This window comes from Meriones unguiculatus, chromosome 4 (assembly GCF_030254825.1).
Source record: "Meriones unguiculatus strain TT.TT164.6M chromosome 4, Bangor_MerUng_6.1, whole genome shotgun sequence".
In the NCBI taxonomy this organism is placed as follows: Eukaryota; Metazoa; Chordata; class Mammalia; order Rodentia; family Muridae; genus Meriones; species Meriones unguiculatus.
The window spans coordinates 106,485,122-106,543,721 of NC_083352.1; the positions used below are offsets into that span (position 1 = coordinate 106,485,122).

General features: G+C 53.5%; 1 protein-coding gene across 1 annotated transcript; it reads left to right on the forward strand.

Annotated features, from left to right (window-relative positions):
• Nucleotides 1-3,069: 3,069 nt before the first annotated feature.
• Nucleotides 3,070-52,916, forward strand: Pmepa1 (prostate transmembrane protein, androgen induced 1). The gene is made up of 4 exons (XM_021644415.2): nt 3,070-3,498; nt 45,045-45,199; nt 51,132-51,182; nt 51,456-52,916. The coding sequence occupies exons 1-4, from the start codon at nt 3,399-3,401 to the stop codon at nt 51,975-51,977; spliced, it is 828 nt and encodes a 275-aa protein (XP_021500090.1). The 5' UTR covers nt 3,070-3,398; the 3' UTR covers nt 51,978-52,916.
• The last annotated feature ends 5,684 nt before the right edge of the window (nt 52,917-58,600 follow it).

A 58,600-nucleotide genomic window follows, 5' to 3' on the forward strand; every position in this document is an offset into this window, starting at 1 on the left:
GTTCACAAGCACACTGAATGAAAAAGAAAGAAAGAAAGAAAGAAAGAAAGAAAGAAAGAAAGAAAGAAAGAAAGAGGAGAAGAAAGAACATGACTACTTCTAGGTATGATGGAGGAGAAAGTTTATTATAGCTATGTGGGAGAGCATAGGCAGAGGCAAACACATCTGGGAGAGTCCGGAGTGGTCATGACCTTGAATCATGTGGGGAGAGGAGGAGGGGAAAGGACTGAGAGGAATTAAGTACAGCAGACAGGAGGCCAAAGTTACAAAAGGAGGGTAGGGTAGGGTAGGGTAGGTAACCAAAATGTCTGGATTATACTGGCAAGAGCCTGCGGGGGAAGGGCAACCCAGCCCTTGGGCTGGAAAGTTCGGGGTAGAGGGAAGGCTATGTCAGCCATACCCTGTCACAGGTAGGGACTGAGGGATGCTGGGAGAACCTGGAGTCCAGGTCTGATTTGAAATGTTAGTAGGCACCTCAGCTGTTTGCCCAGGTTTGAAACACACAGACACAGATACACAGACACACAGGCACACACACACACATTAAATTAAAAGCTGTCTTATTTCCAATTAACAAAGGTCAAAACACTTCTCATGGATGGACAAGCCAGATCTCCTGAACGACCTCTGGAAGACAGGAGATACACCACTGAATTCCTTTGCTAAGGTCCCAGGCTCTAGAACAGTTTGTTGATGAAATAAGTTACTGAAAGGAGGCTGTAACCATAGCAGTCTAGTCTATTGGCCTCATTAAAAAAAAAAAAAAAAAAAGCTTTTCTATTTTTTTCTATAAAAGGTAACCCACCAACACACACATTGTAGAAACTTTTATGCAAAGGAATTCAAATCTTGAAATCCCTCCAACTTATAAACTTTTTATGCAAATCCCCCACCTTTTGTTTTTGCTACTGCGCCCTCCTCTTCTTTTCCTTCCTTTCCTTTGCCAAGATTCTTTTAAAACTAGCCAATCTTGAAAGACTGTGATGATGTCGGACCCCCACCCATGGGGAAAAGACACAATTGCCACCTGTGTAAGAATAAGAAACAAGTGAACTCCATGCCCCAGTTTGGGTCACGGCCCAACCTTTTTGAAAAAAAAAAAAAAAAAAAAAAACAATTGCCTTGGGAGTTACTTTCAACTTGCTTCTTCGTGCAACACGAAGGTTACTTGGTTCCACCAGCTTGGGTGAGTAGGCACCGGGGTGACTCCAACTAGTCCCACCTTCTCAGCGCCCTCCCAGGCAAGATTAGTTAGAACTTTTCCTTCCATTTACAGGAGTCAAATGTCAGCCAGACCTTCTCACGCCAAAGACTTGCTGGGGCAATCGTTAGTGCTGGGACAGAGGCAGCCTCTCAAGGGAAGGCAGGGCCCTGGAGTGGCTGTGGCTTTAAGACTGAGCTGCTTATGGCTGGAGCAGTGGCTCTGTTGGGATCAGGAAGCAGGCTCAGCCCTTAAGGGTACTTTACTGTTTGTTCTTCCAGAGGATCTGGGTTCAGTTTCTAGCACCCACGTGTGGCTCCCAACCACCTCTAACTCCAGGAAGGATCTACGGCCTTCTCCTGACCTCCGAGGGCATAAAGCATGCACGCGGAGCACAGACATATATACACAGGCAAAGCATTCATACACAGACAAGTAAATAAATAAATATTAAAAAACAAGAAACAATATTGAGCTGCTATTTCAAACAAATGGGCCGCAGCATCTTAGAATCTCCCTCTGGCAGGACCCTGGGCTCCAGGTGGACCTTCCAGGAAAGTTCCCGTAGCTAGGGGAGAGGAATCCACTTCCTGGGCTGCTCTGAAAAGCCTACATTATTCTCTCTGCTCCACCTTCTCCTTCTCCATCTAGTTTATTAAAAATAAAATAACAATAACTTGTAAAAGTTCTTCCTCTCTAAAGACAGGGGGCCACAGCCTGAAGAGTCATAAAGGAGGATCAGGTATGGGCCGGGACAGGCACTCCACCTGCCTGGACAGAATTCAGGTTCCACTTTCCTTGCTCCCTCAACCTGCGCTTCGCTGAACACTTTCTCCGGCTTTAAAATGGAGCCAAATAATATTTTGTCTCCCCAAGTTGCTATGGGGTGACCTTACTCTCTGACGCGTTTCTGACACGCAGTAGGCCCACCGCACCCCTGGAACCCGTTCGGGAAGAGGTCAAAGAGGCACGCTTTGCATTTGAGGCTGGAGGTGCGCTGGGGATGGGAGGCCTCTTACGTAACAGTTTAATATCTTTGAAGCCAGAACACAGGTTCCTGTAGCTCTCCAGCAATTAATTAAAACTCAATGAACAAAAAGCACACTCCCATGACCCCCTTTCACACTGAGCCACACACACCCGAGCCGGTGGCCCTTGGGGCAGTAGATAGAGGGTGTGTAACTGCCTGGGTGTCCCTTGACAGTGACAGCCCCACCCCCATCCCCGTCCTGAGCATTAATTTACAAGACCAGGGCCTGGGGGCTCTTCTCGGAGTTCTCCGGGGCGTGTCTACAAGAGCCCCAGTCTATCCACAGGCCCAGTTAAAGCGGCGCGGGATGAGGGACGGGGGACAGCTAGTCTGGACGGCTTTCTTGTAGCCTCAGAACGGAAGATCTAGAGTCTCCTGAGAAATCCGGCCATGGGTGGGTTTTTACCCCGGGCACTTCACGCTCTGATTTTCATGCCTCGAACCCTCCCAAGGCGCCCCAGAGACCCAGCTGGGGCGGAGGACCCCAGGAGCGGAAGTTGGGGGAGAAACCCCTTAACTTCTCGTCCGGAGCCTGGCTTTGGGCTGCGGCCGCCTCAGGCCCAGCGTCCCCCACCCACCCACCCCACCCCCACGGACCTAGCCTGGGGACTCCCGAGGGAGCCGGGTCTAACCAGCGCGGGAGCCAGGTCTGCGCTGGCACCGGGCTCGGGCCCTTTAAGAGCCCGCCCCGCGCGCGACGGGCCCGCCCCCCGGGCCGAGGAGGGTGCGGGGGCCGTCGGCGGGGATTGGCGCAGCGCGCGCCCCCTCCGCGGCCCCCGCGCGGTGGGAACCGGCAGCCCCGTCTAGCGCTGACGTCAGACCGTCTGCCTGCCTCCGACCGCGGGCGCGCGGCGCAACCCGATCTCCTTGGACTTGAATGAGGAGCGGGCGGCGGCGCTCAGCTGCGGATCGGCCGGCGCGCAGGCTGAGCCCGGCGGCCCCGCGCCCCGGCCGCCCCGCCCGTGCCCCGCACGCCGCCCGCGGCCACGGCCCGCCGCCCCGGGGCTCCCGCTCGGCGGCCGGGGGACCCAGCTCGCCCCGGGGAGCTCGGCGGCGCCCCGAGCCCGCGCCGCGCCGCTCGCTGTATGCGGGGCCCGAGCCCCGCGCGCCGGCCGGAGCCGCCCCCGCGCCCCGCGCCTCGCGCCCCGCGCCGCCCGTGACCGCTTGATGGGGGTCAACGGCACCGCCGCCGCCGCCGCCGCCGGGCAGCCCAATGTCTCCTGCGCGTGCAACTGCCAGCGCTCTTTGTTCCCCAGCATGGAGATCAGTGAGTGAGCCCTTTCCACCCCCACCCCGCGCCCCCGGGACAGCCCTGTGGGGTCCCCGGCCCGGGACATCGCGATCGCGTGGGGACTCGGGGGGCGCGCGCCTGCCTCGCCCAGGCTCCCCGGCTGCGCCCGCCGCGCCCGGGGCGCGCCCTCCCGGAGACTCGCGGCAGCTGGCGGCCGGCCCGGCTTTGTCCCGCGGCGCTGCGATCCTGGCACGGTCCCCGCCGCGCGCGCCCCGCCCGGCCCGACTCGGACCCGGGGCTCGGCGGGGACGTCGCCCCTCTCGGGAGGACCAGGCGGACCGGGCCCGGGAAGTTTCCATTCCGTTTTCCCCAGGGGCCGCGGCGATGGAGCAATTAGGCTCTTTATCAACTTTGGGCGGGGGAGCGGGCGGGGGCTGGGGGGGAGGGAGACACTGTCTGGCCCGGGAGGTGTCTGGGGCTCCTGGCGTGTGTCTGGAGTGGCCGTGGCGAGGCGTCCCGGGGTTTCCGTGCTACTGTAGAGTGCGCTGGTCGGTCTGTCTGAGTCTCGGCGCGTCTCTGGGTGTCTGTGGATCGGAGTCGCGCGGTCTGTGCTGGCCGAGTGCGTGGCCGAGTGCCCCTGCATCGCCCTGGGTGTCTGATTTGGTGTGTGTGCGCGTGGCGGGGGTGGAGGGTGTGATCTGAATCCAGCCAGACCCGAGGACCGTTGGTGTCCAGGTGTCTGGCTGAATCCAGGGCTCAGCGCTGGCGCGGCGAGCCCACCGCCGGTCCCCAGAGTGTGTCACTGTGAATGTCTGTCCCGGACTCCTATAAATAGCCTCTGTCTGGACTGCTTGGCTCTCTCCCGCTGGGACGGTGGTTACAAAGGAGTCAAAGTTTTGGGGCTGTTTGCGTTGGGACCTCCTCGGCGGTGGTAGACCCGGGGTGGTAAGTGCCGTGCTTGCTCCGCGGCTTGTTGGCATCCTGGGCCACCAGAAGTTGAGATCAGGGAACATCTACTTCCTTCTGTGGCCCACCCAGGTAGCTGTTGGGCTGGGTGGAGCAGGAAACCCCCGCTGCCTGCCTCTAATCTGCACCCTTCCCCTAAACCTTTTCTTTTTTTTTTTTGCGGGGGGAGGGGGGCGCCTTTTGCCTCTCCGTTTCACAATCTCTCCATCTTAGCCCAAAGAAGAAGGGCACCCAGCCTTCCCCTAACCGGGACAGCCCTCCTGTAGTGAGCCCAGGGCAACTGCCACAGAATAAGGCAGTCGCTGGGTGACTCACGAGCTGATGTCCGTGGCCAGCTGCCATAGTTTGCACCCCCCACCCCACCCCAACACCCCAGAATGTACGGTAAAGCACAAGGGGTTTTAAAAATAACCTATGACCGGCCCCACCTGGACAGGGGAGGCAAGGCTTGGGTCCTCAAGCCTACCTTGGTTCAACTGTATCCTGGTCTGGAACTGAAAGCTGCCTTGGGACAGCTGTATCCCGTTTCTTCCCAGCTGCCTTGGGCCACCCCAGGCTGGGAGGTGGTCAGGAAGGTCTGCCAAGAGCCGGTGTTTGTGGTCTTTCCTTGGTATCAAGCCCTATTGCTTCCCAGGAGCTCCCCACCCCCACCCCGTGTGATCTAGAAAGGTTCCTGAAATCCCCCGTGTGATCTAGAGAGGTTCCTGAAATCCACGGGGGTGTGATTAAAATAAGTCCTCACATGTCCCGGGAGAGGCTGACCAAAACTCCGTGGATTTGTCTTGTTTCTCTCCTCACACCACCCTAGGGGGCCTCCCACAGAAGTGAGAGACCCGCTTCATATGACACCACGTTCCAAAGTCTAGGTACAGCGGGACCCTTCTGGTCCTGTCTTCTCCCTGCTTTCTAGACTTTGAAAGGCAGCGAAACCCTTCGTTCTTAATTTTGTCCCTTTGTTGAATCACCTCTAGTGCCAGCAAGGTGCTGCCAAGGCTGACAGCCTAATTGGCCCTAATGATGTCTTGGTTGAGACCAAGATGGCTTGAAGGGGTTGGTGGTACCCAGTGTTCTGCCCCACCAACTTTGGAAGGAGAGGCTCACCTGGAAATACCCTGCCGCCCACCCCGGCAGTTCAGGATTGTTCCCAGAGTGTGTACGCACAGTCTACTTTCTAAAAGACAGAGAGGGAAACAGGGAGGGATCCGCTTAGTGTTCCCTAAGAGTCTGGTTGGAGAAAACCTTAGGCCTGGTGTTTCCTGCAGTTTCTTTGTTTCAAAAGGTAGGGAGGGGTGGGAGGAGAGAACCTGAAGCCGGTTTACCTGATGGAAGTTAGGTCCCTGCAAGGGTGTTCTACCTGGAGCTTCTCTTCTAGAAGGGACTTTCAAGCCTTCCTGGGCCTCAGTTTCCTCACTGGGAGAGTGCCATTGGCACGTAAGCAGCAGTCTCTCCCATGCCATCTCTGTATTCCGGCGGAGGCTGCAGTGATGGCAGCTTCTCCCGGCCCCTGTGGACTCTTCAGACGTCCTACATTTCAGACCCGGGAGGGACCGAGTGAGCTTGGAACTCCTGTGCGTCTGTAGATGTGGGAAGCTTGGCTTAAGGCCCCCACACCATTCTAGCCCCTGATTGGAGTTGTTTCTCCGGGACCTTGCGTGCTGCTCCTCGAATTTGGAACCTGGGTGGCAGAGTAAGCTTAGAGCCTGAAAGAATTCTTGGGGAACCAGCCTGAGTCCACAGCCCAGGGCTTGCACAGCTGTTTTAAAGAACCCACCCCTTGTCCTCATGTATACATTTTTCTTGGTCCTTTCCACCTCTTTCCAAATCTGTTATATCTCGAAGTTGAACCCCTGGCTTTCTACTCCTGCTGTACCTGTGGTTTGCAAAGCAGCTGCGGGCAGATAGAGAGTGCTTTCTGGACTGATTAGGTGGCTCGGGTCACCCAGCCCTGGTTGGTTGGCTTTCGTTTTACCGGGGCCCTAGAAGGTGGCCCTCCCCTGGGCCCACCGTGGCGGCAGGATTGTGCAAGGGCAGTGCAGGGTGTCACCACCACAGTCAGCCAGGATCCTTGAGCCACTGGTTCCTTTCCAGCTCAGACTCAGCCATCCCCGGGGCCGGTGACACACAGTGTCTCAGTGCAGGAGAGGTGGAGACCCGAGGGTTTGCTGGCCTGACAGTGCAGGCCGAGAGTAAGACACACCCTGTCTCAAACAAATAAAGCAGGGGTCTGCAAAATGGCTCAGCAGGGAAGGGTGATTGCTGCCTACACTGGTGGGAGGAGAGAACCAGCTCCCCAAAGTTTTCTATGCATGCACACACCCACACACGTGTGCACAGGCATACTATGCATAAGTAACAGAGAAACAAACAAATAAACGTTCCAAAGCATTTTTCAGTGAGGGGGACAGCAGCACCTGGGGACCAACACTCTGGCTTCCGAAGGCCTAGGCATGTGTACCCATATGCACCGGCCCCCGGCCCCTACCCACACACCATTCCGAACCGTTAGCCACTCACAGGACATCCAGTTGTCCCTCCCTTGCTCTGTCTGCACACTGTTCTTTTTAACGCTGCTTGGATCCAGGGTGACTCAGCCTCCAGCCTGGGCCAGATAAACCTCTGTTGGGAGGGAGAAGCTGGCCCGTGAAGGTGGCCTCTATCCGCCACATGCCAGCACCTCTCTCCTAATTGTGACACAGACTATCTCCAGCCATCTGCAGACGCCCTGCTGGGAACCGCGGCTGGCTTCAGCAGAGATGCTTGGGTGCTAGAGAGGGACCGTTCGGAAATCAGCTGCTTGTCCTTGAGGTTCACACCTGCCACTCGTCCACTCAGCTTTTATTGAGTGCCCACTGTATACCACAGGGAAGGGAAGGCGCCTCTGGAGGTGGCTTCAGCCTGGATGTGTGGTGAAGGCTCTGGCTTTAGGGCAGGCGGGTGTTTCTGGGTCCAGGGTGAATGGAGCATACTGCCTCCCTTCTTCCGCCCTGGGACTTTTAACCCACAGGCCTCCTGCTGTCTGGGTTTTAGGTCATTAGGCAGCAAGGGAACCGCGTGTTGTGACTGTGGTCTTGGGCCAGACGGGCCAGTTTAGTGTCTGTCAAGGTGCAAAATAACTGTTTGTTCGTACACTCTCGGGGGTGATCTCACACATGCGGGCATGGGCTCGAATGCTCACTTACCGTCCCATGCTGCCTTCCATCTGAGGGGGAGAGGAGGGACGGTCCCCGGATCCTCCAAGTTGGACTTTTTTTTTCTGTCCTTGTAAAGAGGAGAGCAAGATGGTGTCATGGGGATGGCAGATCCCAAAAGCAGCAGGGGCTTTGGGAGACGGAGGGGCTGAGGCTGGCAAACCCAGAGCTCTGGCTTTGGTGGACCAGACAGCCAGTTGTTTAAAAGTAAGAAAACGTCCTGGAGGCAGATGCTGTGTGGGGTGTCCTTCTCTCTGGGGGTGTCACCATCCACAGGCAGGCCTGGGAGTCTTACAGTGGAACTCCGGGAGGCTGAACACCACCCCCCTCCGGCTCTCCAGGATCAGCTTCTTTGAGATGACCAAACTGAGGGCAAGAGCCCCAAACCGGGCGTCCAGTTTGCTTTCTGAAAGTCATATGACACAGGTGGGGCCCAGACACGTGGAGCTGGGTGTCTGCTGTCTATGTGTGTCCTAGGGAACCCTGAAGAAGGAGCCAGGCTGCCCCCCAGGGAGAGGGGCTATGAGAGGTTAGTGTGGCAGGGTTGAGGGCCATTACATTGGCCCTGTGGTGCACTCAGGGAGCTTGGGGGCTGGGAAGCATCTCCCTCAGGCCACCATGTGTTGCAAGCGCTACTCAGCCGGAGAGGGACACCGGCCTGCTGTGGGAGGCTGTGGGTTCCATCTCCAGCACTGTAAAATAAATGCATAATTAATTAATAGGGAGGCTTCCCCCTTCCACTCAGACCATGTAGTGTGGACCAGACCTTTCAATTACAGAGGGCCCGGGTGGTAAAATGGTGGTGTCAAACTCTGAGATTGATTAATGGGTTGATTTTTCTGGGCTGAGGGTGGAACCCACAGCCTTGCGAGGCAAGGGCCCTACCACCAAACCACAGCCTCTGCTGAATCTAGGTTCTAAGTGTCTTCATTTTTCTTTTCCTTTCACCAAGAAAACCTACAAAACTCGCCCACAGACACAGTCTGCCTTTGAGTGACCTGTCCTGAAGATCACCAAGGGTCAGAGGGATGGAGAAGCCCCAAGTTGTTGCCACGTTGCCTTCTGTCATCTGAATGTTGTCACAGCACTTCTCTACTGAAATGGGACAAGGCCATTGCCTGGCACGGTGGTCTCTTCTGGGCTTGGGGGATGGGAGTGGGCTCAGATTAGATGTGACAGTTTTGCCCTATCTGCTGCCCGTCACAACCTGGCACCCTGCCGTATTAGAAAGCTTTTTGCCAAGGGCAGGTTTCCCCATCCTCAGACTGGCTGGGAACATTGGAATCCACAGGCCCACCTGGGATGCTGACCTTGAATGTGGGTAATTGAATATTGGTGCCATAATCCTTGCCTTTGCCAGGCCCACCGCAGACAGAGCTGGCGGAAACCCCAGCATGCCTGCCCTGGCACAGGAGACCCAGACAGTGTCTCAGGGCCTGCCAGCAGGGTCTTTTAATCCCAGCAGCTTTGGGGTACAGATGCTGGGGCAGAGGCAGTGAGGAGGCAGTAACTTGAGCCTCCCTGTCAAGTCCAGATACTCTGGGTCCAGTTCATAAGACTGGTGCCCTAGGGGCAGATAAGAGGCCCACAGGTTGGGAAGTCAGGTCCCAAGCTTAGCTTTCAGTACAAAAGGCCCAGTCTTCACTGCCATTCCCCAGTTTGAGTGGGCTATGCCCCTCCGTGAAGCCATGGCAACCTGAAGCACTGGCAGCCTGGTGTTCCCATCCAGTGACATTAGAAAGCCAAACCCTGACACCTTAGGTGGGGGTGGGGCGGTCTCACCAGGGTCTAGTAGGTCACTGCCAGAAGCAACCATCATCAGGCTGGGGAAAATGCCCAGGCTGGCTTGCTCAGAGCATGGCTTCGGCACCATGGGCGGGGTGGGGAGGGACCTGCAGAAGTTTGGGGTGTCAGCTTTCTGGGAGCTGCAGAATGATGGCTTCCCTCTCCTGTTCCCAGGGTGACTGGTAGATGTTTGCTTCCTTTCCTTTTGCTGGTTGGATCTGGAGGAGATTTTTGTGTGTCGGGTACTAGTGATGCATCCCCTCCACCCCACCCCCAGTCTTAAAAACAAGCTGGTGAGAGAGCTGTTGTTACTATCAACCTGCAGATAGAAAACTATCAATCTGCAGATAGAAAAATAGGGTCTGAGAGGGGAAGACATCTGCCTGGGGTTACACAGCCTGGATCTGATGCCCAGCTGAAACGCCAACCCAAGCCCCTGACGTTCACTCACACTTGCGTGCTTTCTACCTCCTCCACCAGGCCGTGTTTTCAGGGGCTCTTTAGCCCTAAGATTCTGTTGTATTATTTGTTGGGTGAGCATGCCAGCCAGTCGGCTGCCACGGTAAGCTGCTGGGGGTGCCATTCCACTAAGCTGGGCCTGACATCCCCTGGAAATGTGTTTGCCCCCTTGGGGTATGTGGGGAGCCAGTCTCTGCTAGGACCCCAGCACCAGCATGTGTTATGGCTGAGTTTGACACCAGACTGACAAATGTCCCCAGAGGGACCAAATCCAGACATTATTGGGGACATCACAGGACACAGAATGCCTTCCGGCATTTAATAGCATTTGTCCCACGATCTTGCCTGTGTCATTCAGGTGAAGTGACAACTGGGAACAGTACAAAAGCTGCTGAATGTTCCACTGAAGAGCCCAATGGGAAGCCTTTTCCCAGGGCTGATGCTAGCTAGGGTCTGCCCTGCTGCTGTTGCCGGCCGTTTGTCACTGCGTCCTAGTCATCAGGGATGATCGAGGCTGTGTTGGCCCCTGAAGTTTCTAGGAGCTGGAGTGTTTATTCCTGCCTATTTGAGTATTCCAGGCAGATCAGGACGTGGTCAACGCACAGGCTTTGAAGACCTTCAGTTTCGAGCAAGCTGGGCTCCCTCCTGATTATCCCTCACCTACCCCTCCGTAAGATAGAGGGAGACATCACATCCACCTTGTGGGGCTGCAAAGACAGCTGCTGAGCTGAGCAAGTTCCCCTGGTACAAGTTATTTCTAGTGCTCAGAAGTTCTTCATCTTTAGAGCAGAAGCTGTGCCATGGCCTCCTACCCCCCGGGCTCAGAGATTTCAAAGTGAGTCAAGATGCAGGAGTTGAAACTGGTACCCACGCCTTCCTGCCACAGCCCAGATGTCTCTCGGCTTGGGGTTAGCCAGCCATGGTTGCAGCCCTACTAAGAGTGTCAGAATGACAAAAATACAATGTGTCTCCTGCCTGAAGACCCTGAGAGGACATGGAGAGCCACTGACGTGTGGGGCAGTGGGATGGAGTTGGGCCTGGAACTCACGCCTTTAATCCCAGCACTCGAGAGGCAGAGGCAGGCAGGTCCCTATGAGTTTGAGGAAACTTTTGGGCTGCTGTGACTTACTCCAGCTGTTAAATGGTGATCACGAATGCTACCACTGGGCTAACATTCCCGAGCCCACTTGTTTTTGAGACAGGTTCCCACTGTGTTGTCCAGGGTGGCCTCATAACCTAGACTCGCTTTGAATTTGTAGCTTTTCTGCCTTGGCCTTCTGAGTAGCTGGGATGGTAGTCCTGTGCCATCAGCCTCCCCCCTTTGTTTTTTAACAAATAGGTATTTGTTTTTTACAGAGGCAAGAACAAGAGAATCTTACAGTTCCTCATCCACTGGAGACATCTGCCTTCCCCATTCCCCCTTGGTAGCACTGTCCTCCTCCAGGAATGGACAGTGAGATCCAGAGAGTCACATGGCCCAGTTTGAAGAAACCACCACATCTTGCCCATCCCCAGTGCCCGTATTTGGGGTGGCAGTAGGTTGTGCTAACCCCTGCTGAACAGGTAGAAGCCGTGATTGATACTGGTACAGGGATGAGCAACAGACAGATAACCGGTTGGAGAGTGGGTTTGTGCTGGTCACCAGTTTTCCCACGGCTGCCGGGAGGATGGGGCAATGTTCTGCAAAGGGACATGCTAGGGGCTGCCTATGGCAGCTGTCACCTCTCCTGCTACCAACAGTCTCTCATGTATCAGGGCTGTAAAGCCTTCTCTTGGTACCGTAGGGATCCAGGAGGCAGGGTGCACCCTTGGCTTAGAGTGTGTACAGTAGTAGCGATGGATTAAGATAGGGGTTTGTGTGCATTTCCAGGTTCAAGACTGTAAAAATACACAGCTTAAAACAGGTTTAAAAAAAAATCTTTGTAAGTATGAGTGTGCCTGTCACCGCACCTGTGTGGAAATGCAAGGGCAACTTGAGGAAATCTGTTCCCACCTTATCCTCCATACTCCCAAGGAATCAAACTCAGGGTATGAAGGCTTGAAGGCAAGTAGCACCTTTACCTGCTGAGCCATGTGACTAGCCCTCACAGTGACATATCTTCCTGTCACTAAATAATTCGAACAGCCTTATAGTATATACATACAAACATGTGCCTATCTTGCCTGTTTAAAACTGTATGAATTTCCCCATGAGGGGGTTTTCTGTGAGATCAAATCCCTTGGTTGGTTCCTACCGGGCCCAGGCCTTCCTTCTCGAATTGCCTTAAGCTTTGGGCAGGTAAAGTCAGCTTTGAGGCTGTCCTAGGGAGGAGGGCAGTGGGAAGCCAAGTCCATTTTTTTAGAAAATATGGGCAAAAGTATCTGTGTCCTTCTCCTGAGAGGTCTTCAGTCCCAGTGGTTGTGGCTACCTGGTCACCCACTGCCCACCAAGACTGGATTCCAAGAGAAGAACTGTATATCCACATCGAGGCCAGGATGTCCCACAAAACAGAGCTCTCCATCAGTCTACAACCACAGGTTTTTTTGGGGGCTGTGGGGGAAGTTGCCGTCCGACCTTGCTTTAGGTGTCCCACTGTTGTGAGAGCCTCCTTGTCCCTATGCTGAGAAGTTGTCCCTATTAGAGAAGTTATCCGATAAGTCCTCCAGCAAGAAGTAAGCACCCAGTGAATGGCACGAGGGTGTCAGCACAGTGCCAAATAGGACTCTGCCTGGGCGCAGAGACGGGTGGAAGATTCAATTAATTCTCCTGAATCAGGCCCCTCACCAGGGTGGATTCGAATACACAGACTGCAAAAGTTTTCTCCTGAGATTCCAACCTCAGCCCCTGGGGTGACTCATTGGAGACCCCCTTTAGATGGACAGGATCTGCAGCAGATATGATGCTTTGATCTAAACCGCCCCCTGTGGGTTTGGTATCCTAGCCTTCCAACCAAAGAAGGGCTGAGTTCTACCTGTAGGTCTTGGACTTGCTAAGACTGTATGGAAGTTCTGACTTCCTCTACACTCCAGGTGGTTGCTCACCTGCAGAACTTAAGATTTGGGGAGGGGGCTTCCGAAACCTGGAAGCCTCCAGCAATGTGCACATGCACCCCCGTTTTTCAAGTTCCCAGCTCCCTGGCTGGTGAGCTTCATCTGGTCATGGCTCTAATTGCCTTTCCACAAACAATTTAGTCGGTAATAATTCTGTGAACCTATGAATCAACTTTGCGCAAACACCCTGAGTAATTTCTTTGTTCTTTCCTTTCTACTCTGTAATTGGTGTCTGCAAAAGCCAAAGGTTTGGTCTTGCGGAAGGCGTGATTCATTTATTGGTGTCTGTGCCGCCTCCTTATCGTTCAGTCACTTGGGAATGCAGTCATGGTGAGCCACCGGTGATTCACGCAGGGCCAAGCTCAGTGGCCCTGGGGTCATGGCCATAGGAGGGAGCTGTTTCTCTAATCTATTTATGGGGTTGGAGAAAGAGGTGGGAGTAGGAAATGAGGGGTCCAGCCACCACAACAGTGCAGTCGTCTTAGCTAGAATGGTGAAGATCCATTAAATGTGTTCTTGAGTGTGGATCAGGAGCTCAGTGTGGCTCCTGTGAAAGGACTCACTCCTCTGCCTGTCCCATTTCTCTGACGGTAATCATTAGATGATGCTGTCAGGCATGTGAACCTGCGTGCGGTGCTATTGCTGTCTAATTTTACTAGTTGCTTTGGGCACTAGATTAAAATGGTCACTTTGGTCCCCTCTAGGAGGTAATTAGAACTGCTTGCCACGTGGCCCAGAGGTGTAATTAGACAGCCAGCTTCCGATGGCCGTGAATCAAGGCTTCCAGTGTGAGTTCGGATCCGAGAGTTGATTATTACCTGATTTTTACCTGATTATGATTTTTTTTTCCTGGCTGACCTTCTCGCATGTTTCCTCATCAGCACGGCTTCCTGCTGGGTTGCCCACTCTGTGCACTCTCTATTCCTGGCTTGGATATTCTCGTGTCTCCAGCTCCCAAGCCAGGCCTGGAGCACATAAGCAGTGTCTGTCCAGTTACTGACCTGGTAGCACTCCAAAGTTCACTGGAGACTTTCTGGTGACTATATTGACCTGCTTTGTGACTTTCAAAGTATAGATTGGGGCTGTCTAATGCCTGTCATTCGATTAAGTACGCTGCTTGCTGCTCATGGCAGACATTGCTAATCAATTGCAGCATCATCTTGCTGAGCTTAGATCCTTATTCAAGTGGTAGTCCTGGTGTGCTCTGAGTGGTTTTGAGCCAGAGTGGTACAGAGAGGCAGAGGCTGCGGAGTCCTGGCAGGGTGAGGGATTGCTCCCACCAGAAGCCCCAGGCCCTCTGATTGGCTTCTCCTCGTCAATGTAGAGTTTCCTGGGCTGCTGAAACAAGTCACAGGCTTTCCTTTGCGGAGTCCCCAACCTGCAGGTGACACAGCCCTAATCTCAGCCCTCAGGTCTTCCAGACCGTCAATATGTATTAGAGGCCTGTTCCAAGGTTACATTTGGAGTAAGTCACCAAGTGAGACAGTCCCCTGAAAACACTTTACCTTTCTTTAAAACCAGGGTCCCCAACCCCAGTCCATGTAGAAGCTTCTGTTTTATCTTCTGGCTGGCTTCTCTCACAGATGTCTTGAGTTCCACCCTAAGCACCTTTACACTCTAGAGAGAAGTGTGGGGGCTTTTCTCTGGAATAGACTCAGAGATGGTGCTGGGCCTCCAGAAACCAGAGCAAGAATGGGGAGACCCTAGAAACTTTGTCAGGATTCACGGAACGAACCTGCCGCCCTCACAGCTCTGTCTGCTTGGAGTTTTGTTCTAGGCACTCCCCCCACAGCAAGTGGTGGCCTTTTAAACCCTAGCAGTGGCAGATGCACGCAGCACTTGGCACGCCCCATCTCATTAATCCTCATGGCAACCTCAGTGCACACGAGGAGGCGGGGCCAAGCCACTTGCCAGAGATCACTCAGCGCAGAGTTGCAGGGCAGATTTGAACCTGGGCTGAGGGTTTCAGAAGCCTGGGCTTAGCTTGTGCAGGCAGAGCCAAGCTTCAGAGCCACCTGTCATGGTGTCAGGGGTGTGGCTGGTTTGAGGCCTCTCCCTCCCATTGCCCTCTCATTCTTCTGCAGCTGGGTCTGTGTGTGTCCCTTTTGGCTGGCTGGGACCCTTCTTGGAAGGGTCACTGGGCCATCCGGCAGTGATCCCCGTGGCTTGGAGCAAGAGAGAACAGGAGCTGTCTCATATTGGGTTGCAGCTGGAGGAAAAGGGGTCACTTGTGACCAACAGAGTGCTAATACAAAGCAGAGAGGGGAGGCACCTTGCAGGCAGGGTGCTGGCAAGCACATCCAAAAAGTTTGGAGCTATGGGAGAAGCAGGGGGTGGGTCCAGGCTTCCCCCACCCCCTGTTCCATCTTCTCCTTCTCCTTCTTAGTTTCTTTCTCTGTCATAGGACTTGAACGGCTTCAGCCTCACTCTGCAGACTAAACTCTGAGAGGTTGAGGGAGACATGGGGGGAGCGGGGCACACAATGACTTCAGCCTGAGCCCCTGCTGTGGACTTATCCTGGTAGGAGGTACAGATACCAGAATACTCAATTCTCTGGGGTCTTGTCTCTCTCAAGGGCCCTATCCCCATCTCCCTCTACACCTCTCCCCTCCCTACCCCCCAGGATACTATGCTGTGGGTTCCATGGTCTTACACTCACTGGCCTCATCAGCTCTTTGACATGGGCTCGTGACTTTGAGACCATATTGGAGTGTGGGTAACCCAGGGAACAGCCACTTTGGACATGGCAGAAGGGCGGCCTGGGCCAGGCTGCGCCCCAGGGAATAGACTCAGTAGAATCCCAGATGATACACATTTTGCAGCCTGCATCTGAGCCCCGTGTCTGAGGCCAGGGCCTCCATCGCGGTCTCAGCCTGGAAGGTTCACAGGGCAGAGCCTTTTTCATCATGGTAGGTTTGGCACTCCTGGCACTGTATGGCTCCAGAAGCCGCTGCTGGCAGCCCAGAGCACCCCTGCCTGTACCCGCCTCACCTGGCCCTCGTGCCTCTGCAGGGAATGAGGATGTGGGTGACTCCAGACAGGTGTGAGTCATGTCTTGAGGAAGCGGTTACTCAGAGGAGGTGAACTCAGAAACTGCTGTGCTCCCAGACAGCCTAGACCACAGGACGGAGCTGAGTATCTTGTGGGGGTTGGGCTGCCGTACGGCTGTCTAAGTGGATAGCTAGATAGTCCAAGGAACTCAGGCGTGAGTGAGGCTGACAGGCTAAGGTCTCCTTCCCTCGACTCCAGTGTTCTCTGAGGAGGAAATGACAGTAGCACAGTGGCCTCAGAGTCAGGGCACGTGGCTTTCAGACGTGTGGCTCTCAGATTTCAGCTCGTTATCTGTGAAATGGACATGTTGGTCCTTTGTACCGTCACCCATAGGGCTGTGTAGACAGCATACTGCCTGCTTCCTTGACGTACTCAGTGCCTGCTGTATACAAGGCATCGTGTTACATGCTACCCGGGCACTGAAGCCTAAATCCATTTTATAGATGGGGAGACGGGTTCAGGGGAGAAGGGCAGGTGGCTAGTGATTGCCTGGGCTGGATGTAGAAGCTTTCAGGTATCCACCCTACCAGAAAAGTCCCTGGGGGGCCTTCGGAGACGTGGCAGCCTGGTCCCCCAGAGAAACTTCCATGAGGTACAACGGGGATTGTCTTAATGTTTAACAGACCCAGACTGGGGCCATGCTTGTCAGTGTGTGCAGGTTAAGCAAGGCCCACACAGTATACTGACTTCGTGAGGCGCGATGTTTAAGGGAAGTCTAAAGGGTAAAAATGAGCCGGAGAGCTGGGCAAGTCGCTCAGTTAGTGGAGCACTTGCCTAGTATTCGGTCCTGAGTTCTGTTCCCAGCACTGAAAAAGTAATGTAGTTAAGGGCAGGGGCTGTAGCTCAGTAAACACGGCTTGCCTCGCATGCGTGAAGCCCTGGGTTCCATCCCCACCCCCTCGCAAACTGAGCATGGTGCAGTGGTGTGGGCCTCATATCCTAGCACACGAGAGGCGGGAGATGGGGAGTTCAAGGTCATCCTCCCCTACATAGTACGATTGAGGCCAGCTTGGGCTGCATGAGACCCTGTCTCAAAACAAAAGAAGAAAACAGACAAGTAAGTGTGAATTTCTTTTTCCAGTTGGGAAATATTAAGCAATTTTGATTCCTTTATAGCGTATTTGGAAGTGGCAAAAATCGGGAAGAGTGTGAGTGACATCCAGGAGCCACGTCCAGGATGCTAGGCCCCTCCTGGTTCTTAAGAAGCACCTACCTTAAGCCCAGCGTGTGGGAGGCAGAGGCAGGCAGATCTCTGTGGTTCAAGGCCAGTTGGGGTTACACAGATAGACCCTATCTCAAAGCAGTACTCATAGAACCAAGGCTCCACTTAAAGGCTCCCCATAAAAAAAAAAAAAAAAAAGGCTTTGCTATTTGGCCTCCTAGGGTCACTTAGTCATGTGAAGGTTAAAGACCACCAGGTCAGATTGTGGGGGGCAGGGGAGGTGGGATCGTGTTTGGGAGGGTCTCTGTGATTTGTGCCTGGGAGCAGTGAAGGAGGGAAGTGGCCCAGGCCGAGGCTCTACATGGGACAAGGGGCTGGAGAGCCGGGCAGATGTGGATGTCCCGCGCCCGCAGAGGGACAGCAAAAGCATTTCCTACAGGGTTACGTCAATCTCAGGATGCCACCACACCCCACCATTGTGGGCTTGTCATAGCCCCCATAATGGGGCTGTGTAAGGTCCCTAGCGTTCCTCTCCCTGGAATGGAAAAGTTATGTCCACTGTGCTAGGGGCTGAATGGCTTCATAGTCGGGCAAGTGTGGCTTGCTGGCTAGCCTCCTTGAGCAACAGAGGCCCATTAGGAAGAAGAGAAGTCGAGGCCTGTATGGCCCTGGGCTCTTCAGTCCTCCTCTTCCTCTCCCCTTTTTGTGGAGATGGAATGTCAGGTACAGCCTAGACTCTGCACGCGTTTCCCCAGCCAGACCTCAGATCCTGCACTCCAGTCTAGAACCAGAGGAGCACCCAGGCAGGCAACAGACACCCCAGCTCTTCTGGGGTGAGGAGGGAGTTCCACACCTCCCCCTCCCTGCTCATCCTGCTCTGGCCTCCCGACCTGACTACCTGTCTAGGAATTTTTATTGCAGCCCACGGGGGCACTGAAGCTGGCTGACTGGAATGCCAGCACTCCTGGATCTGGCAGGCGTGGAGCCGACTTTGGGTAGGCAGGTTCTGGCGCTGCGCCGGAGTAGAGGGTAAAGGCCCCTGGCCTGCTCCCAGGCCCCGTGTGGGCATTCTAGGTGTGCCGCTCTTGACTGGGGATTGTGATGCCGCTTTGTGCTTTGATTTTGTCTGAAGAATTCTGATTTCATTTTGGTTTAACCACTTAACCAGAAAGGCAGTGCGTAATCTTGGAGAGCTGTGCTGAACAGCCGGCCACGACAAGCTTCCAAGTCCTGAGGCAGCCCTTGGGACCGTGAGGCACAGCTGAGCACTGTGCATCCGGGGGCACGTGACTCCAGTCATTTCCGGTGGTTCTCAGTGTCAGGGGTCCCCTCCTACCGCTATGGACATTGACACTTGAGAGGTGCTTGTGTGAGGCCTGGTAGGTGTGCAGAGTCCCCCACAGTTTAGCCCCAGCACCCTCCCTCTCATCTTTGCAGGAGTGGGCTACACGCTCCGTCAGTGGACGGTCCCAGGTGAAGTGCCCGTAACAGCCAGTGTTGGTCTGGATAGAGGTGGTGGCTCCTCCTTGGAGGAGACCACGTTGGGTTTTCTTCTTCACTTTAGCCAGGAATGCTGTGGCAGGGCAGGTTGGAGGGACACAGGCTAGACTGAATCCCTCCTAGAACCCGCTGCGGGCCACAGGTGCTGAGCCTGTTATTTTTCTTCTCCCCCTAAGAATCCATCCCCCTGCCTCAGGCCTTGTGTGGTCTGGTACCTTCGAAGGAACTCCTGTGCTGCCTGTACAAAGCCAGGCTGCAAGGGTTCCGGGCACCAGTGAGCTCCACAGCGCCATGATTCTAACGGTGTGCCGCCTTCTCTAAATACCCAGGCACCGCCTGCCGAAGTGAGGGCATGCCCACTGAGCTGCTGAGGAATAAGGCAGAGGTGCTATAGAGCCGTTGTTGGAGCTAGAGGGCTCGAGTCTGTCCCTACCCAAGGAGAACGTCCACAGCTACATTTCCCTTCAGAGGCAGCTTCAGAGTGGGGTGATTCTCGTCAGAGCCTGTGAGGATTCGGTGAAGGGAATGTGTGGCTTGCCTCTGGGCACCTGTGCAGCTCAAGAGATGGATCTGATTTTATTAAACTGTGGATTAGACTGAAGGAGAAATGGAGGATGTTTGAGGAACCTCTAAAACTTCAGAGGGAAAAGTTAGGAGGCTCCTAAGGAGATGCTGAAAGGGGTTCAAAAGTGTGAGTAGGAGTTCTTCCTGGGGAGAAGCAGGCTCTTGTAAGTTTGCAGGCCCACACCCCTCCCAGTCATGCCGGGATTCCTTTGTCCCCATTTGCTCAAGACTGTCTGGTGGGGTAATGCTGGCACCTAGGCTGTGGGGTTAGAAGGTGTCTCTGAGCCTCCATGGCATTGAGCTCCAAGGGGACCAAATGCTCAGCTGGAGGTGGCATGGCTGGCTCCTGCCAGCATGATGGTGGGCCGTTTTGTTTTTTCCTCCACTCTGGGGCCATGAGGGGAGGGGAGACTAGCTGGAGACACCTGTTCAGTTTTTCACAAAGGGTAGAGACCACCTTTGAGTAAAAGCCCCAACCCACTCCCTCCCCGACCCCAGGGGAGGAGCTTGTATCAGCAGGGGAGGGGCACAGGAGGCAGCTAACAGCTCCTCCCACCTTGGCCCTGGGGCTGTGGAAGGAACTGTCTGGATGTGCTGAAGAGGGGTCTGAAGAGAGGGAGTGCTTCCTACCCGATGATAAGGGACCCTGGAAGGTGAGGGATTGTGCCAGCTGTGACCTCATTCACGCCTCTTCCTCCCGTCCTGTGCCACCTTGTACCTGAATTGCGTTTTACTTGCTTAAACACCTACTGTGTGCTAGACGTCAAGTTCTGAAGTACACACGGTGTGACAGTCAGGAAGCCAACAAGGAGCCCAGTGAGGACCTACCTCAGCTTTCAGAATCCTGCAGGGAGGAAGGCCAGGGCTCTAGGCTCGCCTTTGGGGAGCACAGTGGTTCTAAGCTATGCATGCAGTTGTGCACTTGAAACTGGATGCCTTCTCTTTAACAACGCTTCTCTTAGGTTACTGGTTCTAGGGAGGAGCTGCAGGGCTGCAGGCCCACTTCACACACTTAGCTGCTATAGCCAGAGCTGCACCCCTTCCCTCAGGGGCCAGAGCGGTGGGCTCCCCAGCTGTGCAGACACCTGCTGCTCGGTGGGCCCCTGGTGTCCATGCAGATGGAAAATTTGCATTGGAAACCACGTACAGATGCCCCCTTGACATCGTTCCCTGAACGGTAGGTCCGAGTTACACACAGCACTCACTGTATTGGGTTATATCAGTGCTGGGGATGAAACGTGGGCTCCCTGTATCTTAGGGTGTGCTCTACCCCTGACTGCCTCAAGCCCTTCTCCTTACTGAGTGTGTGTTACATGTCACCTAGAGGGGACTGAAAAAAAGAACCCAAAGCATTATGCTGTGGATATGGGCACAGTGTGTCCAAGTGACCATTTAAAGTGCAGACTCCAGACAGAGCTAGCTAGTGTGTTTCTCAGTCTATAGTGACAATAGCCTGATTCTTAAGGCAACAGAGAGCTCCTTATTTGACTCCACATTCAAAGAACTTGATGAACAATAAGGACAAAACTCAAAGTGCCCCTGTCCTGGGGCTGTTCTACACATAACATTCTCAGGTGTGGCTGCCCAGTGGTTTGAGGAGGATGGACGTGGGGATGGGGAGCCACAATAGTTGCCATGAGAGTGAGGGACCCTGGGGTTGTGCCCTGAACTTGAGTTGCCACAGGAGTGAGTAACCTTGGGGGGGGTGCGGGGGGGTGGCTGGGGGGTGGCCGTGGGGAAACAGTCGCCACTTGAGCATGATTGGGAGCAGGCAGCCACATGAGCCACGATGGAGCATGGTTAGCCATGGGGAAATGGGCTTCCATCTGAGCCGCCATGGAGAGTGAGTGACCGTAGCCACATGGGACGCCATAGTGAAATAGGCTGCCCCTTGAATTGCCTTTGGGGACGAATGTGCTGCCATGGGCTTTACATGACCATGGGAAGTTAGGGAGTAAACACAGGCCTACCTCTCTTTGTGGGCAGTTGCTTAAAGGGGTAAAGACATGTCCCCCACCGAGCTGTCACCGCTGTTCCCTTGGAGTGTGTGGTTGGAGGGTCTCCAGGGACTTAATGATCCACTGCCTTCTGGGTTGGATGGGGTGGAGGGTCTGGTGTGGGGCCCCCCTGACCTTGAAAGCAGGATGAAGTGAAGCTTTGGCAGCCCCAGAAGGCTGGCCTGGGCCTCAGCCTTTCTTCCCTGGTCTGTGAGTAATACGAGTGTCCAGACTTGGGCTGCTGAGGAAGGGGGTATGCATCAAGTTTAAAGCAGTGGATGGGGAGGCCTCGGCTGGGGGAGACCTTGGTCGGTGCTGGGAGGTGTGGCCATCATTGCCAGGAGCCCCCAGCACCAGAGCCAAGCTGTCCAGGTAGGCCTTCATCCTAAACCAAAGGCTTGTAAAGCAAGTGAGAACACCACCTTAGCAACCCAGCCTGTCTCTACAGGTTGGCATCAGCAGGGGCCAAGCATCACAGTATGTGGCCCCCTTCCCTGACTCAAATCAGGCTCAGGAAGACCCTGGCCTGGCTGCACTTAACTGACTGGGATAAGAAAGGCCATTTGTGAAAGTATGGGTACTGTGCTGAGTCCTGAGTGGTGGCAGGCAGAGGATTACAGGCCTCAAGTTCACAGAGACCCAGGGCTGAGTCCTTACGCTGGGTTAGGGATGTGTCTGTGCCCTGGAAGGGACAGGCCGTGTGTGGTGTCCCAGAAGAGGTCTCATCTCCCATGACGCCAAGCTCCCTACCCAGCATTTCTCCCTGGGGAGAGCAGACCCCATCCCCACCACACAAAGTTTTGTCTCATGTTGAGACTGGCAGTCTAGACACCTTTGCTCCCTTGAGTTCTGAAGGGTCAGGGTTTGGGGGAAGGCCAAAGTGGCATTTGGGCTGAGACAAGAAAGGGATGGATAGTGGGCCAGGGAAGCTGGCTTCAAAGGAGGCAGCCCAGCATGTGACCAGCCCACCACTGAAACCCAGGCTGCTCCCCACAGAGACGACCCCCGCGGCCCAGTCCATCTGACACCCACTGGGTTTGTGTGCCCAGCACTGCTGACACGGGCTAAATAAAACCCCAGGGCCTGTGCCAATAAGTCTGGGGCAGGCTGCCAGTGGAGACAAAGGCCCAGAGGCAGTGTCGGGCAGGACTGTGCCAGAGGAACTCCAGGCACTCCGTGCCTGCCTCTGCCCAGTCAGGGAGGCCAGGATGTCTGAGGTCTTGGCAAGAGAGGGACAAATGGAAAAAGTCCCCAGTGAGACAGGAACCTCAGCAGCCTTGCCGACTCACCATGCCCATTGGTGGCAAGGAGGTCTAGCATGTACCATGTGAGAGCCTCATCTGGCCAGGGAGAGGCAGCCTCCCCCAGTTCTAGATTTTCATCGGCAGGGTCCTCACTCCCTTGAGCCTCAGTTGCCTTTGGGTTCTGGCGATGCCTGCAGACTTCTTTGTCAAAAGTAGGAGTGTGTGGATGGTGTTAGGGGCACCCACCCAGGGCACAACTGAACTTCCCACAGTGTACGTAAAATCCCTCCCCCTACCAGACCCACCCAGCCCCCCCCCCCGCTGCCGCCATTGCCACCGCCACATAGACAGTGTGTCTTTCTAAGGACAATCATCCCAGGAATTGGAGTTTAATACAGTCCAGGCCCAGAGACCTCATCCCCAGTGTGATGCCGTCATAATTAAAAGAGAAGAGGGCAGATGGGAAACTGATTAGTTTGAGCTGGACTGAAAAGTGGAGAAGCTACTGGGTGAGGAAGAAATCATCAGCCCTCAAACGGGTTCTGAGGCTACAGGTTCATGGCCAGCCATGGCCAGCTGCCCTTAGAGCAGCTCCTTTTGAACACCTGTCCTTTTGAATCTCCCTGTGCCCAGGAGAAGCCCCCAGGGCTGGGAGTCACAGGGGCTTGTCACCAGCTTAAGCCGGTGTTTTAGGAGCCATTAATCTTGGGGTAGAGCTTTATCTGACCTTGGGGGACAGGGAGGAACAGGACTTTGAGGATGGGCCTGACCCTACAGTGTCTCAGTAGGCCTTGGGGTGCCTTAGGCACTGGGGAATTTTGTGAGGTTCAGAGCAGAAGAGGGGAGCGGGCCAACTGGCACAATCTTGAACAGCTGCTGTTTGAATAGCAGGAGGCAGGGAGGGGCGAAGAGGGGTCGCCCACCCAGCTCCAAGAAACTGGCGATGGGTGGCTGGGCCAGCTGAAGGGAAAGTTTGAGGTTATGGTGAAGGTAGAGGCCACAGAGAGACAGACCTGGCTTCCCAGGGTAGCATGCCTAGAGATCATGGATGAGACCTAGGGCCTGGGTGCGTATGAGGTGAGAGGCTGGTCCCTGGACAGAGCCCAAAGTGGAGGGAGATGGCCCACAAGGTCCTTCTTGCCAAGGGTGCTGTGGGGATCGTGGGTGGCTCCTGGAACCCACTGCTTCATTTGCTCTGAACATGTGAGCCCTGAATACGTGTCAGTTTTTCCTATTTCTCCTGAATAATTCATCATCCCCTTCAGGCCAGAGACCCTGTGTTGAGAACAGCCCTGCCAGACAGGTTTTATTTACCTGATTGGCCGAGAGCTTTTCAGGACATTGGGGAGGGTAAGCTTCTGAGGCCAGGGCTGGGCTGTTTGAGAAAGGTGTGGTAATTGATTAGTTTTGTCTGCTCTGGTGACTAGACAAGTGGGTGTATGTAGAGGGGACTCCCAGATGCAAAAGGTAAGTGAGTTCTTTCTCATCCTGCCTAGGGCACCCTGGGCAAGTCCCTATTGCTCTGGTTTTGGGGTCCAGGTGCTAAATGGCAGGCTGTGGTAGCTAGTTCCTCTATCTCTGGAGAGCCCCGGGCAAGTCCAGCCTGGATAAAAAGGAAGTCACTCCTACTCAGTACCTGAACAAAAGGACATGCTGTTCCAGGGTCGGCCTGTGCCCTTCCCTGTTGGATGCTCTGGGGACTGGCATATCTGCCTAGATAAACCTGAGTGGTTCCTCAGACAGCAGAGCCACGGTTGTCGCTGCAGGAGGAACATATGAGGAGCAGCCATTTAAAAATGAGAGTGTGGAAACCCAGACAAAGCCCAGGAAAGTGCTCAGGGCTCAGTCCTAGAACGCTGAGGCTGTGGCTCTCCAGAATCGATTCCCGATTCCCTGAGGGTCCTTAGGACTGGCAAGGCTTCCCTCACTAGTGACCTGGTGTAATCAACCTCTCCTGGGGAGCCTGTGCCTATGGCTGGCAAGTTCTTGAAGCATTCACTATGTCTGGCACCACACTCACTGTGTCTGGCACTGTGCTCAGCTCCTCTCCTACTATGCCCACCCCACTGACTTGCCCTGGTCCCTGCATACCCCGCCTTGCATGTGACCCTAAGCCAGATGGCTGTGTGCCTGGTTCTAGAAGGAGGCAAATGGCTTGCTACCTGGGGGGGGGCTTGACTGTATGAGGGCAATAGCTGTAACAGCAGTCTGGTTGGTCTGACCAGCCTCACAGCTCACAGTTGGGGAAGTCGAAGCTTGGAGGTGACTGAACTTGAACCACAGCCTGTGGAGTGGCGGAGTAGGGCCTTGATCTGTGTAGCTGGTCCCATGCCTGCATGCCAACATCTGGGAGTGAGGGAGGAGAGGAAGGATGGACAGGAAAGGCCCACAGGCCATTTCTTGTAGACTACCATGTGGCTGGCACGTGGCAAAAGAGATAGAAGAGGCTGCAGGAGAGAATGACGCCCTTCGGGCACCTGCCAGGCACTAGTCTTGCTCAGAAGGCCATAACCCCAAGGGGAAGAAATTAGAGGCCCCCTGTCCCCCCAATCCCTGGTGGCTGTCTGGTTGTAACATAGGAGGTGCTGGTGGTACATGGAGCCCAGCTTCTCTACGGTTCCAGCTCCTTTTGAACCTAGTATGAGTAAGTACAAGGGCTTAGGGTTACCCTAAGTCTGTCCCTGGGGACATGCCAGAGCCAAGGACTTCATCTGCAAAATGCAAAGTGGAAGATACACACCAGATTTCCCTCTCAGCTCTCTTAGGCACTCTAACAGAACCCTCTGCCTGATACCCACTTCTGACTGAGCACCGCCACCTCCAACATTGTGGCTTCTCGGTGGGCGAGCCCTGACAGCACAGCTGGATTAGTTAGAGCCTTGCCAGAATAGTTCAGGAAACAGCCCAGTCAGGTGATTTTTTTTTCCTGTTTCTCTCCAGCCCCCTCCCCCTCCCTGCCCACCAGCAGACCCAAACCAGACCCATAACTTAGCATTTTCATTTAAGTCCATCTGACAAATTGTAGCCAGAGAAAGCAACCGGGGTCTGTAAATGGCTACTTTGTCAGCGCGTCTCTGGGAGCTGTAAAAAGTCTTTTGTTGTATGTCTAGACTGCACGCCAGCGGAATATTTGGTCTCTGTGCGGGGAGAGACCTGGTTGGGTTCATTTACCGGCTTATTTCAAGTGGGATTTCAAAACACTGGCTCATAAAGCACGGTGGGTCCTGCCTACGCCAGCCCACACCAGCCTTTCTTGTTTCTGTCGGTTTCTTTCTTTTTTTTTCGACTGCTCGGGCAGTTAGCAAGGGGTGCAGCGGTGCCCTGGCAAAGGCCAAGGGACCGCGCTGTACAACGTCTTTCTTGTGTAATTGTCCTCTTTATGACTGTCTAGACGTCCCACAGATGCGTGTTCTCGGGGGAAATGGCTTTTCCCTCTGCCCGTGCTAAGAGGGAAGGTTACAGACATCATGCTTCCCAGTGGACCGCCTGCCCCTCCCCTGAATGTTCTCTCCTTACCCCCTTAAATTAAAGCACTTTGCCTCCTGGCAGGGTCTTTGTGTTTATAACACATTTACTTGACTGCACTAATTTTATACCAGGGGTGGGGGGTGGGGCATGCTAGGACATTCTAAGAGGTCTCCTTCCTTGAGGGTGAGCAGGGCTCACATTCCCTTCTGCAATTTGTTTCACCAATTCTTTTTGCCCTTCTTCTGTTCCCTCCCTCTCTTCCCCTCCCTCTACTCTCTTTCCTCCCCCTCTCTCTCTCCCTCCCTCTCCTCCCTCTCTTCCCTTCCCTCCATAAAGATACCAGAAAGTGGCTTCTTAAGGAAGTAAATATTGGGGCTACTTAAATGAGCCTTAGGCTTTGTGCTGCCAAATAAAGTCATATTAGTTAGCCTCATTGCCATAGCTACCAGGTCAGTGTTGCCAGGGGTAAAAAGAGGGGTGAGTGCTTTGGCAGAGAGACTCTGGGTGCCCCCATCCACCCATTCCCACAGGAACCGAGGCACCAGTCAAGCCCTTCGGTGCCACAACAGCCAGAGTTGCACCTCCCTCGCAGCCTTCTCCCCAGCTCTCTGTGAAGAAGCCAGTATGCCAACCACTCCCCTCCCTGTGAGGCGGCCATAGCCTGTGGACTTGGGAACCCAGTGGGAACCTAGTTGGGCCTAGTGCCCAGCTCTCTGTCTAGGCCGAGGACTGGTGCTGTAGGGGGCTCTCTGGGCCTCTTCCAGAGTGAAGGCTAAGGATAGAGACCTGCCTTGTCCTGGACAGATCCAGCCAGACCGTCACTCCCCTTCCCAAACTGTCCTCACTGCAGTGAAAATAAATTTCCACCCCATTCCTGCAGCTTGAGTATCTCCTGTGTTTTACACAGTTGGGGGCACAAAGGGAAGGGAGGGGTAAGGGGCTTTGACCCACCGGTGTCTCCAGGGAACCCTGGGCAGAATCTTCTTTCTAACACGTGAAGGAGGTGGTCCCCTCTGGGCCTGAGCCCTACATGTGTACCCCAACACTCAGGCATCTACTCACTGTCCAGCTGTGAGTGTAACTTGGGAGGGGGCAGGCTGCTCATGTGCCAGCGTCCTCCCAGGCTGAGGCTTTTCATCCTCCTCCTCCTGCTCCTCCTCCTCCTCCTCTTCCCTCTTCCTCCTCCTCTTCTCTTCTTCCTCTTCTTTCTCCTCCTCTCTTCTTCATTCCCCCCAGCCCAAAGACCGGCAACCTCCTGAGCAGCAGCTGTAACTAAGCTGGGACGTCACTAAGTTTTTTTTCTCCTGGTCCCCCAAATTGTAATATCCTTCAGGCAAAAACCCCAAAAGGAGACATTTGAGGGAAGAGGCTTAAGGAACGACTCAGGACAGACAGGCAGTACCTGCTAGTCTATAAGGTATGTGTGTGTCCTTGCTGCTGTCCCTGCTTCCCAGGATTCCCATCCCACGTGTCTTAAGAGGCTGGGCCATGCACAGAGTTCTGGCTCCTCCACTGGCAGCCATTGCTGTGCCATAACTGGGTCTTTCCTGAAGTGATTAGTGGAGCAGGATGACAGTGACCAGTCCCTGAGCCAACATGGGACCGTGTTCCTGATCTCTCCCTAAACTGGCCTTGCTCGCCACATCAAAAACTCACACCCTCAGGCAGGCAAGATGGTTCAATGGGTAAAGACACCTACTGCCAAGCTTGACAGCCCAAGTTTGCATCTGGGCACACACATGGTGAAAGGAGAGAACTGATTCTCAGTTGTCCTTTGACCTCCACCTGAATTCGTACCACGGCAACTCACCACTCCCCCCCGCCCCAGTAAAATGAATAGAATGTTAAAACAACAACAACAAAAATGTGCCCTCAGCTGGAGGTGGGGGGTTGGAGGAACTCTTTTATTATTTTTTTTCTTTTTCTTTTTTTTTTTTTTGCACTTTTTAATAATGATTATGTCTAGTGACCTCTTTCTCAGTGTCAAGGGACCCTGCTCGTTCTAACTTGCAGTCTCGCCTTGCTCAAGGAGAGCTGAAGGCCACTCACAGCACAGGCACCCAGGAGAGGAGTTGGGCAAAAGTCTGGGATGACTGGGCTTCCCCCCCTTCCCTCCCCTCTTTTTTCCTCTGTAGTTGAGAAGCCGAGCTGGCTCTGGGCACTGCTGTATTTAGGAGGCGAATTGCTGCTCATGTGTCAGGCAAAACAGATGTGGCGGGGAGACAACATCTATTTTCATAATTCGGAACAAATCTGGCGAGCCGCCTCCCTTTCCAGCGGGGCCTGCTCATGCAGAAAGCCTGGCTCCCCAGCAGCTTTAGCAGAAGTATTTATAGCTCCATTGAGCTTGCCTCCCTCTGGGATGGGATGCTTTGTGTTGCTATAAGGACCTGGACTCTGGGTGGGGGTGGGGGCTGCATCAGGCACATCTCAGAAATCAGAACACAGGGCAGCACACCCATTAGTCCTTTCATTTTCCAGCTTGCGGGGTGTCCGCTGCAAGCTGACCTTGGGGTGAACAACTTAGGAAGTGTCATGCCCCCCATCATCCAGAAGGGTGGAGGTCTGAACCAGCCCAGTACACAGAGACTTTGTGCTGAGGTTGGGAAGGGAATACAGCTGGCAAGAACAGCCAGGGTGGTATGCCTGAGGTCCCACGGTGGTCTGATGGCCACGCTGGCCTCCTACCTCTGAGTGTTTGGATTCCATGCCAAGCATCATTCTTGTAACACGGGAGCCTCTGCTTCAGCCTGGCCTGCATGCCAGGGAGAGGAAAGACGGTGGGCTTGTCAAATAAATGAGCCCCTGGGTGCTGCTGAAGGGGCTGGAGATGGGCTGGCGGTGAAGGAGCCTTGTTCCTAGGCAGCTGAGAAAGTCTCAGGTGCCCTCCTGTTGGAGGTCATAGGATCACGTGAGGCAGTTGTGGGTAGGGGTGGGAAGGCAGTGTGAGGGTAGCAGCTGGAGTGGGAAGATCAAGGGGAGAGTCCCTTGTGGTGACCGTACCAAAGGCTCAGCTGGCTGTGTCAGCCTAGAGAGGACCTCCTGTATAAAACTGAGTGTCTTGAAAGCGCAGGTGTTTGGGGTTTGTCTGGGGCAGTCCCTACATGCAGGCGGGGTGTATAACACCTGCCCAGCTGAGCCCCGTCTGTCTAACACAGGTCCTAAGGAGGAGTTGCCTAGAGACTGGTGGATGAAGCCTCTTGCACTGTCAGGGATGACGCTGGGCTCCCTGGTGCAAGCCGGGTTCTGTGCTGTGTGCGAGTGTGGATAGCAGCTCGGACATCCGGTAGCCAGGAACTGGTTCTGTCTGCTGAGCCCTTCCCTCCTCTGTCCTCTCCTGATTCCTCTGACCCCAGAGACCCCTGGTCATTGAGGAATCTGTGTTTTTACCTGGGATCATGTGAAAGACTTTAGAGCTGCCTAATGCCGGCTGTAACCAGGAGGGGGAGGAGCCTGATAGGGCCCAGCCAGGCTGTGCCAGTCACGGGAAAGGGGTGTTTGGCTTTGGATGTGTGACTTCTGATCTGTAAGCAAGCTCACACGGCAGAGTCCTACTCGAATCATTCCCCAGCTCCACTGTCTGTGCTTGATTCCACACAGGACCACAACTCCTGGCTGGGAAGCCCAGATGCTGTCTGCCAGGGCCCCTCAGCAGCTGTCTCCTTGTCCCATGTACAGGAGCAAAGGCTTTCAATTCCTTGAATGAGTCCAGCATTCCTGCCCCAGAACATTTGCACTTCCAGTCTGTTCTCCTCTCCTTTCGGCCTCATCTTTCAGGAGTTTACAGCATAGACCCTGGACTCATCATGAAGTTGCTTTGTATGGCTGATACACTGATGCTCAGCTTTGGCTCCGAGTACTCGGTTGCATCCAGGGTGCAGTGGTTTAGGGAAGCCCTCTCTCTTATCCCTCCCCAGCTCTCGTTCACATTTAATGAGTCTGAAGGGTCTTTTCTCATGGGAGAGCTAACAGGAGCCACCACCTCCGGGGGGACTTGGAATTTTCTCTCTTCGCTTCTAAATTTTAAATATTGTGTTTAGAATTAAATCTTCAAACCTGGGAGCCAGACTTCAACTTGAAGGGTGCCAGCCGAGGGCTGGTTCCATGTGGTTGCCTGCAGCAGCCAGATGGCAGGTGCTGGGAGGAGAGCAGGGGAGGCTGGGGTGGGAAGAGAAAGGGAGGCTGGGAAGAAAAAGGGGGTTGCTGGGGTACAGAGGAGGAAGAAACTGAAGATGGGAGGCTCTGAGAGGGGTAGAGGCTGGGACAGAAGGGGTTGAGAATGGAAAAGGGGGAAGAGGGAGAGGCTGGGATGGAAGGAAGGGGTTTCCCCTTGCCATTGTTCTCCTCCTGTAGCACGCTGCCATCCTGGGGTTGTCTGGGTTATGCCCCACAGATGGTAGCTGGGGTTACCCTCTGCAGGGTGAGCCTAATGACATGGAGGCACTGTGCCTTCCCAGACCATTCACTTAGGGTCAAAACCCCCAAATCACTATGAGATGGCAATGGCCATAGCACCTAGCTTTCAGCACTTCCTGTAGCTACAATGCTGAGGCCAGGGTTCTGCCATCCCAGCTTTCCACTGAGCAGCTTTCCTTTGAAGTTTGATGTTCGTTCCGTGCCCTTTGATCTCACGTAGATTTGTGTAACCTCCACAGTTGAGCCCCACAACAGTCCCAAGCCTGAGACTCTGCGTCCTTCCCTTTATAGCCATGCACGCCGCCTCCTCCTCTCCTGACAACGTCTAATCTGCTCCCATCTCTATAATTTTGTCATTTCAAGGATGTTATATAAATGGGATCATACGGTGTATAGCTTTCTGAGATTGCTTTTTTCACTCTGCGTAATTCCCTGAAGATGTACCCAGGTTGCCAGGCAGAGCTGCAGCTGGTTCCTTTTAATTGCTGAGTAGTATTCCAGGGTGTGGCTAGAGGACGTTTACTGACCCGTCATTGTTGAAGAGTACTTAGCCTGAGTCCCAGTGGTGGCTTTGGATAAAGCTTCTGTGAATACTTGGCCCACAGTTTGGGGTGAATGGAAGCAGCTGTTTTCAGGGATCAGCGCCTAGGGGTGTGAGTTTAAACTTGTGCATTTGGAAAGACCCTTAGCTTTTTGTTAACTCCCCCCTCCCCACCCCTGCCCTTCTGGGCTTCTGGGGCACAGACTTCGGAGGTGGGAACCCTTCAAATGTCAAGTGGCACTCTGGGTGGCCTCTGGCGCTTGGCACCGTGGGCATAGTGTGTGTGAAACAGATAGGGGCCCTCCCAAGTGCCTCCCGGCAGGTGATCCACAAACACCAGTAGCCAGGCAGGCAGGTGGATAAAGATAGTTTTTCTGGCTGTCTCCTGGTGAGCTGTTGCCTGAAGTTCCCTCTGGGCTAGCTACTCTCTGGAGGTGCGGTCCTCCAGCAAGCCAAGATATTCAGCTGCCATTTTGACCAGGAAGCAGGGGGAGGTCAGATAGAGAGAGAGCCCAGAAAAGACAATGCCAAGTCCTTCCTAACCAGAACAGACCTCCCACTGACTCAGGGGTGAGAGGTAGCTGTGATGAGAGAACTAAGGAGGATGGTCCTAGCAGGCAAAACCACATACAAAGGTCCCGGGGGTGGGGTAACAACCTGGCCAGCAGGCCTGGAAGGTATGAGCAGGAAAGTTGCCGAGAGGTGCAGCGATGAGGCAGGAGAGGGAAGTCTTCCCGGAGTCATCAAAAATCCCACGGTTATTGAAAATCCTTGTAGTGCTGGGGTCAGAAGAGTGGGGGAGGGAGCAGGAAGTGGGAGGTGCAGCAGAGAGAGTAGGAGGACAAAGACTTGTAGATAAACCCTGTGCTCTTGAGGGCTGATGGTAAGGTTTCCATGGCCTCAGCCCTGTTGGTCCCTAAGCCACGACTAGGGTACAGGGCGGAATCTGCTTGTGACTGGACACACAGCTCTGAGTCTTGAGCTCAAGAAGGACCATCTCAGCATCGGTGGCCATCGCTGAGCTCCAGTGGGTCTGTCCTGAGATGGAATGCTTCAGTTCTTGGTCTCTGTCACTGTTTCTCACTCACTCTCCGTATCAGACATTATCCTGTAAGCTGGATTTGCCTCATTAATGAACATGTGGCCGACATCCTTGTCACACATGTCCCCTCTGGGTCAGTCCAGCTGCTGGCCTTGTAATCTTATGCTGACCTCCATTTATTATGCGCCTACTGTGTTTCAGCTGGTGTTGGGATGGCCGAGACAGGAGTCCCAGATTTGGTAAGCCACAAAGCCACTCATGATTTTGATACAGTGGCCTTAAGACAGTGGGTCAGAGTGGCTGCCCACAGTCCCCGGGGAGGGCGCCACCTGTTTGTGCATTCCGACCTAGACCTGGGCCACCTGCCAGCACCGCTCACTGCGGTGGCCCCCGCCCCCATCTCAGAACAAAGGCTTCTCTGCAGCTTCCCCCACTTTCTTTGGAGACACTATCAGAGCCTTGCCCTTCCTGGGCTGGGGACTTTCTGCTTAGGGAGTTACCTGGAAAGGAAGCAGCAGCTGGGGCGAGAGGGGACTGCTTTAGGAGGCTCAGTTTCCGGCAGCTGGGAGACTGCACTTCCTTCTTGGGGTTGGCTTTGCAAGGTGAATGGAAAGGAACGGGAAGCGACGGTTGGGGGTGTTGGGGGAGGGCCCTGTGGGTTTACATTCCAGACAGACCTAAGGGGGACAGAGCAGCCTCTGGGAGGGAGGAACCCACAGACTCCCGAAGCCCTCCCATGTGCTCTGTGGCTGTTATCAGAGGCCACCAGCCTGGCCACACCCCTTCCTGTAGGTGGCACCCGTCTCCCGGGTGGTTAGCCATAATATAGCCAACACTTTTTCCCCCTTACAAAACTGTCAAATAGCCAGAAAGGGCTAATCATGCCCCAGGCTCTTCCTCACATTCTAAGTCCTACATAAGTGGGTCAGACAGCCTGGGTCAGCAGGTTATCCTGAGGACAGGTGTCACCATGACCTGGCCACTTCCCTCTTGCTGCTGCTTCTAGAGGCTGAAGGTGGGAAGGCCAGGGAAGTGGCTGTCCTGGGAGTGACCACTGTAAGGCCGCTTCTGCCTTGTTTTACCCACTTATAGAGTGTGTGGCTGCATCACCAGGTCCCTGTGTCCACTGTGGAAGAGAATGTTCATCCCTACCCTTTAAACTGTGTGACCCGGGACAAATCATTATAGCTCTCCAAGTTTCAGACTCTCACAAGACAAAGGCCCATCCTGGAGAGCTGCAGGGATAATCATGAACCGAGAGTGACCCCTGCCCCTGCCTGTTACACTCCTCCTGTTGTCAGCAGCTGTAAGAAGATTCTCGATCACTCTGTCCAAATGAGTCTAACCGGAAGTGGGATGCTGGGGGCCTGAAACTTTGAGGCACTGGGCTCTGGGACCTGGGCCTGGCAGTAGGTCAGCGTTACTCAGATGAGCCTGTGGCACAGCCAGGGGCCGGAGGACAGACTCGTAAGCAGGAAAAAGTCTTTCGAGTGAGAGAGTTCTCTGCATCCATGCATGCAGGAAGCGGTGTCAACAACCCCCGTCCCCAAGAGGGGCCACTGGCTTGTGTCAGTCCACTTCCCCGTGCAGAGGCTCCTACACCCACAGCTCAGCCAACGGCTGTGTTCCTGCCTGTACAGTCACCTCGGGCCACTAGAGCAACACCCCAGGGACTACAGACGAGTGTCTTCTTGAGGTATTGGGAACAGAGACGCCTACTAACAGGGCACTGGCATATCAGGTCCAGGCAAGGACTGCTTTCTGGCCTGTCCCAGGGCTGTACCCTCATCTTTCTGTGGTGTGCACAGGTGAGGAGAGGCAGAGAGAGAAGAGCTGAGTTCCATGGCATCTCTATGAAGGCGCTGAGCCTGTGAGAAAAGGGCCCCACCCTCAGGAACATTGGTAGCCCCATCTCCAAATACAGTTGCACCCTGGTGGAGGGGAAGATGGACACCAGTGCACAAAGGTTGGAAAGAGACAGGGTCACATGATGATCCAAGGTCTCCTTTTCCAACAATCAGCTGTGTCTTGTAGGCTTCTTGGGAACCAGGCAGCATGCAGTCCGTCTTTCTGTGGGATTCTCACGCCTACCGAATGAGGGCAGCGCCATTTGGTCACGGGGTCTAGAGGTGGGGCATCCCCAGCTTTGTAAACTGTGGGTCGTCCCCCCATCTGGGGCTTCATAAAACTGGATTTGGGCGTTGTGAAAAATCTGGCACCCGGAGCAGGTTTCTGAAAGCACCAAAACCAAAAGTTAACTCAAGGGTCAAGTTGTGATAAATCTCAGGTGTCGCTCACAGTGCTGGCCCATGTTGCCTATCTCAATCTGACTGCAGCCGTGACCCTGAGCACCGAACACGTGCCCTTAGCACTGGGCATGCCATCACACTGGGCGTAGCCAGTGGACGGACGCTGCCTGAAAATGCCTCAGCTCAGATCGAAGACTGCCGTATGTCAGGGATTGCAATGTTTTGCAGCAGATACTGTCTTCTGCTCTGATTGAAAGAGGATAGCTTAATTACGGGAAACAAAGACTTTTAATATTTTCTCACCATCATATCTCAGTACATATCAAATTAGTATATCGTGGGACTGTTATTGTGTTAAATTTTAAACCATTTGTCTTTACTTTCTATGTGTATTTTGCCCACGCGTATGGACTGTTTTATATGTGTTCAGGGCTGTGGGAACCAGCAGAGCATGTCACATCCTTTGGGATGGAGTTATGGGCAGTTTTGAGTTGTCTTGTACCAGTGCTGGAAACTGAGCCCACACCCTCTAGAAGAGGAGCAGTGGGCTCAACTGTAGAGTCTGTTTTCTAGCCCCCAACTTTCTCTAAAAAGAAAAAAAAAAACCATTAAATGAATTCTGGTTTGGGGCTAGTAATTTCAGAAATGGCCCCAAATACCTGCCTACTATTTTGTAGTACGTATTCGTGAAAAATCTGCCTTCCTGGTGTCACTATTACAGCATCAAAGTTTTTTTCAGTCAGCCCTAGAAAGTGTTGAAGGTGTTCTGTCTCCAGGACCAGATATTTAACCAAGATTTAATTCTTTATGTTAAGTAAGCAAGCATGCCCATCTCATTAGCATACAGATTGCTTTCACACTTGATAGTGAAATTATGCACATGCCAAAGATTTTAAAATAAATTTCTTTGTGATTTATTATCAATAAATGTTTAATTTGCTACTTGTTTTATATACCTGCCTAGAGATACATGATGTTTTCTGATGCACAAAGGAAGCTGCCAGGGTTGATGAAGTGGCTCTGCAGGTTACCCAGCCCAATGGGAGCTGAATTGAATCCCCGAGATCTAGGTGGCAGAAGGAGAAAACTTAACTGCTTCGGACGCCCCCCCCCATGGCATGCCACGCCCACTAAATAAATGAAATGTAATAAAAGTTTCTCTTATGAAGGGGTCAAGGGTGGGAAGTGTTTATACTGGGGAAAACAAGCCCTTGAAGGTGAGGCAGTCATCAGGCTCACACAGAACAGCGGCATCGAGTTAGGGCACGGGTGTCATCCGTGAGGACCTGCTCTGCTCTGAGGTGGCCATTCCTTGCTGCTTGACTGACCATGTGTGGATGGACTGCTGCTGTCCTTGCTGTTGGCGCACCAGTATAGCTGCCAACACAGAGGAGAGACTGCCAAGGGGGCTCTGAGAGTCTTTTTGCGATGCTCTGGTTTTGCAGCACAGTGGTGATTCCTGGGCAGACAGGGCTGGGCTTTGAGGAGTGATGAGAAGTCAGTCAGTTAGCGTGTTTCTGGCTTGCCAGGCTCATGCCAATTGTGGGTGCCTGCTGGGCCGGATTCCATCGGACAGAGTGGCACCAATAACAGGCCACCAGACAGGCCAAGAGGCTGTCAGTCCTGACTCAAACATCTTCTTAGAAGGCCTAGCAGATGGAACAGGTGGTGTTTGCAAAATTAAGGCCTTCACAGAAGAGTTTGAAGTTGCCAGGAAAATGAAACACAACGGGGAAATGGCAACCGGTACAGGATGAGGCGGTCAGTGGGGAGAGGGTGGCCAGGCTGCAGGAGAGGGGCAGAGCCATCATCAGGAGGCCACAGGTAGTAAATGGAGGGACACAAAGGCCTGCACTCACTGGACAGATACTGTCATCCAGGCATGCTAGGCCTGCCTTCCTGGTGGCCCTCACGGAGGGCTGTTGATTTTATGTGTTCCGTTTCCTGTGCTTAAAAAAGGTTTATTTCTCCCTCTGTGTGCGTATGCTTGATCAAAAGAGGCTGTCAGGTCCCCTGGAGCCGGAGGTTCAGGTGCCTGTGAGCTGTCCAGAGTGGATTGCTGGGGACCGAACTTGGGTCTGCTGCAAGAGATGCAGCATCCGTAACCTTAGCTGCGGCACTGTCCTTCGGCCTCACATTGCACTTTACACACGGCTCTTGCCTCCATCAGCACCACAGTCTTAAGGAGAAGGTACTTGAGGATCTCTGCTTTTCCCAAAGTAGAAACTGAGGCACAGAGAAGCTGCCAGCGTGTTGCACTATCATGCATTTGACCGCAGGGAGAGATCTGGACTTGGGACATAGGCAGGTCCTCATCACCCCCCTCTAGCCTCCCGCCTCTGTTCCAGGCAAGACTAGCCACCCCTCCCTGGTCCTGAAAGGCAGGGCCACCCCCGGGTGAGCACAGAGGCTGCTCCCAGCTGACCCTTGGCTCCTCAGCACGCGGCAGGCGTCAGTAAGGCCCCTAGGACTGAATGAAGAGCCATTGAGAAGGGGCTCAATAGCCAGTGCATTGTGCGGGTACTTCAGAGCTGAGTCTTTTGTCCCAAAGCCTTGGAAACAGAGCCCTGGTTCACGTCCCTTCTCCTGGGTGCTCAAGTCCCGACTCCTGTCGGGAAATACCAGGCCCTTGAAGATCAGCAATTGAGCAAAGTACATGCTGGTTTCCAGGGAACGCAGGCACCTCCTGGGGCACAAGGGCATCGTGGGCCTCGTTGTTGGCCAACGCTCAGAAACTCACATGCACAAACAGACATGGGGTTTGTACAAGGGGTCTTTTGAGTATGTCATTAAGATTTCTTAAAGCGATGAATGTAGACGGGCATGGTGGCCCAGGCCTTGAACCCCAGCACTTAGGAATCTCTGTAAGCTTGAGGCCAGCCTGATCTGTATAGTGAAACCTTGTCTCAAAAGATTAAATAAATAAATTTTGAATGCTGCTTCTCTTAAGAAAAAGGCAAACAGTGGACCTTAAGACATGGCTCAGGGGGCAAGTATGAGGCTTGAGAGATGGCTCAGTGGTTAAAATGAGTGTTCTGGTCTTTCAAAAGACCCAAGTTTGATTCCCAGTACCTGTGGAAACCTAAAAGATAAACATTCAGTCTTGTTCTTTCAGAAGTCACCATTCTTTTTTTTTTTTTTTTTTTTTTTTGCAGTTTTCTGTAAAATGGGTCTCTGATGTATGTCCTTTATGGGTGTCCGTCCTAGTGTGTCCTTTTCTTTCTGTCCCACTATAACGGCCTCCTTCTCTTGGCAGACCTGTGAGCCAGTAGAGTGACTTGTACCCAGGGCAAATCTGGAAACATCTGGAACCACATACAGATGTCACAAAGGAAGTGATAGGACAAAACCCAGGAATCCTGCTGTGCACCCTTAAATATACAGAGCAGCCCCACAGTGGGGACTGTCCAGCCCCAGACATTTCCCACAGGGAGGCTGAGTGCTCCTCAGACAGAGACCATCTTTTGACTAGGGCTGTGGAATCGTGTAGTAATGGGTGCCAGGTTTGTTGGGTGACACTGAGATTTCCATTTCAGAAATGCTCCACGAAGTGTGACCTCCGCACACACGCACACCCACCCGTGTGTACTGTCATCAGGGAGGCTAATGTTAACTCCATCACGTGCCACACTGGAAGTTAGAATTGCAGGGTTGAGAGGTTACAAGCGTGCTCGATTTTAACAGTCTCTACCAGAGTGCCTTCCAAAGCAGTGGCCATCCACGCTGCCAGCCGCAGACAGGCTCCCGTCCTGGGCCCTCCCACCACCTTTGCTCAATAAAACTGGGTCCACCTGACTTATTTTAAACATCTTTTGGGTACAAGCGCAGGCAGTCACATGGATGGAAGCACTCTCTCACTGTGAATTCTCCCTGCCCTGCCAGTAACTCACGAACAGGATTGACGCTGTGCTGACAGCGGGTGTTTAAAGATGTTCGATGCCAGTGACAATAGAAAAAAAAAGCCCATTAGTTCTTTCCATTTGGGTAATAGCGAGAAAGATAAAAGGTGCGGCTTCGCCCTCCCTTATTGAAGCAGCATTTAATCACGAGGCTCTCAAGTGATTAGACAGGCCTGTCACCTTTCCGGGACTCCTTATTTCACAGGCCTGCTCCCTGCATGCACATGAGGTCTCCGTGCTTGGGGCTCAATGCTGGCCACCTGCGTGGCCACTTCCCCCAACCTAGCCTCAGCAGCTTAGCAAGGAGGTGGAGATGTGGTCTGTGCTTCTTTGCAATGAGTAGGGACCTGGACTCCACCCTCTGCCACTGAGGGAGAAGCCAGCCTACCTCTACCTGACAGTCTTTTGCAAGCCAGAAGAGAAGCACTCACTCCCAAGCTGGTAGTGAGCTGACCCCGCCTTCACTCTCTAGCTCTTAAGTGCCTGTACCTCCTTCACCGGGCAGAGCCCTGTGGAGCCTTTGCTGTCTACTTCCTGCTGGGCCCCGGGCTGGAGTTAAGGTATGCCCGACCCCGTTAAGATTCCTGCCCAGGGAAAGAATGGTCAGTCTGGGAGCTTGAGGATCGAACTGAGCCTCACAAGGAGGTACAGGGATGTGTAGGTATCATGATTGGAGAATAGAGCTTCTGGGGGCCCAAAGTGTCAGGCTTGATTCCAGCAAGGAAAAGAAGGTAGATGGTGAATGGATGAGAACCTAGGTGGATGGATAGTTGGATGATAAACAGACATACGTAAACATGGATGAGTGGATGAGTAGGTGAATGAGGATGGACAGGTTGGACAGGTGTGTGTATATATATGGAGGAAACAGTACTGAGGTGTGGGGAGGCCAGCTGGGTCCCAACCATGTGAAACATGATGGGGAAGGTGTGTGCTCAGAGCCTACTCACCCTCATTGCTATTCACCATGGGCCATTGGCTAGCACGGGGTGATGATGTGGTTGTGGCCACATGTCTCCACCCTCTTCTGGGTAAAGAGGAAAGGCCTAAGAGACTGTCTCATGCACCCTTGGGAACCGGGGGAATACGCAGGTTATTGCTCCCTCCCTGCCTTGTGGAGGCTATCCACAGTGCAGCAGCTAACCTGTGTTCTCACCTTCAATCCCAGACGCTGCCCCCAGCAATTCTTGTCACACAGATAGTCCCAGCAGAGAGACTACCTCAGTGTCTTGTTACAAGTTAGGTTGCTTTGAAAATGCAATTGTATATGCTTGTAACTGCCATACACAGAAATGTTTTCATGGAGGGGACGTCTTCTTTGCTGGGTGGGGCAAGGTGTGCTCTGGGTCCCAATAATTGTCATTTTGTATGTACCTGCTGATCCCCATGTTTCCCTCAAAGTAGGGCCTGTGTAGGCAAATTCTACCTTTATTTACAAAGGAATACATTTGCGTATGCAGGCTCAGGCACAGAAGCTAAAGGTCAGCTGCTGGTATTGTTTCTCAGGAGTTTTTTTGAGGCAGGATCTCTCGCTGAGACCTTCAGCTCTTCAGTTAGCAAGTTGATGAGCCTCTGTATTATATGCACTCTACCGAATATTGGGAACACCACAGAGAGTAAGTAAGGGGATCCTAGGTTTGGGTGCAAAGGACTGTTTTAGACAGTGTGCCCTGGGGACACATCCCTAAGGTGTCCCTGATGTTGGGACAAAGACCAGAAAGTACTTATGGGGACAAGCATGTGGATGAAACAAACAAACAAACAAAAAACAAACAAACAAAAAAACTCACAACATCATCCCTAGAAGCAACAACGGTTTCGATTGGGGCATGGGGTCTGCCATGTAAGAACAAAAAAACAGGGCTGGAGAGATGGCTCAGAGGTTGCTCTTCCAGAGGTCCTGAGTTCAAGTCCCGGCAACCACATGGTGGCTCACAACCATCTACAATGAGATTTGGTACCCTCTTCTGGCTCATACGCATATATTCAGGCAGAATACTGTATACATAATAAATAAATAAATCTTTAAAAAAAAACAACAAAAAACAAAAAACAGTCATCAGAGGAAAAGGCCCTGGACCGGGGTATTAGAAGTGGACACGAGAAGTGGCTAGCAGAGAGCAAGCTTGAATGTCATCCATCGAGATAGCTATTTTCCCCTTCTCCATAGTAAGTGACAGGGCGAGGATTAGGACCCAGGACCTTGAGGTATAGATTTCATTCTCCATACCTGGCTTGGTTTCTGTAATCTCTGGGAGGTAGAGGCAGGCTATCAAAAATTTAAAACCATCCTTGGCTATAGATCAAGTTTGAGGCTAGCCTTGGCTACATAAGAACCCATCTCAAATCAAAACAAGCTGAGTATAGCATAGCCTTTAGCCCCAGCACTTGGAAGCAGAAGCAGGTGGATTTCTGTGAATTTGGAGGCTTTCCTGGTCTACATAGTGAGTTCCAGGACAGCCTGAGCTACAATAGTGAGACTTGGAAGGAAGAAACAAAACAGAACCCCCCAAAACAAACAAGGCTACCAGGAATGGAAGGGCCCTTCCTAGCCCTCATGAGACAGGTCTTTCTCTTCCTCTTGCTTTCAGGGTAGCAGTGACTAGAGGTGCAGGCAGGGTGAATGGGGTGTGTCACCTGGTTCTTCAAGGTCACCTGGCCAGAACCAAGTACCTTAGCAGAACCTGGTGGCTCTCTGAGAGCCTGTCTGTCTGTCCTAAAAACCAGAAATGCCTCACAACCTGCCGCCCGCTCCCCAATCCTTCAGAGGAAAAGCAATTAAAAAAAAATCATATAAGTTCTTACGCTAAGAAATAAATGCTCCTTCGGGGGTGTTTGAAAATGGCACCCGAGAGATGACAAAGTTATTCCTTTGACGTCTGGTCTAATTTTACTTGAATTCAAGGGTATGGGGGAGCCAGTTCACTTTCAAATACAAGAGGCAGTGGGGGAGGGATGTTGATGGAGTGGCCAGAACCCCAGCGGCTGGGGCTCCTCGGAATGACAATGAGGCCGCCCGCCGGGTCTCCACCAGGCAAGCCTAACGAGATTAGATTTTCATAAATTTCAGACAGTGCCAATTCCTAATTCCTCCGTGTGCGGCCAGGAGGCCAGACAGGGCCTGGTGCAGGCTGCTTGTTAACCAGGAAGGACGAGACCGCCCTCCCCTGAGGCAGACCCAGGGGTAGGCTTGGGGAAATGATCTGGCCTAGGAAAACCCCCACCATGGCTGCCTGAGCCAGGTGGAACTGCTCTCCAGCCCCCACTGTGCTCCTCTCTTCACTGGAAGTGTGGGGGCAGGGCAGCAGGTCCATCCAGATACCAGGTGGTTGGAGCCCATTTGCACACACACCCCAGTCTGCAGTGGGAAGAAGTGGCAGGCTGGGATTCAAACCCAGTACTCGTGTGCCAAAGACATGTCACCTTCTCCTTAACAGCCCGAACTGGCACCTCCTTGGCACAGATGCAAGCCCTGGCCCATGCTGGGATTTAAGTTGTGTGCCACTACCGCTGTTTGAGACAGGCCCCCATCACTAGGGACCAGCTGTGGAGGTCTCCCATCTTACCACACAGAATGTCTCCTGGCTGAAAGTCTGGTAACTGTGCCAGGATGTCCCTGGCTTCCTTGTTTATTGACAAGGTCTCACCTCATGGAGCAGACTGGCCTGGAACTCATTGTGTAGATCAGGCTGCCCTTGACCTGGTATTAGCCCTCCTGCCTCACCCTCCCAAGGACTGTCAGATGACAGGCATGAACTATGAGCCTGGCTTCGCTTCGCTTTTAACCTGGAGCCTTAGTCCAGTGAATGCAATCTCAGCTCTGCCTCGGGCTACGTGGTCTGGATTCTGTGGCGTGGTTTTGCTTGTCTGCCCAGCTTTGCCAGGGATGGGTCCAGCTGTGCCTAGCCTGTGTGAAATACTGAGGAAGCTGTCCTCACACCAGGTGTGTCTGTGTGTCTGCCTTGGTGGTACCCGGATTCTTGTAACCTCTTCCTAACCCAGCACCCTACTTTTCACAGGTGGGTGTTGGGCACCCTGCAGTCCTCATGAGCACAATGCTGTGGACACTTCCTGTCCTGCTTGATGGCCAGCCACATTCAACACAAAGCCTTTGCTGGACAACTCTGTGGACTCGGTTTCTCGTTTTGAGCCTGAGTTCCCTTTTCCTGGCTTGTGAATTTTCTGGATCTCTACCTTGTAGAAATTGGTAGCTGTGGCACCCAGTGGCCAAATTTGTGCCACGTACAGAGCCCTCTCCACACTGTGGGGAGCAATTCTCCCACTTTCTGGACTCAGGAACCCAGACTTGTCAACCCCATTTGGGCCTGCAGGCATCTTGTCCATTGACCCCCACGTCCTGTCAGCTGCTACTGCCCTGCGGTCTCAGCTCCTGTCTCGCCAGTCTTCCCAGGGCCCTAGACCACCCCAGGAGGAGTGTGGCACCCTATCCAGTCCCTCGGGCTGCCAGAGGCCAGGAACAAAGGCCGCCTACATCTCCTTCTCCCTTTAGGCCTGATGTGGGCAGAAGCCCCAGAGAAAGCCGGAGGGGGTGTCTCGGACCAGGGTGAGGGGCACAGAGAGTTGAGCGGGAGGAGCTTCAGGCCCTTTGGAGGAATGTGGGTGTCACACAAAGCAGGCCCTGTGTCCCTTGAATGCTCGGCTTTATCTTGGGTCCCAACAGCCAGACCTGAGTGCCTGGCACATTCAGGCCAAGCTGTCCAGCCCTGGACCCACCTCTCCTCTCCTGGGGAGACAGGGGGTGGCTGCAGTGACCTAGTCTTGGGCCTCACCATCACCCCACTCAGGCTGTATACATATGGGTGCCTGAGTGTCCACTTAGAAGGGTCCCTGTTTGAGGCATGGGTGAATTTCATGAGAGCCCTGTAGCTCACCACCTCTACCCTATCCCCGTCTGGCTTCTCCAGGGTGAGGTGGGCCTGGTTCAGAAGCTCCCGCTGCAGCCCACGCTTGGGTTGGAGTCTCAGCTGTGGGCACTTAGGTGTTGTGATCTTTTCCTTCACAGTTCTGTGTTTCATCTCGAGGTCCTGCCCTTCAGTGGGGCCCAAGAAAGCACTTAAATGTCAAGGGAAGGATGATGTAAGCTTCACAGGACTTGAAGGGTCATTCTGTCACGGGGTGGGGGTGGGGAAGGGTCCCGCATGCTGACATTTTCAGTAGTACAGTGGGCCCTGCCTAACTGTGGCCATAGCACACGCAGTAGCCCAGTGGTGTAAGGGACCTGTGGGCAGCAGAAAGAGAGAATGGTATTCTAGAGACTGGCTGGGGCTGAGGGATAGCGTGGGGCGGTGGGGTGGGGATGAGAGGTTAACCATTCCATTCATGCACCGTAAAGCTCCCCTCGTGGCTGTGTTGTTGTCCTGCTCAAAGCAATGAGGACAACGTGGTGACAGGAGAGGTTTGGGTTTGAGATTTGGGCTTATGATGGCTTTCAGCCCCCCCCCAGTTCCTGTCACTGGAAGCACAGAGCTGAGTCAGCCACCTTGCAGCTGAACTTGTGGCCTTGGGGTTCCTTTTCTTCTTTTCAGCCGGGAGAGTTCTCCCCCAAGGTTTTTCCTCCGGGGCTGGGGATGCTCCTCACTGCGCCCCAACCTCTAGCAGCGCCTTTGGGGGTGGCTGCGGTCCCTGTGCCGAATCCAGTGCCCCACACGGCTCCTGGCATCCTGCCTGTTGCCGGGGGTCTGTACTGGCACCAGCTGCAGCCAGCTGCTGAGCCTCGGCCTACCCAGGGTTAGCAGAACCGCCCGCTTAAGCAGCATCAAAATAGCTTCTTCCCTTCCAAGCACTCGAAGGCTTTTCCTGCTTCTAGGGGAGAAATAAACCAAAACCGAAAACAAGGATTGGGGGTGGGGTAGGGGTGGATGGTGTAGACTAAAATAAATGAGAAAGCATGCAGCACCTGGGAGGGGCCTCATCATGACCCTGTGTGGGGAGTCTAAGTTTTTGTGGCAGTGTGGTGTGTGTTCTAAAATGTTGTCTGTGTGCCTGTGTGGTGTGTGTACTTGTGTGTGTGAGAGAGAGAGAGTTGCCTTGTGTTTCTTGGTGTGTAGTAGGTTTGGCTTGTTGCTTGCTGAGGTATTTGGGGGGTGTCAGAGTATCGAGGTTTGGTTTTGGGGGTACATGTGGGAGTGCTGAGGTATGTAGGAGTGGTGAATTGTTTTGAGGGGTGTAGAAGGGTTTTGGACTGTTTGAGATTTAAGAGTGTTGATCCCAATGTGAAAGTGTTGGGGTGCACAGGACGTATGTATTTCAAGCTGTTGTTTTGGAAAGTGTAGGAGGATTGGAACGTTATATGAAGGAGGACATTGGGGTAGAGGACTGTTATTTTGGGGTGTTGAGAGTTTGGGTGTTAGTATGTGAGAGTGTTGACATGGGAACACTGGGCTGTTTGTCGAAAGAAGAAGGGTTGGAGTGTTGGAATATCGGGCTGTTTTGGGGGTGTGTAGGAGGGTTGGTATGTTGGTGGGGAGTTGGGGTGTGTAGGAGTACTGGGATGTTCTTTTGGGGATATACAGGTGGGTTGGAATGTTGGGGGCAGGGGCAGGGTTGACTATTGCTGGTGTGGGGAGGGCTGGGGGCTGTTGCTTTGGGGGTGGGAAGGTTGAAACATGTCTTGCTGGGGTGTGTGAGTGTTAGGATGCTGGAGAGCCAGCCCTCGCTGGGCAAGTCTTAGGTATATGCATGCCTGTGTGTTGCCTCTGCTTCTGTCCACATCCCACTCCAGACCACATGAGCCCCCTCTTCCACCCATTGTCCTTCTCCAGGACCCGTAAGTGGAAGAAACCTCCTCACCACAGGGATCCAAAACGCGAGCTCCGTCCCGAGAGCCAGGCCATGTGTGGCATCTCTGAGGGCAGAGACTGAGTCTTCATGCATGTCCACGGTTGGGGCTGGGCCACATTCTGGACGGGGTCTCTGAGCTGGCTTCTCCCCTGTGCCTTATGTATGTGGGAGCCTTCAGAGGCTGGCCCTAAAGTCTCTTACATGTCCCTCTGCCCCACAGCGGAGCTGGAGTTCGTGCAGATAGTGGTCATCGTGGTAGTGATGATGGTGATGGTGGTGATGATCACATGCCTGCTGAGCCACTACAAGCTGTCAGCCCGCTCCTTCATCAGCCGACACAGCCAGGCCAGGAGGAGGGACGATGGGCTGTCCTCGGTAAGTGACCCTTGGGGCTGCAGCCTAGGTTTCCAGCTGCCTGGAACATTTTGGCCAGACACCCACGTTATCCCCATCTGGGGGCCCACAGGAACCGGGATGTGGGCCCAGAAGCCTGCAGCTTCCTCCAGTCAGCAGAACAGAAACCACATTATCTGAGGTGTGGAGCTTTGGGCTGGAGGGAAGCTGGGAACTTGCACCTTCAGGGCAGAAGTGAGGGTGGATGTGCCTGGCCCTGGGTGCCCAGTGCTACCCCGGGAACAAAGGCAGCAGAGAGGTTCCTGCTGTCTCCCCAGAGGGAGCAGGAGGTGTCAGGGATGATTTTGAGGGCTCCCCAGAGCCTCTCCAAAGAGCCTCGCTGCACAAGTCAGGGCCAGGACCTGTCTTAATCTCCAACCCTGAGTGGGCACAATGTTGGGGGAACAGGGTTCAGGGGAGACAGCTAGGCCATGTGGAGGGAGGTCAGGCCTCCTAAGGCCATTGAGAAGCTAGATGAGACAGCAGAGAAACAGCAGCCGCTGCTTGACTGGGTGCCTACCAGGACAGAGGTGTGGGAAAGATGCCCCCAGTCTTGGGGCTGTGACCTAGATAGAAGGAGGTGGCAGTCCTACCCTCTCGCCAGCATGCCACCAGCACTTGGGCCGTGTAGTCCATGTGTCTTGGGAGGCCGTGGAAGCAACGGGACACCCACGAGTCCTCTCCCAGGGCTTGAGTCTCAGCTGGCTCCTCAGGTGTATGAGCCAGCAAGGGTACCTCCTGGGTAATTCAGACTTGGCATAGCAAGCTGGCCATCTCTGGCTAGAAGGCAACCTCATCCACATGATGCCTTACCCGCCAGCTCTCTGCTGAATGCTCCCTGTGTGCCCAAGCTCCCGGGCAGAGGAAGACAACAGGCAGGACCATCCTAGGACTGTGGGTGGCAGGAAGTTAGACACAGGCAAGGGCTCCACACACAGGGGTTTGGGGCCTTGGGGGAAGCTGTGGATGAGAGGCTCAGGTGCACATCTCTGAGGTCCAGCCTTACAGTGGGAGACATGACACCCTTAAGAGGGAGGGAAGACCAAATACAGGAGTTCAGTGGGGATCAGAGTTCAGTGTCCTGGGCCTCAGGCATCCTCAGAGCCCAAGAGGCATGCATTCTCACATGTGCTGGGCCCCTCGTTAGCCTAAGTGAGACTGTGTAACTAGTCCCACGTCATTTACATACTGCCAAGGGCAGTCACCTAGAGTAACTCCCTGAGTACTGCCTGGTCTCTATGCATGCATGCAAGTATGCAAACGAAGGACATGAGCAAAGCTGGTCATGGTACCCTAGGGATCCTAAAAACTGCCCTGTGTGTGTTACTGAGGGTTCCCTGGCTGACCGTCCAAGCTTGCGTTTTGACGTGTTAGCACTGTGAATATCAGGGGCTTCCTGGCACCCAGCAGGGTCCTCTCCAGACTCCAGAGTCAGGGTAGCTATCTCCTGCAGGTGAGGGTGGGACTTGCCCCTCCTGACTGCATATCAGGCCCCTTTGGGAGCTCTATCCTGCCCTTAGGTGTTCCCCATCAGCAATAGTGGGGTGAAGGGAGGCTTAGTCTCTCTTTGACTCACAGTGCAGGATAGGAAGCCACCCTCCTGACAGGCAGGCAGTGGCAACCCCAGGAAACAGCCATCTCCAGCATGGCTCGGCAGGTGCAGGGAGGATGGGCTGAGATGGGTCATGCTGGGCACAGGGCCTCCGTTTTGGGGCTTGTCCCGGGCTGGCAGAGGCACCTAAGGTATAAGGGCCAAGCCAAGACAGAACTGGCCGTCGTCCGAGAAGCAGGGCTGTTTCTGGCAGGTCTGGGCATCTCTGCTTGCGTCAGGCCCAGTTTCAGTGCGTCACCAGTTCATCAGGGCGAGAGCTGTGGGAGAGACAGGGGCAGTCCTGACTGAAGCCCAGGACACATCCTGAGGGCAAAGCCGGCACCTGTTTTATGGGAACCCTGCTTGCCATGCCCCGGCTCACCTGGCTCATTTTGTTATCTGTTACCTAGCAATAGGCACTGCCAGCTACATGGCAAGTGTTCCTCACAGAGCACCAGCCACAGGTGACATAAGGGGTTCACTCCTTCCCTGAGGAGAAACTAGGGCTCAGAGAGGTGGAGCACTTGCCTGAGGCCAAACAGCTTTCACAGGCCAGGCCATTGTGGGGTGTGGATAGCCAAGAGTGTGGGATAAGAAGGCAGAGGTTCTGTACTAATGTGTACTAATGTCGGAGGGAGAGGAGCTCATTCTACATGGGCACCTGAGCTCAGCTGCTGAGACAGACAAGATTCTCGCCCTCCTCCCCAGACACTGCACCGCAAGAGAGCGTCTCCTTCACTGTCTCCCCAGTGCCACCTGGCCGGATAAACAGGGAGCCCAGGGAAGCCTGGAGCAGAAGGTGACGGTTCCCCTAGGATGTCCTCTCTTTTTGACATAGTGCATCTGAGGCCTCTCCAATCCTCGTGACCTCTCAGAGAGACCTAGACACAGCTGTTGTCTGCCTGGTCTCAGTGTGTCACACTAGGCTCACCTACCCATCCAGGGTGCCCCTTGGATGTCTCTGGAAACGGGGGTGGGGGCTCCTCTCCTACCTGTGTGAGTAAGCCACAGTTCTATCTCAGCACACCCGCCTTAGAGGAAAATCGCCCTCCCTAAACCCAGAACAGGGGGAGCAGGAGAGAGCCTGGCTGTTGAAGCCTGGGCTCAGCTTCACTGTCCCCTTGCTGTGTCACGCTGGCCACAGTAAGCAAAATGATGGACATGAGGGTCAGGCACAGGGAGGACCCACATGCCCACCCCAAGGCATGCACTGATTTCAAGTGCTCATTGGGACAGTTGGTTCTTGCCTTGACTTCCTGTCCACTCCTCACAGCCTGTGCCTCTTGCCGTTGGACTGGTTGTATCGCCTCCTCAGTGGCTCCCCTGGGGAGTGTGGTTTGTCAGCGAGGTCACCTCAGACCAGGAGCTTAGCTAGGGCCAGGGATGGAGCCATGCTTTATCTTCTGATCGTTTGGCCTACGTCTCTGCTCCCCATGGAAGCACAGCCTGCCAAAAGTCCATGTTCTGAGGCCAGAGGCAAAGCTATAGTAAAACCAGATGCAAAGGTCAGTCAGGGTGGGAGCCCAGGCCTGGATCCATACCCAGCTTCTAGGAGATGCAGACCTTTTTCAGCCTGGGGCAGGATGAGTCTCAGCTTTCCAGCCACAGAGGTTTGCCTTGCAGAATTGGGGGGTGACTACTTGCCCAAGAAAAGAGAATGATCGTCACTTCAGAGAACAGTCAGAGCCCTACCTGGGAGCAGCCTGAAGGGTTCCAAGCAGGTAGTAGCTCTGAATCTGGAGTTGAAGCCAGGTGGGCATCATCAGGCCTCAACAAATTGGCCTGGCCTGAGGGCTGTGTGGCTGCGTTTGTAAATAAAGTATTATTGGCACACAACCATGGCTGTTAGTGTTTGTGAACTATTAGGGCTTAACAAAACAGAAACTTTTTGGAGTTCTGGTTTTTTGTTTTGTTTTGTTTTTAAGGTAATAATGTTTTTAGTTATTCTTTGAGAGTTCATGCATACAGAAACTTTTACTCCGACCCTTTGAGGAAATGGCTGGCAGAATCCTTCCTTGGGGAAATCCAGAGGGAGAGGCTGTGGAGAAGCCATGGTGAACTTGGACATCCCAATTGAGAAGTGATCACATGACAGGAGCCAGCACCTCAGGCAGTGAGCAGGAAGGAACCCCAAAGTTCTAGAAGAAGGGAGGGCGGGGCTGTCCTCACTGCTGGTTATGGCTTGGCTGCACGATTGAACTCTGTCCCCCACCTCCCCACAGTGGCTGCCTGAAGCTCCAGTGATGGCTCAGTAACGGTGCTGTGAACCACACCAGACACTAGGCACAGGGGGGATGGTGGTTCCTCCTGGCACAGCTGCAGCTTTGCAGGGAGAATGAGGCTACTGTGAACAGAGCTGAGGCCGTGCATAGGAAGAGAAAGGGCTAGTGTTCTAGCCTGCTTGTCCGTGGATGGGATAAAACATTGTGACCAAAGGCAGCTTAGGTAACACTTCCAGGTCACAGTTCGTCACTGAGGGTAGTTAGGGCGGGAGCCTGAAGCAGAAACCGTGGCAGAGCATCGCTTACTGTCTTACTCGCTGGCTCGTGCTCAGCCAGCTTTCTTAGAGCCCCAGACAGCCTGCCCACAGACAACCTGCCCAAGGATGGTGCCACCCACCGTGGGCTGGGCGCTCCTTATCAATCATCAACCGAAACAGTATCTCCCCAGCTGGCAGCAGGCCAATCTGATTCAGGCAATTCTTCAGCTGAGATTCCCTCTTCTAGTACATGACTTTAGGTCATGTCCAACTGACAATAAAAATTAACCAGGATAGCTGGAATCGGGGGTAGGGACACGTGCATGCGTTGTACATGCGTTGTGCATGCATTGTACATGCTTTAGGCAAGGAACACGCGTGAGGGCTTCAAGGTTTGCTGGGGTGGGGTAGGGGGGCCGGCTGCACAAGAATCTAAGCAGACTTGGGGGTGGGTAGGAAGGAGTGGGCCCCATGGGAGGGGCAGAGGGGGATCCTGGGGGAGCAGCAGATGAGGCTTGTTGGAGCCTCCTTGCCTGCCCCGCTGGGTCTCCTCTGGAAGCCATGTGTCTCTAAATGTATGCCTGACTTACCTGTAAGGCAGGGCTGGAGGCCAGCTCAGGCCTTCACCGTCCAGCAGGCACAGGTGCCCAGGCAAGGTAGACTGGGTGTCTGTGTATGGAAGGAAGAACTGAGGGAGGCTCCAGGTCGTGGGAGAGGACAGCAGGGAGAGCTGACAGGAGACACCTGTGGGTCTGGCTTGTACAATTTAAAGGCAGCCGTGGCCATTCTCTGTATAGCAAGACAACCTCCACCTGCAGGTGCAGCCCCAGAACCGCCTAGTGGCCACTGGGTAAACTGCAACTCCAGGAGGGGCTTCCCCAACTCACGGAAGTGGCAGCCCAGAACAGTTTTAGAGTGGTGGAAGGATGTGTCTTTGCCTGGATTGTGGTGACGGGATGTCAGTATTTGACCAAATCGTAGGCTTTGAATGTTCGAGTGTATTACTTCTGTCGGTCCATCTCAAGCCAAGATCAGCGCAGCTTTTTGGCAGGCCTGCAGTCATCCTAGAGCCATTCAGGGCAACTCAGAGCTACTAGCCCCTTTCCTGAGAGGGGTTCCTCCCCTCCTGGGACCCCACAGTTGAGGACATGAGCCTCCTGAGTGGCAGCCATCACACAAATGATCCTGTGTCTGTTTACTGATAAAGATGTTAGAGTCTCTAAACTCTAAAGTCTGTAGGGACCTGGGCACTGAATATCACCAGGGAACTGGCCCCATAGTGGACTGGCCAATCCAAAGGCCCTGTGGCACATGCTTATCATGCTGAAACATGTCAGACCTGGTTTCTGTGGGAGGGGATGGCAGCGGTGGCACTCTGATGTCCCCTGAGGGTCAGCTGATTGTGACAACTCAACATTCAATCCACCAACTTCTCTAGCCAAGTGTGCATGTCCACACGTTCAGATGCTGAGCCTGTGAGGTCGAAAAATCTTTTGGGCATGATCATAAAGGGAGTGAGGGAGTGAACAGATCAGGTAGAGCAGGGAGGCAGGCCAAACTGGGCTTCCAGATAAGCCAATTAGAGATTTGCTCTAATGCCCAAGGAAGCTGCCTGCAGGCTTTGAGAGATCAGATGTGTGCTTTGGAAAGCCTTACAGGACAGCATGAGGAGCTGAGGGAGGAGCCAAAATGATCAATGTGGTCTTGTCTCTGACCACACGGATATCATGGAAAAAGACAGAGGATGAGAAATGGGATGGGCCCAAGACTTCACTCCAGGATCCGTGGAACTTTGTGTCACTCCCCTGCCTACTGCTGACCACGTATCTCTCTCCACCTTACAGGAAGGATGCCTCTGGCCCTCAGAGAGTACGGTGTCCGGTGGAATGCCGGAGGTAAGACCAAGCCCCGCCTTTCCTTTCCTCCTCCAGTACCTCCTGCTCTCGGTGGCTGGGCCTTGTCCCTGATCACACACACACACACTCTCTGACTCCAGCCTCCCCGCCCCCAACACACGCACAGTGGCATCCGAAGCCAGCTCTGTTTCCAGAGGCTTCCAGAGTTCACCTGGGGCAATCCCGCCCCGAGCCCACACAGCTCCATCTCTGAATCTGGGGGGCCAGGTCTGAGTCTGCCTCCCTCCCTGAACCCTACTCTGTCCCCTCCAGCCACAGGTCTATGCCCCACCTCGGCCCACTGACCGTCTGGCTGTGCCTACCTTCGTCCAGCGGAGCCGTTTCCAGCCCACCTACCCCTACCTGCAGCACGAGATTGCCCTGCCACCTACCATCTCACTGTCTGACGGGGAAGAGCCCCCACCCTACCAGGGCCCCTGCACCCTCCAGCTACGGGACCCTGAGCAGCAGCTGGAGCTGAACCGAGAGTCTGTGCGTGCCCCCCCCAATCGGACCATCTTCGACAGCGACCTTATGGACAGCTCCATGCTGGGAGGCCCCTGCCCCCCCAGCAGTAACTCGGGCATCAGTGCCACCTGCTACAGCAGTGGCGGGCGCATGGAGGGACCGCCTCCCACCTACAGTGAGGTCATCGGTCACTACCCAGGGTCCTCCTTCCAGCACCAGCAGAGTAACGGGCCGTCCTCACTGCTAGAGGGGACCCGGCTCCACCACCCTCACATTGCCCCCCTTGAGAACAAGGAAAAGGAGAAGCAGAAAGGTCACCCCCTCTAGGAGTGGGGCCTGAGGCACCTGTAGGCAAAACTGCAAAAAAAAAAAAAAAAAAAACACTCCGCACTTCTTAAGAGAGAAGAGAGAGGAAGGTAGGGGACACACAGGCCATGTGGCATGTGCCAGCTCTCCTCTCTGTGTATAAATATTTACATGTTCTGTGTGGTCTGAATGCAAAAGCTCAGAAAGCTTGCAAAAAAAAAAAAAATACCACGTTTCTTTGTTGAGCCGTGTCTTGAAGGCAAAAGAGAACCCTCCTCCAGTCTTTTTTCCATTGTTCTTAGTTGAGCTCTGTGCGTGAATGCTACATTTCTTTTGTTTATGATGGTTTCACTTAACTTTAAAGACATATTTGCACAAAACCTTTGTTTAAGATCTGCAATATTATATATATAAATATATATAAAATAAGAGACACTGTATGTGGGAGAGCAGGAGTATTTTTGTATTAGAAGAGGCCTATTAAAAAAAAAAGTTGTTTTCTGAACTAGAAGAGAAAAAAATGGCAATTTTTTGAGTGCCAACTCCGAAAGTGTGTATTACCTTGTAAAGAAAAAACAAAAAAACCTACAAAGCAGGGGTTTAGAGCTATTTATATAAATGTTGAGATTTTGCACTATTTTTTAATATAATATATCAGTGCTTGTTTGATGGAAACTTCTAGAGAGTGTGTTGAGACTTGAAGGAGCAATGTTGAGTTTCAGTCTGAACAGAGCAGCAGGGGTGTCCCCATAGCTCTCGGAGGGCCCTCGCCCCGGGCAGGGCCACGCGCCTGCGAGTCGGTAGATGCTTCTGTCCAGACAGCCTGTGAACAGTTACACATTCCCTGCCGAAGGGGACCCGTGTGGCCTCGCTGGGCTACAGCTGAGTCAGGACTGCCCCCATAGAGGCACCAGTTCCAGATGCCTTTCCCAATATGAAAATAAACTGTTACCGAAGGAATCTTAGTTTTTCTTTTCTTCTTCTTCTTCCTCTTTAAAACAATAACTATGAAGGTTCCGTGGAAGGGGCAAGGTGTGCCCCAAAGCCAAAGCTACTCCGTGCATTTGGTGCCGGGGGGTTACGGTGGCTCGCTTCTTGCAGAAGAGGCTTGGACTGCAGCGTTCCAAGGCTGGGGTATCTTCAGGGCTACACTGGCATGTGGGAAAGGCCTGGAGTGTTAGCCGCTTGACCTCAGACCATCTATTTCCCCTCAATATTGATTTTCACTTCAAGAATCCAATTAACAGTCAACCCAAGATTGAGAGGGTCACATCCAAGTGTTCCCCAAGGAAGCCCTAAAGGGTTAGAAAAGGCTATCACCGACAGCAGCCCGTACCTCGGGCTCTAGAACAACTTCCTTCCTTTCTTCCTGGCATCATTCCCTTCTACCCGGAAACAGTTTTTGTTGTGAGAACCTGTCAGTTTTTGTCATATCTTTGGCTTTTCTTTGCAGGGTTGGGGGTCTCATTTCCCAGAGTATGAGGGGACCCCTAAGGGCCGTTCTGGTCTGTCTTACGTGGATGCAAGAGAAAGGGGGATACATGTGCTGAGATCCCTAGGGTTTAGCAGGGGTGGAGGCAGAGGCACCCCTCTCCAGGTGGGCCTGCAGGAATTCATGAAGTGACCCCACCACCCCTTCCCATCCCAGAGGTATTCCTATTTTCTGCAGAAAGCCAACAAGTAAACAAGAGGCAATAACAGGTATACAGCACTTTTTTAAATCACTTGAAAAATCTTTTGGAGTTCAGGCTACCACGCCTGTTTATACACATATGTTTTCTTAAATATGGGGCACCCCCCCCCAGCATCCTACTGGGCCCGAGCCTGAACCTCTGCAGACCTGCCCTGCCAGAACATTCTCAGGAGACCTACTTCCCCAGGAGGGGTTGACTGGAATTGGCTCCTCTCTCAAAGTAGATTCTTTAAGAGATCACATAGCGGTATCTTTGTTGTCACTAAGATGTCCCGTGTTTGCCTGTGTGCGTAATATCCGATGCCTTACTGAGGAAGAGATCTCCCTCTGGGCTCAGAGTGGGGGCGCTGCTGAACTGTGTCTCACTCATGGGGCCAGTCCACCAAGGGCTACTACCTGAGCATAACTGTCCTCATCGTTCCCTTCCCCACCGTGCGTGAGTGCTGCTTGGTGAGGTCCCCTACCTTCCCGGTAGCCTTCTTGTGGAACACTGCATGTGGCTGGCTCTCCTAGGAGATCTAGACAAGTAAACCTCATTTGTGGATGTGCCTTCAGCTGAAAAGAAGGCCGAAGTATGCCCACCGTCCTCCGGAGCCAAACTGACTGTCCTTGCTTTTTTTGTATGGGTTGCTGTGGGAGTTTGCCGGGCTTATTTGGCTTAGCACCAGACCTACCCCCTCTGGCAAGAACCCTGAGATGGAGAGTGGGGTCCCTTGGATGTGGCTTGTAGGAGCTTGAAGGGAGGAGCTTGTCAAAGGCAGGGTGCCTCGTGTCCTGAGCAAGCCAACCAATGGTGCCAGGCCTGCACGCCGCTGTCTTCGGGACCCTGAGCTCTTGCCATAACCTAGATGCTGATCCACACTTTATCTCTTCCGTGGCAAGTTAGGCAGGGTCCTGGGCAGCAGCTGGTTGAAGAGGGGCCGGCCTGGTTGGCTTGGGGGAAGGGGTCTGCTGCTCCATGAGGTTCTGAGAAGTGGTGGTTCTTGCCTCCCTCTGCCCCGTATCCCCTATCTCAGGTGCTTGCTCCAGAGAGATCATTTCTGCTGCAGAGCTGAAGGCTGTTTAAAAGCATAAGGGCTTTGCAGCACCCAGGGCTGGGAGACAGCTTTGTAGAGCTGGGGTCTGCAGGACTTTGCCTACTGCCAAAGAACCTTCTTTGCAGAAGTCTGTTGTTTTAGCAAAAAAAGTTAAGATGCGACCCCATATCCCATGTAACAGGAAATCAGGACCAGGCAGAAACCAGATCCCTCCTCTGTTCTTGGCCATCCTTACAGCCTGCGTGACTGACTTCCATGCCCTCAGCTTCCAGAACCGTAGAATACTGTAATGAGAAATGTTCTGATCTGTGCTCTAGACTTCAGAGCCGGACCCTAACCCCGAGACGCCACTGCGCCGCAGAGTTTAGTGGGCCACACCTCCTGTGTCACCTGTCACCCCTCCCCCAACACACCGCTGCACTGCTGCTTGGCTTCAGGATGCCCCCCTTGCAGCTGTCCCCGCACCTTCTGTTCCTAGGCAACACCTGGGATCTCTCCTCCGTTCCAGGAGCCCGCCACAGTGGGAGATTATGCCCGGGCCTGAAGAAGCTGGTCTTTGTGTATCTATAATATCTGGTGCCAACGATGGCGTACTGAAAAAGCCGCAATACACAATAAATTTTACAGTTCTTTGGAGAGTGAATTTTCTCCCTTTTTTTTGGCTGTGTAGCTCTCCTTCCCTGCCCACTTCCATCCTCTGCAAAAACACAGGACACATGGAGTAAAGATAGAAGCTGTGATAGCTGCTGGGGACCCTAGGAAGTTTTTCCACCTCTCTGTTTCAGTTCATGTGTTACGGGGGGGGGGTGTCAGAGGGTACCCTTGCTCCCATAAGTAGCCCCCGTAAAGGAGGGGTGGTGTTAAAGGAGTTGCCCAAACAGGAATGACTTTTCTTCTCTCTTGGGAAATAAATAGTTGCTCATCATTGGCTGAGGAAAGTCGGGTAAGGTCTGTGGAAAGACGCTCTTAGATAGATGAAGGTCTTCAGAAGTCCATCCTGAGACTCCGGCTGTGTGCAACAGGTTTAGTGTTGGCCCCTCACCCCAGGGGAGGGAGAAAGCAAGCTGCTTGCAGGTGAAGCCCAACCACGGGGTTTACTCCAGTGAGGCCCACGGGGTACACTATACCCAGGAGTGCCGGGCACCAAGCCCTCCTGGTCCTCTACCTAAAAGTGAAGCAGAGAGGGGTCCTGTCAACACATGGGTGCCCACCCCTGGGTGCTAGGCCTCAACACAAGGCTCTTGGAAGTTGGGGGTGGGGCACCCCCCCAACACACACACATAGTACCCAGTACAGAAACCGTTTACTTAATATAGAGTTTTTAAAACCTTCATTCAATAGGTGGATGCCGCAGGAGTGGCTGCCATTTGGCCTCAGCTCGGGGTTACCTAAGCTCATGGGAATGTCTCTGTTCTTTCAGAACTGTTGCAGCTGCCAGCTGGACCAGGGACACTTGGCTGCCCACCTTCAATGCAAGCTTCCTGGTGGCAGACCCTGAGCATTATAGAGGATTTAAGAGGAGCCTAAAGAGCTTGCCCCCCCCACACCACTCATGGGGAGTGTGGGGGACCACCTGCACCCCCCAGCTTGCCCCTGGGCCACACCTTCTCCAGGGTCACTCCCACAAACCATCTGTGAAAGTGGCTGATGACAGGTCGCTGGGGCCTGGTGCTCCCACACACAGTAGCCACTCTTATTAGCACCCTATGTTTCTGAGGTTCCTTGTAACCAGGTGCCCTTTGGGCTTCTGGCTCATTCTTAGCGAGCCACAAGTTCATAAGGCAGAGCCAGAATCTAGCCCAGACAAGAACAGCAGTGCTGGCTGTGTGCCTACTCGATGCCCAGCCTCAGACTGAGTGCCCGCAGTACCCGCAGGTGAGGGTCTGACAGTGTGAAAGAAAGGGAAGTGTTTGGGCCTCAAACTATGGAGAAGGAAAAAAAATAACCTTAAATGTTTAATTAACTGTCTGGAAACCCGAGAATCATGTCAGATTCATTAATCGTTCCGTTTAGTTGTCATGAAAATTTCACGACACTTTGCTATAGTCGGAGAGAATTTATATCGGAATGCTCTCACCCACTACGCATTCCCAAGTGTGACGCTTGGCGAGGAGACCATGGCTGGTTCTGACTAAGTGAATTTCCTGTGTTTTTAAAATCTAGGGAGATGGTTCAGTGGTAAAGTGTCTGTCCTATAAGCACCGGGACCCAAGTTCAAATCCCCAGCATCCACATGAAATTCGACTGTGGCGGCTCATATCTGCAGCTCCCATACTCTAGTGCTGGTGCTGGCAGAACCAGGAGATCTTGGGGCAAGCTGACAAGGCGGTCTGCCAAATCACTGAGCTCCTTGGTCCATGACTAAAAATAAGGTGGAGAGGTATGGAAAAAGGCACCTGACACTCCATCTACACATGTGCCCACCACAGACACAGTAACGTCCACCCAGGAATGCCTGTCATTCCAGCACTCTGGAGGCTGGGGCAGGAGATTTGCTGCCTATCTGAGGCCAGCCTGGAAAAGAGTGAGACCCCGGCTCAAAACAAAACAAAACAAAAACAATAAATTAGTAAAACACAATGCCGAGACTATAAAATTCAAAGTAAGGTGTGGCTTGAGCCCAGGGCGGTTGTCTGGATGTGGGAAAGATGGAAGAGAAATTCTGAAACAGGTTGATCAGTGGGGAGGAAGGGGATAAAAACCTCTCCTAGACGCTACAGCTGACCAGTGACTGTCCCCTGGCCCACTTCCTGATGACAGCTAGCCCTAAGTCAAGATAGGCCACCTTTCCCGAACCCCAGCTGGAAAGGCACATGCCTTCTCAGCCCCTTGTATGACTTCCTGAGACATTGTTTCTCTGAGGGTCTGGGTGGGTACCTAGCCTTCCAACCCAACCCAACCCTGGGCTGGACTCACACACCACTTAGACAAACCAAGTGTCTAAACTGTTTAGCGGATGACTAAGTAGACAAATGAGATGGCTTTGTTACACAGAGGGACAGCTGGGGACAGTGATAAGCAGCCTGTAGCACACGCTCAGCTCTCTGAAGGAACCTCTAGTGCAGCCAGACTTGGGCTAAGAACTGTGAGATCCCACTGTCAAAGGGAAGCTGAGACCATAAAGAGCAGGACTTTTTCAAGGCCCAGGGCCAATAAGTGGACATGCCTGAGTGTATCCGACTGCAGTGGACAGAGGGGGACACTGAGGCCGGCAGTGCTCCGCCTTAAAGGATCCACACCTCCAGGGACTTGAGGAAGCTTGTCTGCCCAGCACACCTGCCATAAGCCATCTTTTTGCTTTGCTCTAGATAGGGAACCATAGACACCTGGTTCCGGTCTCCGTCCAAAGCTAGCTTACACCTCCCCCCTCCCCAGAGTCTTACATCACAATCCTGGCTGTGGGGAAGAAAGGAGATGGGTTTTGCCAACACGATGTGTGGTAAAAATATATCTCTTTTCAAAGAGAGATCACAAAACCTGAAGACTGGAGATCAGTAACATGTAATTATCCCCTGCTTTGGGTGGAGAGTTCTAATAGTTTCCAGAAAAACACAGAGTGTGCTCTCCAGGATAAAAAGAGACGAGCTTGGCGTGCCATCTTGTATCTCTTGGCCCTTCCAAGCCTGGAGGAGAAAGTCTTCCTTCCTTCCTTCCTTCCTTCCTTCCTTCCTTCCTTCCTTCCTTCCTTCCTCCCCTTCCTTCCTTCCCTCCCTCTTCCCTTCTTCCCTCTTCCCTTCCTTCCTTCTTTCCCTCCTTCCTTCCCTCCTTTCCTCTTCCCTTCCTTCCTTGGCCTTGAACATCCTCTGAGGCTCTGAGGATGCAAGGCTGCAGACACAGCTTCATCAGACCCAGTAGAGCATCTGCTAGAAAAAGAGGCTGGGAGGTGCCGGGTGAACTGGCAAGGATGCCTAGGT

Bases quoted from the DNA above. Each gene is read 5' to 3' on its own strand.
- Pmepa1 (XM_021644415.2), top strand. From the start codon at position 3,399: ATGGGGGTCAACGGCACCGCCGCCGCCGCCGCCGCCGGGCAGCCCAAT. The intron at 3,499-45,044 runs GTGAGTGAGCCC...TCTGCCCCACAG, and splicing joins GTTCCCCAGCATGGAGATCA to CGGAGCTGGAGTTCGTGCAG. The intron at 51,183-51,455 runs GTAAGACCAAGC...TGTCCCCTCCAG, and splicing joins TGTCCGGTGGAATGCCGGAG to CCACAGGTCTATGCCCCACC.